Source organism: Harmonia axyridis, chromosome X (assembly GCF_914767665.1).
Source record: "Harmonia axyridis chromosome X, icHarAxyr1.1, whole genome shotgun sequence".
In the NCBI taxonomy this organism is placed as follows: domain Eukaryota; kingdom Metazoa; phylum Arthropoda; class Insecta; order Coleoptera; family Coccinellidae; genus Harmonia; species Harmonia axyridis.
In genome coordinates this window covers 18,771,469-18,843,557 of record NC_059508.1, presented here as the reverse complement: position 1 = coordinate 18,843,557, position 72,089 = coordinate 18,771,469, and the positions used below count along the sequence as shown (strand labels likewise).

Here is a 72,089-nt window from a genome sequence, read left to right as displayed (position 1 = left end):
AGACTTCGTTACACAAGCTTTCAAAAAATGTCACAGAAATCTAGTGTTCCCATTTGAAAAAACATAACTTTGGGTCATAGCTTCGTAATTGAAAACTCTTTTGAAAAGACGAGCACGCCACTGAATTCTACGTAAAAAAGTGCCTGTATAATGTTTAAATTTCAGAGCTCTATCATCAATATCAACGGAGATATGAATGTTTTTCGATATCGCCATTTTTCCAATTTTCGCTTATAACTCGAAAACAAAAGAAGGTGGCCAAAAATGAATACTACCCTTGATAGTTTCTCAGAAAAAGAGATCGAGAAGTGGGTATCAGATTTTGTCTATCACCTCTGGTTTAAAAGTTGTAGTGCTAAAACATCGAAATTTGCCCACCCTGTACACCACCAGATTGCCGGTAGAATTATACATTCCACCGGTGGTTCAATGTAATATATGTCTGAGATATGGACATGTCAGGAATCTGTGTAGAGGAAGACAAAGATGCAAAAATTGTGGATCTCAGCATGAAGATGACAAGCCGTGTGATGCAGAGCCCTGCTGTATACAGGGTGGCCACTTTTTTAATGGGATTGTATTGGTAACTTTTAAACCATAAGAGCTAGAAGGTCGGTCAAATGGACAAAAAGTTGCATGCATAGAAGCATTATCAAGCAGTTCAAACAAATCGAGATTATCAGGGCCGGTTTTCGAGATATTATAAGAAAAGTAAATTATGTCATTTTGATTTTTCTTATTTTCCCACTTCATTTCAAATATCATCAAAAAATGTTACAGGAATTTTTCATTCGACAGTAAATTATCCTCAATTTGATGTAATCAGATTTCGTATCCAACGTTTCGTACTCTCTGGGCCACCCTCAACCTCATTTTTTTCAATACGGACCTGCATATTTTATGACATTTTTCGAAATAACTTTCAACGCTGAATTCAACGATATATCATACAATGTCATTCAAAGTTGATTTTCAGATGATTTTGACCCTCATCCAAATTTAATGGTGTGTATGTAAGAAAAAACAAGTCTATTAACGATATCAATGTACTGACCCAAATTCAATCGAACCCAGAAAAAAAATCGAGAACTGTGTCCAGTGAATGGAATTTTTCAAAAACTGCTCTTAATAAAATAGTCAAGAGACGCGAATGCAATGATTTTAAATTTGAATACCAAGCCTTGCAAAAATTATATCGTAATGCTCTGAAAATAAAGTTCGATTCTGTAATTTGTTTCAACGGAACAAATGACAAATACAACAATAGTGATACCTCGCGAGAAAATTGAGAATGTTTTGGAAGGTATTCAAGGAGACCAAACAAGCAAACGTACAAGAAGTATGGGTTCCAGAACCGTAAAGTGCATTTTACAAAATGGTGGATATTTCGAACACTTACTTCATTAATTTTCATTTACTTTCGAATAATCATTCGATTTTTCTTTCATCAAAAGATACTTTCGTTTAATTATTATGAATTGAAATATTTAAATGATTATTATAAAAGAACCAAGAAATCAGTATACTGGTTTCTTGCTTTGATTCTAATATGATCCATTTAGTTCAAGATGGGTAAGTTGATTTTCTTATCGAAATTTATTGCACATTGCATGTTGTTAATTAAACTGAATGAAGGTAATACAGATCCGACCCAAAGAAAATTGGATAAGGGTAAAAATCACCTGAAAATCTACTTTGAATGACATTGTATGATATATCGTTGAATTCAGCGTTAAAAGTTATCTCGAAAAATGTCAAAAAATATGCAGGTCCGTATTGAAAAAAATGAGGTTGAGGGTGGCCCAGAGAGTACGAAACGTTGGATACGAAATCTGATAACGGCAAATTGAGGATAATTTACTGTCAAATAAAATTCCTGTAACATTTTTTGATTATATTTGAAATGAAGAGGGAAAAAAAGAAAAATGAAAATGACATAATTTACTTTTCTTATGATATCTCGAAAAACGGCCCTGATAATCTCGATTTGTTTGAACTGCTTGATAATGCTTCTATGCATGCAACTTTTTGTCCATTTGACCGACCTTCTAACTCTTATGGTTTGAAACTTACCAATACAATCCCATTAAAAAAGTGGCCACCCTGTATATTGTCAGCAGAATCACTACGCGATGGACAGGACATGTCAGGAATATCAAAGGCAGGTAAAGATGAGGGAAATCATGGCATTACACAATGTGTCTCTATATGAGGCCGATAAAACCTGTAAGAGACAATCAGCCGCCAGCCCTACAGAATTTCCGGCTCTGATATGTGAGGATTTGAATAACCCTCAGAACCCCTTGCGAAAACAATCCTATGCTAGTATTGCATAAAAAACTCAGGCCAGAGTTCTAGTAACAGACCGTACAAATGATACAGGACCAAAACCTAATAGAAGAGCTCCCCCCCAGGTAGGATACAATAAAGAGGAACACAATGCATGTCTCATCCCACAGAGACCAGCGTCCCCCATAATTTCTTATACTCGAGTACCCACACAGGATAAAAGGTTAATTCCACAATATATTCAAAATTCCCCAAATAACACCTTGAATATCTCTACCTTTGAGCATCAACCCTCTTCACAGGCTAGTCGGATAGCTGTGACCCAGAACGACCAGTCAATGATAATAGATTTATTTAGATGATGAAATGAATGGCAATAATAGAAAGATTATCACTTATAACGAGGAATACCTTCAATATGGTACTTCCTCCCCTACTCAAAAGATTTAGTTAACTAATAAATTTTCTGTAAATATAACGGTAGAAAACCTCTCAAAGAACTTATATTCTTTATATTTGATTCTGTTGTTGATACTTGACCAAAGATCATATATAATAAATTTTAATTTTTTTTTATTGATTTTTGTGATCTGTTATACTGTTAAAATGATTAAGATTCTCCAGTGGAACATCAGATCTCTCCTTGAAAACTTTGATGACCTAAAGGTCCTGGTTGGAGACACAAATCTGGATATACTTGTGCTCAATGAAACATTCCTGAGGAATAATTGTAATATTTCCATTTCCGGCTTCTCACTTCTGAGAGATGACAGAGACGATGGCTATGGTGGCTTGGCAACTGCTGTAAGAAATGGCTTGGATTTTGATGAAGTCAATGTGCAGGGTCTCATCTTGCCTGATAGGGTACAGGTTCTTGGCATTAAGTGTGCAGGATATAAAATATTCAACATGTATGTTACCTCGAACGTCCCATTACGGGACACTTTTCTGGATCAGATGGCTATACTGGCGGATAAATGTACCCTAATTCTGGGAGACCTCAATGCACAAAATCCCTCGTGGGGTTCGGGTATATTAAATCATAATGGGGGTGTGGTGATGTCTCTTTTAAGGGATAGTTGCCTCATCCTCCTCAATGATGGCTCACCGACAAGACTAACGCGCCCACACGAAAATGATAAAGCTCCGGACCTGTCCATGTGTACAGGTGGTGACATGACAGCGAAGTGTTCATGGACGGTGATGCCTGATTCTGGCCCCAGCGATCACTTCCCAATTCTCATAGAGGTGTTGGATAGCTCCACTGCACCTCCTACTAGTAGAAGGTCTCTTAGGAAATATAATACAAAAAAAGCGGATTGGGCACAATTTGGCCGCAGTCTATCAGAGCTTATGAATAGTAAACAGATAAAGGAATTATCGGAACTCATTTATACTATTCAAAAGGCAGCGGAAAAATCTATCCCGAAATACAGTAGTCGAAACCATTCTAAGCACAGTGTCCACTGGTGAGATGATGAGGTAGCAGCAGAAATCGCCCAAAGGAGAACGTATATGGCTGTGTATAACAGGAGCTCCACAATCGGGAACTTCCTACAGATCAGACAGCAGATAGCCAAGACCAGACGCTTAATTAGGAGGAAGAAGAGAGAATCTTTTGGGAAATTCACTGAGGATCTATCAATCAGAGACACGAAACACTTTTGGAGGCTGGTGAAAAGGTTTTCTGGTAACCCCCTGGGGCATGAGGGAAATGGGATTTCGCAACAATGCTGCAGGGACATATTAAAAAGACTCGCTCCCCCCTTTCCTCCCCATAGATTGAGGTTGGTATATGATGATCGTTCTGAGCCTTTCTCACTTAGAGAGCTACAATATGCATTGTTTGAAAGGAAAAATTCCACTACCGGATTGGATGGATTGCACTATACTATTCTGGCTCATTTATCCATGTCTGCTAGGATTGTCCTCTTGAATCTTGAATCTGCAGAGGGACCCATCACCTGTTGCCATGAAGATGTCCCTCGTTGTCTTCATATTGAAGAAGGGTCTTCCTATAAATGTTGCCTCCAGCTATCGCCCAATCACTATTTATCCATGCTTAACCAAGATTCTGGAAAAGATGTCAAAAAAGAGAATTGAGGGGATTATCGAGGCTAGACTTGGTTCGGCACAATCCTTCGGATTTCGCAGGGGAAGGTCTATCTCTGATTGCCACACACTTCTGACGGCTCACATATATCATGCTTTAACAAGAAACAATTTGTAGTGGCAGCATTTCTTGATATATCCGGTGCATATGACTGTGTAGACCTGAATATCCTCTGGTGGGACCTCATTGAGGCGGGGGTTCCAAAAAACATAGCAAATTTAATTTATCTGATATTAAGGGACAGAGTCGTCACCATCAGGGGGGCTTCTGGGGAAGAATTTAGGGAGGAAATCACGAACGGTTTGATGCAGGGATCACCGCTGAGCCCTACATTGTTTGATTTATATTCCCGTTACCCTCCAGAGATATTAACAGAGGATGTTGAGTGTATTCAATATGCGGATGATTTTGTTGTTTTGTGCTCGGGAAGGATGTCGTCGATTTTGTTGACCGGTCGAATGTCTTCTTCGAAAATATGTATGCATGGCTGTCTACTCGCAATCTTAAGATTAATGCCGCTAAATCATCGTCTGTTGTTTTCTCCAGAGGGATCTCATCACATGTAGCGAGCCAGATCGTGATTGATGACCAGGCCCTTCCTTGGACACAACAGGTGAAATACTTGGGGATCACATTCCAGCAGAAGCTTAAATGGGGCAAACATATTGAAAACATGTGTGCCAAGGCGACATCTCAATGCAAAATTATCAAGAGTTTGTGCAGACCATCTTGGGGTTCTCATCCTAATACCCTCCTGAAAATATACAGGGGCCTTATCAGACCACTACTGGATTTTGGAGGCATTCTGTATGGGAGATGTCCCAAAGCGGACTTGAAGAAGCTAGATAAAATCCAATTTGCTGCCATCCGAACATCTTTGGGCCTAATGAGATCCACTCCCACGAATGTTCTACTCTCTGAGAGTGGTGAGCTCCCCCTGAAATACAGAAGATTGTGGCTATCATGCAAATATGTCACGAAATTGCATAGGTTCTCGCTCCATCCCCTGCGTAGACTCATGGGGGATCCTGATATCTTGGATGGTTTGTGGTTCAATGACCTTGTACCAGGGTATGTACAGGCCTTTAAGATGTTGGAGGGACAGGGTAACCTTGTGTGGCAGGACTCCTCTCTACCCTACTTCTTAACTGATGTGGGCATCAGAACCCAGAGAATGGAAATGTACCAGTCTGATCTGAGGAAAGGCTCTATTCATAATGTAGCAATGCTGAACTGTTTGCTGAGAGAGAAATTTGTTGGGTTTGATGAAATGTATACGGACGCGTCTAGGTCGCATGGTCCGGATTCGGTTGGTTATGGGGTATGGATTCCGGCATGGTCAATGAAGATATGTGGGAAGCTCCCAGATCATTGGTCGGTATTTTCTGCGGAGATGTTTGCCTGATAATAAGGAGGCAAAAATCATTCTGGAAAGGAGGGTCCAGAAGGCGATTTTCATATCTGATTCCTTTGGAGCTTTGAGTAAGATGAAAAGTGGAAGAATAGATGCCAATGTTGATATCAACACTGTTAGTGTCCTGACAATGTTGTTCAAGGCTGAAACTATGGGAATACGGATTTTTCTTCTCTCGGTTCCAAGTCATTCATATATACCTCATAACGATACGGCTGATATGTTGGCTAACAGGGGCAGGGGACTGCCGGGAGAATCTAAGTTAAGGGGGGATCCGCGAGAACTGTGGCCTTGCTTTAGGAGAAAAATTTGGTCTGACTGGGACAGGGAGTATAAAAACATAGGTTTGATTAAAGGTAGGTTATATTCCACATTGATTGAACCGGGGTGCAATACATAATAATTATAATAAACGTCTTTATTTTTCTTTTTTAGTACAACACAGGCGAAGTTTAGCCTCAGGCTATTCTTACACTTAACCTGTGCAGCACGATACATACAAATATTACAATAGCGTTTTTTACTCTAGAGAGGAGAAGAAAAGAAAGAAAACATGTCAATAGGTTTCATGAAACAAAAATCAAAACAACATACCCAATATGATAAAAAGGGTATAACAGGACAGATAAAGTTAAAGAGTCCATATTAAATACTAACCCGATAATTCGAGAAGTCTAGCTCTCAGAACACGCTTCATCCGAAATTCGGAGATATGTAAGTAATAATGGTTTAGAGGAAAAAATTCACCAAGAAAGATGATCACAACTATGATTAGAATTAGATCAGGGCATTGTATGTGTCCTTCACATTTATATAAGATCGGGGTTAAGGACTCTCCCCTATGCAGCTGTGGTGAGTCTGGTGATTTGGCCCATTTTTTCTTTAGTTGTAAGGAGAATATTACAAGGGTTGAGTCACTGTATCAAGATTTACTTGCCTGTGGGTTTTATTGTCGCTTAATATAAATGAGGTGTTTTTTACCACCTGCTTCTACGTGTATTAACATGTTTCACTCCTGAGAGAAAAATAAATGGGATAGTCAACACCTAACATTCACGGAAAAATACAGAGTACAAACTAATCCAATCTAAGTTAAGTTATTATCAATTGTGAACAGTTAGAGGAAGCTACACTGCAGGCTGATATAGACTCGATCTAGACTCCTACGCCCCTGGGAATCAGTCTGCTGAACCAAGACAAATACGAAGAGACTGGATACATAGCCGAGAGGCTGTTCCAGGGTTCCCAGCTTCGCTCTGTTGGGGGAAAGCATATGAGTGAGCTGGAACTGTCTGAGAGGAGGAAGGAAGGAGGAAGGAACTGCAAGCATATCATTTTAGTGGCTATAGACTAGCATCTGTCTTTTGTAGAGAAAAAGGTTCACATGGGGGATCCGCTCTGTATTGTAACGAATCAATTAATTTCAAAGTTAGGTACGATCTATAAAAACTGAGTGTTTCAAATGTCATTGAATGTTCAGCAATACAATTAATCTCATGTTCTGAAAAAAGTATAATTGTATGTATTTATAGACCTGATACTTCACCACTAGCAGATAAAGATCTTTTTTTTTTTGAGAGACTCATGACCATTTTGAATATTGCATTAAGGGAAAATTCTAAAATTGTTGTTTTAGGCGATTTCAATATAGATACTCTGGGATGAAGTGAGAATGCACAAAATTTTTTTGATCTAACTGGGAGCTTTGGGATCGAAGCTAAAATACGTGAACCAACAAGAATAACAACAACATCGTCGACATGTTTAGATAATATCCTCACAAATTTCGAGAACTGCGAGTCCTCTGTTTTTGAGGTTCATCTTTCTGATCATTGTGGTCAGAAGCTCAGGATTCGACAGTTGTTGGATGTTCCTGATGAAGTATTTAGGGTAAGACAGATTAATGAAACTAGTTCAAATTTATTTAATATTGTATTATCTGATCAAAATTGGGATGACGTACTTCATTCCACAGAAGATGACGTGAATAACTTATGGAACACATTCTCAGAGAGGTTTTGTTCTCTATTCAGAAATAATTTTCAAGAGAAAGTGTATAAAGCCAAGAATAAACTTTCAAAACCCAAGTTCAAAAATTCTAAGGTGGAAAATTTAAAAAATCAACTTGATATATTACTAGTCGTGTCTAGGATAGATTCTTTCTACAGAAATGCATATAAAAATTTCAAAATTAAATATGATTTGTGAAGTAAGAAAAGCGCATTATGGCGACAAAATTTCAGAATCCAATAACAAATCCAAGACAACTTGAAATGTTATCCGTCATGTTTCAGGTAAATCGCGTGAAAACGGTTTTCAGATTGTTGGGGATGTTTCGGAGATTGTTGAGAAATTTAATGAACATTTTGTTACAACTGCATCTAACCTGGTTTCGAAATTGCCAAGATCTTGTAGCAGAGAACTTGAACGTAGGGAAAAATCATTTTTTATGTTTGAGGTTCAAAAGTCGAAAATTTAGCATGCCGTGAAACAGTTGAAAAATGAGAGATCATGCGGACATGATCAACTTCCTATGAGTGTTATCAAACACTGTTAAGAGTTTATAATGGATCCACCATGCCATATTATGAATCTTTCTTTTCAGTCTGGAATATTTCCGGATGATCTTAAAGTGGCTGTAGTAAAACCTCTCTTCAAAAAAGGTGCAAGGGATAATTTGGGTCATTATAGGCCAATAAGTCTCTTATCTCCTTTCGCAAAAGTGTTTGAGAAGGTTTTAGCTAATAGATTCGTGAAATTTTTTCGGAAATTTGATGTTTTCGCGGGCTGCCAGCATGGTTTTATGAAGGGAAAGAGTACCGAAACGGCTGTTTTTGAACTCACTTGCAAGATTTTCGGATCACTTGAGAAAGGAGAGGTACCCATAGCTATCGTGCTTGACTTGGCCAATGCTTCTGATAGTGTAAATCATAAACTTTTACTCTACAAGTTGAGTGTTCACGGCATAAGGGACAAACAACTTAAATTAATTGAGAGCTACCTTCAGAACAGAAAACAAAAAGTCGTTGTGTTTGACGGAAAACGTGATCACCTGTCTTCAGAGAGAATTATCGAGTTAGGCGTGCCGCAGGGCAGTATCTTGGGACCATTGCTCTTTGTTATTTTCATCAATGACCTCCCTAACATATTTCTTTCTGATTCCATCAAGTCCTTGTTATTTGCGGATGATGCGGACATCATCATCTCGGCTTTGAACATTTTTAGTGGTATAAGAGAATTTAAGGATACTATGGATAGAGTAAATGAATGGTGTATTGAAAATCAGCTTGTGATTAATAATGATGAAACCAAATGTATTATTTTCAAGACTGAAAGAGCAAATCGCTACTACCCAAAAAGTATAACCTACCGAAATACTGTAGTATCAATCAGTGAAGTTTCTGGGAGCATGCCACTGGATTCTACATAAAAAAGTGCCTTTATGATGTTTTAATTTCAGAGCTCTATCTTCAGTATTAGCGGAGATATAAATGTTTTTCGATATCGCCATTTTCCCAATTTTCGCTTATAACTCGAAAAAAAAAAGGAGGTGGGCAGAAATGAATACTATCCTTGTTAGTTCCTCAGAAGAAAAAACCGAGAAGGGGGTATCAGATTTTGTCTATCTCCTCTGGTTCAAAAGTTGTAGTGCTAAAACATCGAAATTTGCCCACCCTGTACAGCAGTGATTGAATATCTGGAAATATGGACTTCCTTGGATTGCTCTGGGTTCCTTGGTACAGCAAAGGTATCTTCCTAAAAGTTGAAGGAAACCATATCATTTTAGAATGTTGTAACCAAGGATGAGAGTGATCAGGCCAAGTATTATTGAAATTATTGTTTGAAGCCATGATGAATGCTGGTTTATGAAGGGTTTATTTAGTTGTTGTTGAAGTTGCTCAGCGAATTCACTCAGTTTGTGTGGAGCATATTTTAACTCATGAAGATTAATCTGCGTGAACTTGAGAAGTTCCAAAAGGATGAAATTCAACATGATTTTTCCTTTTAATTTTTCACAACAGTCATCGTCGATTATACATCATCGTCTGTGTCTCCTTTCTTGAAGACTGGACATTCTCTAGCTACTTTCAGCTCGTCGGGAAAAAACCTCTTGCTCTATGTAGTCATTGAAAATCTTGAAGAGTGGTGTGAGGATCAAGAGTGTAATTTCCTCAATCAAAGTGGTCGTCATTCTATAAATATCCTGGGTATACTTATGTTTCAGTTTTTTTAATGCATTCAGAATTTCTTCCTCCTCTACAGGAAACAGAAACATGCTTTTTTGGTTAGATTCACAGCAACCAGCTAGTAAGTCCTCCGATTTCTGGGTTGTGCTCATTTTGTTTCTTGTTTTATCTCCTACTAAAACCAGATATTCAGTTAGGCTCTCCTTTTTTTCTATTCTTACTCCTATTATTCGTTTCTTGACGAATCAAATTCCACATTGCTCGACATTTATTATTAGACTTGGAGATTTTGTCAGCATTGTTTCTCTTCACGACATTCCTGATCTCCAGATGTAGAGACTTCCTAATAGTATCATACAATCGTCTGCTGTGTTGGTCTTTTTTAACTTTTTCGATGGTGTCAGCAGCCTCGAGTTTTTTTCTTACAGCCAAAAATTTTTTATTCTCAGAATATTTCTTTCTTTGTGTAATTCTAACCTTTCTTTCTGGAATACAACTATTGAATATATCATACTTAACAGGCGATCATGAAAGTTCGAGTATAGAGTCACAGCATCAGTAGAATATATTCTGGACTTGAATAATTAGAAATAGTCGAGGATGGAATTGAAATTGATTGTTGCATTAAGACTTTAGTTTGTTTATTATTATTTATAAGTTCCTTTATCGAATCTGAATAACATTCAGCATCATTTGAATCAGGGGTACCGATAAACCATTTGATTGTTGTGCCAACTCCATTTAAAATATGCGTTTCTTCCTTTGAAAAGATATTTGATGAGAAATTGTTGTGTATAATTGTTTAATAAGATTCATATTAGTTCATTTTTATAGAAGTCGTGTAGTAAAGAGAAATTCAATTCAATTCAGTTTATTCATCATTACAAATTGTACAATAATATCAAAATAAAAATGTCAATGAAAGAAGCAGAGATATGCAGTCTGAGCACGCTTGTATACTGACATATCCTGCAATAAAAATTGATGAACTTCTCCAAGTATGCAATCAGACACAATAAACCTCAATTTTCTGCCAGAATGTATTATTCCCGCATAGGATGAAAGAACGAAGCGACAAGAAGAAAAGAAAAAAAAAACAAGAATATACTCTAATTATCCCGAAAGGACTTTCTGAAAGTTATTGACTATATAATTCTTGGGGAGGTTTTTCTGCATATTACTTTTCAAGTTAGATCTTGACCTCATGTCGTCTGGAAGTAAATTATAAAATTTTGGACTATGATATGGGAAATAATGTTGTAAACCAGTCCTACGGAACAGCGGAAACACAAGATTTCTATTTCTGATCTGTCTAGTAAAAAAAAAATGCTGAACCAGTGTCCCGTCATTTTTGAGCTGATTTAATGTTGTCTCATACATGTAAAGTTGTTTAATATTGAGTTGTTCACATTCAACGAATAGTTTATCAGATTCAAACATTTTCCCAAAATTCAAGATTATCTTCAGTATGGTTTTCTGTTCTATTTCAATCCCCCTCAAGTGAGTGTCACACATACCTCCCCACATCACAATTGCATACCTCAATATCGACAACACCAATGATTCATAAACGCGTAGACACGTCTTTTTGGGGAGGATATTCCGGAGACCATAAAATACATGTAGGAGACGTTTCATCCTCTCAATGAGGAATTCAGCGTGTTTAGTCCACCTCATATGTTGATCGATGTAAACCCCGAGATATTTAACTGATTCTGTCTTCTCGATGGTAGGACAGGTGCATGAAGACTGGTTACACAGTGTTCAATGTATAGAAATCTCACGAAATCCTGGTTGTTCACGCGCTGTGAGGGAGAATGCAATGAATTTTGTCTTCCCGGGATTAAGGGTCAGCAAGCAACAAGACAAGAGGTTAGAGAGTTTCCTCAAAGCAGTGGTGGCTTTTTCATAAGTATCCACCGATCTTTCACCGCTGAACGCCACGACAGAGTCGTCAGCATATGCAATCATCTCCATTTCTGAAACGCGAAGCAGCCAGTCTATGTATATGAGAAACAGTACTGGTCTCAGCACTGTCCCTTGTGGTATGCCAGTTTTGATAGCTAGTGGTCGACTCAATATATTGTCTATTTTGACACGTTGGTTTCGTCCATTCAAATAATTTCGAAATAGTCTCCCAGCAACTCCTCTAACCCCAATTGCCTCCAATCTTTCCAAGAGTAGACCGTGATCTACCGAGTCGAACGCCTTCCTGAGGTCCAGGAATACCGCTAAAACTTCTTTATTATCATTCATGAAGTTTTAGATATTCTCCGTGAGTTCTTGGATAGCATCTGTAGTAGATATATTCCCTCTGAACCCAAACGGACTATTGCTCAACAGCTCGAACCTATTCAGGAATGAAATGAGTCTCGTCTTTAAAGATTTCTCAAATATTTTTGAAAAATTGTTCATCAGGGATATCGGACGGTAATTCGTCATTTCCCCTTTGTTTCCATACTTATTACTACTATACAAATACATGAAACATAAGATTCCTTTCATTCGACCGGGACAATTCCACTTACAAAACACAGGTTGATAATATGTACTAATGGTTTCAGAATATGCACATGTATAGACTTTATGAGAAATGTTGAAATTTTATCGGGTCCGGGACAGGTGATGCTATATGATAAAATTTCATCCTCATCAACCGGTCGAAGATAAATGGACGAAGTATGCAGGGGAAGCCCGGGAAGAATGTCAATATCAGGTCTATGTATTTTATTCGCTAAACGTCCACCAATATTTATGAATAAACCATCGAATGTGTTCGCCCTTTCCGCATAGTCAGATATTGTGTTACCTTCATTGTCAATTATTTCATCACTTACCTTAGTTTTATTGCGACCCCGGTTAATTATTTGATTTATTGTTTTCCAAATTGTTTTATAATCGTTACCGGCGAGTCTTAACTGATGGTCATAGTACTATTTATTAGTTTCTTTGATTAGTGTATTCAACATATTTTGGTATTCAACAAATCTCTGTCGGGGTTCTATGCTATGCTCATTTTTCAGTTTAGATTTCATTCAGTCTCTGCGCTTTATTGATGTTATCAAACCCGTAGTTATCCAAGGTTGTTTTTTAACAAGCGATTTTCGTGTTCTCGTGTAAGAAGATTTATGTATGTACTCATTTAGGGATTTAAAAAATCTACTATATGCAATTTGAGGATCCAACTCACTCAATACTCCCTGCCATTCTTCCCCAAGCAAATATGAATTAAGTTTGCTATAGTCTATACATGAAAATTTTTCAGATGGTAAAGACGAAACCACCTCAAGGCCATCTCGTGACTCTATTGACAAAAATATAGATCAGTGATCTGTGAGCGAGCTCTGAAATATACCAGGGATCACTTCGATTTTGTCAAGCATATTTGTTTTCAGTTTAATATAAATATGGTCAATTATAGTAGCTGAGCTGTTATTCACTGTAGATTCATTAATTTGGGGGCACATATCCATTTATGACAGGTGAAATTTCTGATATTAAATTCGTTCTGTCATCCGCAACCGACTCAAAAATCTCCATCCCAAAGTATCAAAAAAATAAATAAATAAACAAATAAAAAGAACAGAGTACAGAAAAAAAACAGCCCGAAATATGAGCAGATCTGAATATAATATTTGATATGAGACTAATGTCCCTCAACTCCGTAGAAAGATGGCGAATAGTGAAGACGATGGTAAACGTGCTCCGAGTAAAATCTCGAAAATTAATAAAAACATGAACTATATGCAATTATTGCAGCAAAAATGTTGTAGATTTTGTGCTGTATGTGAAGTGCAATGAGTATTTTCATCCCTCATGCTTTGGTCAAGCAGCAAATACAAAATCGGCTGTGTGCAAACATACCACCAGTAAAGAGGAAATAAAGGATAATACTATCGAGGTACAAAATAATTTTATTAATAGAAAACGCGTATTTCAAGAAATTGCTTTTTGAAGCACAGGAGAAAATAAAATCCTAATGGACAATAATTCATTATTGATAGGAAGAATTGAAGTATTGGAAAAAAACCTAAACAAAGAAATATAATCAATGATGAAAAAAATAAACAAAACAAGTCTGAAACACAGAAACCGAGTTACAGAGAAATAAAATGTTCACAAGGAAGTAGTTCGAAAGTACCTGATTCACATCTGAACCTATCAGGTCACGACAAACGAAACATAGAACAATGTAGTCCCAATGTAAGTTGTCACAATGAAGAGGAAAGTGACATAAGTGAACAAACAGAAGTGACAGAATGGAAAGAAGTAAAAAGCAGAAAACAAAGAAAACCACCAATAATGCGAGAACCTATCAAGAACGAAAATATCAATAATGGCTATAATAAAATAATCGAAAGACCACGAAAAATTGTGTTAGGAACAGCTGCTAATAATGCAACAGAGGGCCCATTAGATAGTTTCATGGGAGCAGAAAGAAGAGCCTGGATAAATGTTTCTAGAGTTCAACCTCATGCAAGTGCACAAATCATAAAAGACTACATAATGAAAAATTTAAAATTCCAAAATGAGAAAATAGAAGCCTAGGAACTACCGACAAGAAGTGAAGGAATAAAGCACCTAAAAAGCTTTGTTGTAACAGCACCACTACAATTAACAGATCAGCTTTATGATCCAGGTTTCTGGCCAGCAAATGTCGCAATAAGAAGATTTCGACTAGATGTATATAAGGAACGATATGGCGATCTCTCTTTTTCAGACAGAAATTAGGATAATGTGATTCCAAGCAAGCAACATATTTTGATAGAAATCAAACAAAACTCTCTTATAAACAAAACACACAACTAAATGAAACCTGTAGCACATTTCATCAAAATATAAGGTCAATAGGAAACTGTACACTACAATTGGAGGAATTTTTGAATGAAAATACAAATATAAAACTAGTATGTCTAACTGAGCATTGGAAAACAGAAGATCAACTGAAAATGCATACATTTCCGAATTTCACTCTCAAATCAAGCTTCTGTAGATTAAAAGGGGAACATGGTGGTGTAGCAATTTATGTGAAAAATGATATTAAAGCAAATAAATGTGATTTTATAATTAGAGTTTCGAAGAAAAAATGTTTTGAATGTTCAGGCGTGGAATTTCAGCACAATGGAAAAAAACATGTATGTATTACAATATATAATAATGGAAGTATACAGGAAATAACAAAGGCATTAGATAGAGTACTAGCTAAACATACTAATGAAGAGGCTATAGTGACCATTGTAGGAGACTTTAACATGAATATGTTTAAAAACACTTCAAAAAGGGATGAATTACTATATTTTCTTGGAACATATGATATAAAACAGGCAATTCATGAAGCAACTCGTGTAAAAAACAACACTGAATCCTGTATTGATGGAATTTTCACCAATTTAGAATTCCCATACACTGTAGAGGTTAAAGACATATCGGATCATAAAGCTCAAATACTCACATTCAAACTTACCAATCATAGGAACAATTTTATATACAAACGAATATTCAGCAAACAAAATATTGAAACATGCTAATGAACGAAAATTGGTCATCAATTTACCAAATCAATGACATTAATGGCCAATTTGTAGAATTTGAGAGAATATATTTGCAACACTTCAATAATTCGTGTCCATTAAAAAGAATAATTGTTAAAAATATTGGAAAGAAAATAAAGGAGAATGATTCGGGAGTGAAAGTAATGAAGAACGAGCTTGATATATTACTCGTGTTATTTAAGTGAATATGATAATAAATTCTTGCAGAAATATAAGAAAACAAAGATAGAATACGATAGATTATTGAACAGAAATAAAGCCAAAAACTGATATAAACTTCTGATAACAAAAGTAAGACTGTCTGGTCTATCATAAGTTCGTTTAAAGAAGGAAATACCAATAAGAATTTCCCCATTAAAGAAGATCCTATCAAAATAGCAAATGAACTCAATGAATACTTCATTGATATTGCGCCAGAACTGACGAAAAATTTGACACCAACTTACAACGGTGACAAGAGTGGTCAAAAACATTTGAATGAATCATTATATTTGAGACAGGTATCAAGAGATCAAGTAGCAAAGATAATAAAATCCTTGAAAAATAAGCACAGTGCTGGAGTGGATGGTGTTTCTAACAGTATTATAAAACAGACGGTTTCTGAAATAGTAATGGTTGTATGGAAATTGCTCCTTGTGAAGTTGTAATGGTGTTGATTCGTCTGCTTCACACAGAATTTTGTAGAACTCTGATATACTTGCTTGATGTCTGAAGTATTCCCGTAGGCTTTCTATCTGCCCACCAGCAAGTTCCATGATGTCCGTAAGACCCCTGCCTCCTTTATTTCTCGGCAGTGTAGTCCTCTCAATGCTGCTTTTCGGATGGTGCTTGTTTGCTTTTGTCATCAACGTTGCAAGTTTTCGATGTCTGTTTTGCTCCATGGAACTTTACCGAATGAGTATGTTAGAATTGAACATGCAAATGTGTTGATGGCTCTCGTCATGTTCCTGCTGTTGAGGTTTTTTTGGTTCTGGTTTTGGATTTTTTTGGTTCTCCTAATGAACTCAGTCTTTGAGTCCTGCTTCATTCTTTGGTGGTTTATTCGTCGATTCTGTTTCATTCCAAGATATTTATAAAGATCATCCGACTTCATTGCTTCTATTTGCTGTCCATTTGCGAGAGTGATCGGTTCATCTTGTATTCTTCCTCTCACTACGCTGAGAGTACGACATTTGTCCAATCCGAATTCCATACCTACGTCTTTCGAAAAATGTTCCACTAGTTTGACCATAATTTCTAAGTGGTTCTTATTGCCTGTTATCAAATTCGAATCATCCATGTACAGCAAATGATTGAGGGTGGTAGTATCATTATTTCCTTTAATGTTGAAACCCTTTTCAGTAGCGTTTAGCTGTTTAGAGAGTGGGTTCAGCGCCAAGCAGAACCATAAAAAGGCTCAAGGAGTCTCCTTGGAAAATTCCCTTCTTAATTGCAATCAGTTCGGTTTTTATGTTTGCCGTGGAAAGCTCGATGTTCGTTTTCCAATTGTCCATTGCAAGCTGTAGAAAATTGATTATAACTGGATCGATCTTGTATATCTCCAAAATTTTCTTCAGCCAGCCATGTGGAAGTGAGTCGAAAGCCTTCTTATAATCAAAATAAGTCATGAATAGGTTTCTATGTTTCTTGAAGGATCGGTTGCATATGATGGAATCTATTACCAGCTGTTTATTCGATCCTTGTGCATTCTTGGTATATACTTTCTGCTGTGTTGTAATTATTTTATTTTTCTCGCAATGTTTGTAGATACGAGATGCTGCTAAACATGATGTGATGACTTTGTATATTGTTGGTAGGCATGTTATAGGTCTGTATTTTGATGGATCCATAGTGTTTTGAAAATCCTTCTGTATAAGGTGAGTGATACCTGTTGTTAAAAATGTCGGCATTTCTGTTGGATTATGTATTATGTTATTTGTATTTTTATTGTATTCGACTAGCCTGCCGTGCAGACACCAAAACTTCTTCAACCAGAAGTTGTGAATTCCATCTGGGCCTGGAGATTTCCAATTGTGAGTGTTCTTCAATAATTCCTGTAGTTCTTCAGACGTTATTATACTATGTGGCATACTTTCTATGGTCTCACATGATTTCTCCTCTTTTCTTATCCAACGCGCTTTGGAGTTGAAAGGAGTTGGTGTTGACAGTTGATCGGTCCAAAAACTCTCAATATCTTCGGCGCTTGGAGGACTCCCTAATTTTGTTGACGTTTGTTCATTAAGCATTCTATAAAATTTCTTTTCGGAGTTTTCAAAAATCATATTGTCATGTTTTCGTTTATAGCTCTCATTGTATCTTCTCAGTCGTTCAAAGTATACACTTAATTTTTGTTTGATTGTACCTAGAGTTTCTTGAGCACTTTTTTTGTTGGCGTCATAGTTTGCATGTCGCCTATGGCGATCCATAATTGCATCCACTATTTTTTGTAGTTTTCTCGACGGAGAACCTTTTTCAAATTGTGTTAACCTTCCTCTATCTTGTCGGAGGCTATGTACTTTTGCTTCTAGCCTATTTTGCCAATGTGGTTTAGTATGCTGTTTTTTCTGTGCTGGTTACTCAATTCTAGGTTTTGGCTTCACACCGAGCACTGCTGATATTGTAGAGGCTGCACAGTAGGTAATAAGATGCAATGACTCTAGGTTTTGGTCATTCAAAAAAAACGGTGGAATTATTTCTTTGTTCATTATGTGCAGAATATGTGAGAGTTTTTTCGATGTCTTCAGTCTAGGAAGAATTGGTCGTTTAAGAGGATCAGTACCCTCGAATTCTATGAAATATTTATTCATTGTAACAGATAATTGCTCTAATAAATCTCTTCGACTTTCTTCTCCGTTTTCCATAGTTGCAGTTTGTATATTCCGCCATTGCTCATCTCTTACTAGTGCCAATTCTCCGCTGTTTTGTTCCTCAGTATTAAATTGTGCATTGATGTTGTGTTGGTTTTCAGCACAATCGTAGTTTTCTTCAATTGTCACTTCGTTGTTAGTGAGGTTCCTGTTCTGTAGCCTCAGTTGGACTTCATTTTTTATGGTGTTGAGTCTCTCATCGGGTATAAGTTTATTTCTCAATATGACCCGGTATTGGACGGCTACTCATTGTTCAGAAACTTGCAGTTCGGGATAGTTTCTGTGGAATTCCTCAAACAGCTTTTGCCGGTAGCCTATTTTATCCTCTTCCATATTAGTCACTTCATAGTATATGCGCATGATCGTTTCATTTATCGAACTTGTCCATTTCATGCGTCTTCTTGATAGACCTGCTTGGGTGAGTGCTGGTTGGGGATCCTGCACAGCACCTTCAGCAGTCGGAAAAACTCGTGTTATTCTTCTCCGAGAATGTTGAGATTATGGAGGCTTAGCATTTTGTTCGACAGACGCCCGTCTCTTTAGCGCTCTGTCACCGACGTCCCGCATACTGTCATGTCCAGCGCCGGCTCCAGACACGCCCTGACGAACCTCAGGCAGCGGCTCTATATTTCTATTCCTTAAATTCACCATCATTCAAGGGTATCCTCCGTGTCGTGGGGGAGACGGCCTTTGATCGCTTTTTACGATCCGCAGAGCTACGGTGGGAGAATTCTTGAGCTGCTCTCCACACGCCTTTGTCCGTTATCCTGGACAGGGACCCTTCGACAGGTTACGGCTTCCCGGGTCAGGGAGCTCCTGGAATCTGCGGTGGGCAGGAGTCGATTCAATTCTCCTGATAGGTGAATCGCTAGGGATTTCCTACCGCTACCCGCATTATTATTATTATTATTATTATATAATCTAAATCTAACCAGATGAAAAAAAAACAGTAGGTAGGTTGTATTCAGTTTTTAGGAGTCGGTCTAAACCCAGTTCACGTTCCCTATTAACGGGTGAACAAGTTGCGCGGGCTCTTTCCAAGAGCCATCTTTGAGCAGAATTGTTTTTTGAATGGGAAAAAAATTTTTGGATGAAATATTATTAACAAAAAAAAAAAAATATGTTTTCTGCGGATTTTTATCTTTCATCACTTCATCAGTGACTATGCAAATCAACGTTATTTTGTTTCTGTATTTTAAATTCTCCATCAATTCTTACTGAATAAAATTGTAACCCTTTCAATATATTATAAAAATCAAAGGAAATGTATCCTGCGGACGCAGTTCTTCAATATATTACACTATTGTTATGAATAAGCGTCCTGCGGACGCTTTATCGAATATTTAGTATACTTAAATTCACTTGATTTATATTTTTCAATGTTGCCATATGCGATCAATATCATCCATGTTCAAATGAATATGAGATATGTAATACTTTATGAATAAATTCTTATATTCTTTTTTCTCAATATTATCAAATATTTATCATATATCAATAATATTCAAAAATATGCGTCCTGTGGACGCACGTTCGAGTGTTCATTTGCATTTTCATTAATTCATATTTTCAATAATTATATTCATTATAGATCACGAATATTCACTAACATGCGTCCTGCGGACGCACTATCGGATATGTATTATTCGTAATTTCATTTAATTTATAATCATTGAATGCGCTTTGCGGACGCACCATCAAATCTTTAGTTACGAATATTCTCTATGCTCATTGTTTGTTCATTAATGAAGAAAATAAATTTTTTCATGGAATACTTTTTATATATTGCGAATACTCATGAACATTCGTCCTGCGGATGTATCAACGAATGAGAACTATCGAATTTTCAATAATGACTTTTTTTTTAATGCGTTTTCTTGTTATTTTCGAAGAAATTATAGGAATTATAGAAATATTTTTTCCAGAGATGTTCAAATTGTCTTATACTCATTAATTAATCTTAAATTTTTTTTCAAGAGATAGGAGATTTAGAAAATATCAATCAAGTTCTTTTATTTATTTAAATTTATTCGACTTGGAAACGCAAAATGGCGGAGGATCTGAGATAGGCAAATAGTAATAACGTATTTAACAAATATTTAACTTTATTTGATACGATTACGATCTTTCAATTGACAGAGAATAAGTTGAACAATTCACTATTCGATCATTATGATCAGCAAAATATAAAAGCAAATGAAATTTGAATGCATTAATTCTATAATATAATACCTATAAAATTTTATTATTTCGCTATCGAAGAATAAATAATATTTTTTGTTATAATTTATTTCATTGTTTTGATTTTGTATATACTGATAGTGTATTGTATAAAATTCACTCAAAATCAATTTAATTATTAACTTACAAAATATAAATCTTATCGATTTCATTACGTGTTGTATTTCAAAATGAAAATTCATAAAATATACGTACCTTATTCACAGCTAGTTATTGGCTCTTTCAATTCAAACAGATATTTGAATATGATATAAACTGTTTCGGACTTCTTTGACCTCATCAGCGTGAGACAGTCGTCCTATAAACGACACTCACGGACAGTTTATATTGAATATAATCCGATTGACAGGCCTGATTAAAAATTTATTGCATTTAACTATTGAATCAAAACAATATTCGGATTATATATGTTTATTGTCGATCATAAACTGCCACAGATATTTGATAAGAAATAAAAATTATTTTCAAGGAAAAGAAATGATCAAATATCTGTAAAATTAATTTTTTTTCGAAAAATATGAAATAAACGTCTTAATTCTTATAACTTAATAGTTATTCTCAGTCAGAATCGGTAGAATAGCCTCTTGTCCGTGATATTGATTGTTGTAGTAAATTCAAGCCTGACGTTCCTGGACGATCAAAAACAGAAACCCTCGATTCCAGTTCACTCTCCGTTCTGAATGGCACAGCTCCTTTCCAAAAATCATCACAACCATCATCATCATTATAAAGACCATTAGAAACCTGCATGACATCATCTACCTCGCCGAGAATTTTAAGAGCAGTCCTTTCAAAGACGTCATCCTCATCGTCTGAGATGTAGTCTGGATCACTTTCGCAATTCGAATTAGGAATGTTAAAAGAGGAAGGACCTGCAAAACCTGATTTTTCCCCATTGTCGGCTGCATCTTCTTCATCAGAATTGGGATCCGGCAAATGAATTATTTCCCGCCGGTGAGGAGTCAGTTCATCAAGAACTTTCGAGAACACAATATTTCTAGTGAAACGTTTCTTGCCTCGGAATTTGAAAGTGCCCTGTTTTCCGGAATCTTCGATAAATATGCGGACGCATTCAACGCTGCCAACTCAAGAAAAAGCTACATACAGCTGAACATGAGTGAAACATGGGCGTTTGAGACAAATACCAACCCTATCTAAAGTTTGCCCCTGGGATTTATTTATGGTCATACTGTAAGCTAACCTGACAGGAAATTGAAAACGCAGTATCTCTTTTGGTAACATGGGAGTTTGGGCCTTCATCTTTATTTTCGGCAGGAACAACCTCTCGCCTATCCTATGACCTGTTAACAATTCGCATTCGATTATATGATGACCTAATCGAATAATCCTCAATCGTGAACCATTACATTCGCCTTCATCCACATCCAAATTTCGAAGCAACATAACAATCGCTCCACGTTTCAGAACTAATTCATGAGGGGGTAGAGAAGGAGCATTGATGGAATTCAAAAGATCAAGGGGGGCCAAAAAATCGTCATCCTCCTGTCCTAGATATACGTCCTCGCTCAGATATGTCCTCGATTCTGTATCAGCTATCCGTTGAAGAATTATTTGGTTGATGATGTCGACTGCTGCATTTGTTGGACAAAGAATCGCCTTAGTACCGTTTTCTTTAGCTGTAAAATCACCTCCATAAACAAAATCTATTAGATCATCTACAGAAGCAACATGGAATCGGGAGGGTATTTCGATGAGATCCTCCGGTGCTATTGGAGCAGCCCGCTGATTGAGAATTGCATTCGATAGAGAACCTTCACCCAATTTCAATAACCAAGATGAAAAAGAGATACCACCTAGATCTGCATAAACTGCTGCCGCCATATCTGGTTGTCGTTGGACTCTCATATTTTGAGACAATTTCAATTTCGTGAAGGAATCCCATAGAAAACTGGATTTCAGACATTGTGCGATGACATCGATTCGATGGGCACCTAAAACAACAGGAAGAATTTGTCTGAAATCACCACCAAACAGAACGCATTTTCTTCCAAAAGGTTCAGCACGTCTATTGATGTCCATTAAATATCTATGAACTGCCTCGACTGCGAATTTAGGCGTCATTGGTGCTTCATCCCAGATAATCAAAGCGACCTTGTCTCTGAAAAAAATCGACTGAGAGGATTGCAAGTCATAACCACAACTTGTTTCATCGGAAAGAGTAAGAGGTAATCTAAAGGACCTGTGAACAGTTGTACCTCCTTTCAAAATATTGGCCGCAATTCCTGTCCATGCAACTGCTGCTGTACTTTTACCTAAAACATCATTGAGGACTGTAATTAGAGTATTATATAAAAAAGTCTTGCCTGTTCCGCCAGGACCGTCCAGGTAGAAAATGTTCTCGTTCGTTCGCTCTGCTCTTTGTTCGGCACTGACATCATCGCCTAGTTCTTCATAAATCTCCAGAGGTATTAAAAAAATTTGGATTTTCTCGCACAGGCCTTCAATATCTCCTGAAGATATGGAGAGTTCGAGAAATGCCTCATGGTCTCGAACTCGATGATATTGAAATTCCGATCTACACCTCCACGGGGTAGGAGATGGAAACGCTTCGGCGGCTAACGTAGACGGAGACCGAGTGTGAGCCGGTATAAGCGAACAACCGACATCTAGTGCGGGGTACAGGGCACTCTATTGTCCTGGGGTTGAGAAATCGACCCCGAAGGCGGAGGAACTACGTAAAACGATAGTCAACGGCAGTGGAATCAAGAAGGCAACGGGAAACCACTTGATTATAATTCCCTAGTATAAGCAACATGACAAGTAATGGTGAGAATGAGGAACATACTGATCATGGTTTCGGAACCCAAGATCCGGCAGAGCAAGAGATATCTTGTAGGGCTTGCCCGGTCGTTATCCTGCGAAATCCATACAAAGTGGAGAAATTTAAAACGTCTACCTTGAGGATAGGCACTTGGAACGTCAGAAGTTGGTATGAGAGTGGGAGAGTGCATAACACCATCAAAGAAATGATAAGGCTCAACATTGACATCATGGGGGTGAGCGAGACACGTTGGCCAAATAGTGGCGAAATTGCCATTCGAGATCACATTGTCTTTTACTCCGGAAATAACGACCCACTACACTGGAATGGCGTAGGGATAATAATCAACAAGATGTTGAAACCATACGTTAGAAGCTTTGTGCCATATTCTGATCGCATGGCACTGATACAACTGAACTCAACCCCACGCAATATAAACATCATACAAATATACGCGCCAACTGCAGATAAGGATGACGATGTGATCGAAGACTTCTATGAACAATTAAGCCAGTTAATGAAATACACCAAAAGCAACGAAGTTACAATGATAAACGGGGATTTCAATGCCAAGGTTGGCAGAGGAAGAGAAGATGACATAATCGGAGATTACGGGTTGGGAGAGAGGAATCAGAGAGGTGATCGTCTTGTGGAGTTTTGTAGAGAAAAGAAACTGGTTGTTTGCAACACACTTTTTCGATTGCCCACTCGACGAATTTATACATGGAGATCACCTGCAGACACAAAAGATAGAATAGTTCGAAATCAAATAGATTATGTTACAATTGATAAAAGATTCCGTAATTCAATCAGGTCAGCCAAAACTTATCCTGGAGCTGACATCGCTTCTGACCACAATCCGGTAATATGTCAACTGAAAGTGAGACTGAAGAGGGTGAGCAGTGCAAGGAGCAGTAAAAGAATGGACATGAGAAGACTTCAAGACCCTAACGTAAAGCAGGATGTACAACAATCTCTACAACGAGAGTTACAGAACATTGAAGTTGTGGCTGATCCTATGGAAAAATGGAGGTTGACACAACAAGTCATTACTGAAACGGCGGAAAGACATTTGGTAAGGAAAAGGGAGAAAAGGAGAGAATGGATGACAGATGACATACTTGACCTTATGGAACAACGAAGACAGGTAAAGAATAGTGACCAGATTAAATACCGAGAGATTCACAGGATTATACGGCAGAAAATCAGAGCCGCAAAGGAAGAATGGATGGGAGAGAAATGCAGAGAAATAGAACAACTGAAGGAGAAGCATGACCATTTCAACCTGTACAAAAGGATAAAAGAGATAACTGCAAGAAAGCATAATTCAACATATGGAAAATTGACAGACCCAACTGGATGCCTTGTAACAGAAAGCAAAGAAGAACTGAAAGTATGGAAATCATATGTAGAACATATGTTTCAGGAAGACCGACCAACTAGTAATCCAAGTTTGGATGAACCATGTGACACCGGTCCACATATAACTAAAGAAGAAGTGGAAAGCGCTGTTTTTTCACTAAAACACAACAAAGTATCTGGTCCTGATAAAGTACATGGGGAAATGTTGAAAATTCTATGCGAAACTGATGAGAAATTCCTCAATATGCTAACTGACCTGTTCAACGATGTATACAATAGTGGAAACATACCTCAGGATTGGCTACAGTCAACTTTTGTGCCAATTCCTAAAAAGACTGGTAAAACGTGCGATGACTATAGACTAATTAGTCTAATTAACCATGTAACCAAGGCATTTTTGAAAATCATCCATCGCCGCATATACAGTAAATGCGAACCAGAAGCAGGTGAAACACAGTACGGCTTTAGAGGTGGTTTTGGTACTAGAGAGGCTATTTTTGGGCTCCAGGTGCTGGTACAGAGATGCAGAGATGTAGGACACGATGTATATATGTGCTTCCTTGGTTACTCGAAGGCCTTCGATAAGGTGGAGCACAGCAGGTTGATCAATATACTCAAGGAAACTGGAATAGATGGGAAGGATATTAGGATTATATCCAACCTATATTGGAGACAAACTGCAAGGGTCAGGATTCGAAATGAATACACCGACGATATCGAAATACAAAAAGGCGTTCGGCAGGGTTGCGTTCTCTCTCCTACGTTATTCAACATTTACTCCGGTAGAATATTCAAGTTGGCATTGCAAGGAATGGAGATGGGCATCAAAATGAATGGTAGAATAATTAATAATATCAGATTTGCCGATGATACAGTGGTGCTAGCAAGTGGGATCGATGAACTTCAGTTTCTTATGAATAGGATTAACCAGATCAGTGAAGATTTCGGATTGAAACTCAATACTTCTAAGACCAAATATATGATCGTGAGTAAGAAAATTGCACCACCTAGTATTCTTAAATTAGAAAATAAGCCTATTGAACGTGTGGAAAAATACAATTACCTTGGCACTATAGTAAATTCCAACTGGGAACAAATCACTGAAATCCACAGCCGCATAGAAAAAGCATGATCAGCATTCCTGAATCTGAGAAGCTTGTTTATTAACAGGGAACTTAGCATTTCCTTGAAGGTCCGTATATTGCAGTGTTACGTTTTCTCGGTACTGTTCTACGGGGTTGAAGCTTGGACCCTCACTGACGCACTGCTTAAAAGACTGGAAGCATTCGAAATGTGGACTTATCGCAGAATTCTTCGAATATCATGGATAGATCACATCACAAATGAAGAAGTATTGAGAAGAATGAAAAAGAACAAGGAAGTTGTGTTCACCATCAAACAACGAAAGCTTCAATACTTCGGACACGTCATGAGGAACAGCAAATACCAAGTACTGCAGTTGATAATACAGGGAAAAGTGGAAGGCAGAAGGGGACCGGGTAGAAGAAGACATTCATGGTTGCACAATCTCAGGAAGTGGTTTGGCCAGACATCCATACAACTTTTTAGAAACGCAGCGAACAAGATAAAACTTGCCATGTTGATTGCCAACGTCCGGAACGGATAGGGCACGCCAAGAAGAAGGCCTTCAATACCCTCAGGAACACCACTTTTTAGTCCTTATTTAATGCTGAAATTTTATAAATCTCCCGTGAATACTCCTCTTCTCTTGAAGATGTTGTTGGCTCTTCAGTTCGTTCATCGGTATCGCTGGATTCGTGATTGTCTTCAGAAAGGCGAACTATTCCCAGATCAGCTAACGAAATACTTGGTCGACTTCGTGATATTATTTTGTTCAGCTCTTTTAAACATGCACTTTCAGCGTCAGGAGTACTCATTCCATTATGTTTGAAGTCTGCCATCAAGGATTTCCTGAAGAGAAGCCACAATTTTTTTAATTGTGCTAATTCATCTTTTATGGCTATTGAACAAATCAAACTGAATAATTTGCGGAACTTTCTTGGATGGTGATGAAGTTCCGCTTCCCTCAGACACTTTTCATATTCGCTGTCATTTTGTATCAGCCAATTTCGTTTTTGGCAAGCTTCTCTAAAAGTCTCACATCTGGAACCATCTTCTGTTGTCAACAGATCGTCAAAGGACGTAGCTCCTCTAATTCTCTTCAGGAGTATTCGTAAAAAGAATTTTTCGATGCGTGCCTCAGATGGACTTATCTCTACCATACATCCTATCTGTTTGCTAACCTGAGAGCGTTGGTACCATTTAGCATTTTTATTATCCCATACATAATGCTCAGGGATTTCGGCATATTTGTATTTTCTTGCGTTTACGTCTGATCTGTTTAACGTAAACCATGCCTCTAATTTGGAAGGTTTTTCAAGTCTTTGTTGGATTTGTCCGACATCATCATCTTCGTTGTAAATGATTTCCCTTTCTCCTGGTAAATGCACCGGCAAAACCAATACAGAATGAGAGCGACCATGCATTCTGAATTGGAACGTTCTCCACGTTGCCTCCATACCACTGACATATCTGCTATCGATGTATTGTTGTATCTCATCGATGCGTTGACCCTCTCTTGTATTCGTGTTTTCCTCATCTACATAGAGAGTAATATTATCTGGCCCTTTATTGATATATTTATGCAGATATTTGATGGTTTGTAGGGAACCTACGGCTTCAAAGTTAATATGGCATTGATATTTGGCCAAAGCATAAGGATTATAAGGTACCACTCTCCGATTTGTGATGAGGCGGTTCCACTTAGCTACAAAAATCTCTCTGCCATCGGCAGGTCTTCTATATTTAGGTCTCGTATTACGACCAACAGATAATGAGGTCTTTTCTCTGAATGATTTAGGGTAATACTTGGTACATTTACCATCTGCCATACAGGGAGCTTCCGGATTGATGCGGCCACATGGAGGGTGCAGATGAAAATCCGCAACTCGCTGATAGAGTAGGGGTTGATTTTCTCTATCTGGAATATAGGCATTGATGATTCGGTCGACCATTTCAACATCCTTCAATTTGTCATCTTCATGGAATGTGACGACGATATGGGCGTGTGGTAGACCCCTCTTTTGGAATTCAATTACATATTGGTTATTGATGACGACACCATATAGTTGATCTCGAACGATGTCGTTAATGAATTCCAGCAGTTTCATTTGAAAAACTCTACAAATCAAATCTGGTCGATTTTCCCATTTCTGATGTTTAAAGAGGTTGTTTTTGATTTCGGGCCAGTTCGGATTGCACGTGAAGGTTATGAAAAGATCAGGTTTTCCAAATCTAGCTTCGACAGTCATTGCATCTAGATACTGCCTTTGACGGTATCTGTCACCGCCTGGAAATCCGGAAGGTAAGATGATAGCTCGACCAACATGCCCATTCTGTCTGTTCTGATTAAATCTTCGTAGAGTTTCTTCTGCTGTTCTCCTGAATTCATTTTGATTCTGTCTTAACCACCACAGCCTACTCATTTCGTGTTTTACCCAGCCATCTACAATATACTGCTGGAACAATTTACCACTGTTGTGAATGGAAGAAAATACATCTCGGACGTAGAGCCTAAATCGATAGTATTGGAGAATGGTTACAGTTTTTCCAGCAGTCTGCCTCTTCTGATGTTGTATTTCATTCCGGTGGAATAGCCATTATCGCCGCATGGAAATAATAGAGAATACACCATCGGGTCGGCTAAAGAATTGAGGAGCTTCAATTCTTGATGTCGATTTATCGGATCAGGACCGTCAGGCTTATGGGGATAGACGACCAAATCAACCTTCATTGGAGGTTCTGTTCCCTCGAATATTGCTGCAATATCGCTCTGTCCAGGTCTCCAATTCTGATTTTGTTGGGCTGCTAAAATATTTATGACCGGTTCTTTTGTCATTCCTATTATTATATTTTCCACCTCCAAATTTTGTGTTTTCCTTTGTCGGATTTCATCTCCCATAGTTTTATAAGCTTTTATATATCTATTATGTGTTCTCAGAATAGATTCCATCAATCTCATTAATGCTGGATCGACTCTATCATCAGCAAAAGCATTTCTTCGGGCCAAAGCTTCTTCTACGTCCAAAAAATAAATCTGGTTCAGTTGGATGTTCTCCTTATCCTGTGAATTGGGTATACCGCTTATGAAATGGTATATTTGACCGCATATGGTGAAACACCAATGACCCTGTCCCCATTTCTCTGGTATCGGTCTCGATGTTTTAAAGGATGCCACTGCAAATAGACTATTGATCAGTCTTATTTGGGATCTGAATTGAGAAGCCAAAGGACCATCTCCTACGTATAAATCTTTTAACGTGGGAGGACATGCACTCAGAGCTGGTATTGTAAAAGCTCCTCTATTGCAGCAGCCAGTATATTCGTTATCTCTGGTCGTTTTTTCTCTTGTAAAAAATAAGGCTCCACAAAAAGGACATAATTCAGTCAATGTCCCACAATAGTTTGGTCGGGTGCAAAGTGTCTCCAATTCTTCTTGTTCTATGGTAATGGCGTTTCTATACGTGACACGATGTGGAACTTCTGCGTGTCTACGGCGCCTGTGTCTTGTTTCAGTAGCTGGTAATTGTTGATTTTGCTAGTGATATTTCTAGTGAAAAGTTTCTTTCCTCAGAATTTGAAAGTGCCCTGTTTTCCGGAATCTTCGATAAATATGCGGACGCATTCAACGCTGCCAACTCTAGAAAAAGCTACATACAGCTGACCATGAGTGAAACATGGGCGTTTGAGACAAATACCAACCCTATCTAAAGTTTGCCCCTGTTATTTATTTATGGTCATACTGTAAGCTAACCTGACAGGAAATTGAAAACGCAGTATCTCTTTTGGTAACATGGGAGTTTGGGCCTTCATCTTTATTCTCGGCAGGAACAACCTCTCGCCTATCCTATGACCTGTCAACAATTCGCATTCGATTATATGATGACCTAATCGAATAATCCTCAATCGTGAACCATTACATTCGCCTTCATCCATATCCAAATTTCGAAGCAACATAACAATCGCTCCACGTTTTAGAACTAATTCATGAGGGGGTAGAGAAGGAGCATTGATGGAATTCAAAAGATCAAGGGGGGCCAAAAAATCGTCATCCTCCTGTCCTAGATATACGTCCTCGCTCAGATATGTCCTCGATTCTGTTTCAGCTATCCGTTGAAGGATTATTTCGTTGATGATGTCGACTGCTGCATTTGTTGGACAAAGAATCGCCTTAGTACCGTTTTCTTCAGCTGTAAAATCACCTCCATAAACAAAATCTATTAAATCATCTACAGAAGCAACATGGAATCGGGAGGGTATTTCGATGAGATACTCCGGTGCTATTGGAGCATCCCGCTGATTGAGAATTGCATTCGATAGAGAACCTTCACCCAATTTCAATAACCAAGATGAAAAAGAGATACCACCTAGATCTGCATAAACTGCTGCCGCCATATCTGGTTGTCGTTGGACTCTCATATTTTGAGACAATTTCAATTTCGTGAAGGAATCCCATAGAAAACTGGATTTCAGACATTGTGCGATGACATCGATTCGATGGGCACCTAAAACAACAGGAAGAATTTGTCTGAAATCACCACCAAACAGAACGCATTTTCTTCCAAAAGGTTCAGCACGTCTATTGATGTCCATTAAATATCTATGAACTGCTTCGACTGCGAATTTAGGCGTCATTGGTGCTTCATCCCAGATAATAAAAGCGACCTTGTCTCTGAAAAAAATCGACTGAGAGGATTGCAAGTCATAACCACAACTTGTTTCATCGGAAAGAGTGAGAGGTAATCTAAAGGACCTGTGAACAGTTGTACCTCCTTTCAAAATATTGGCCGCAATTCCTGTCCATGCAACTGCTGCTGTACTTTTACCTAAAACATCATTGAGGACTGTAATTACAGTATTATATAAAAAAGTCTTGCCTGTTCCGCCAGGACCGTCCAGGTAGAAAATGTTCTCGTTCGTTCGCTCTGCTATTTGTTCGGCACTGACATCATCGCCTAGTTCTTCATAAATCTCTAGAGGTATTAAAAATTTGGGTTTTCTCGCACAGGCCTTCAATACCCTCAGGAACACCACTTTTTGGTCCTTATCTAATGCTGAAATTTTATAAATCTCCCGTGAATACTCCTCTTCTCTTGAAGATGTTGTTGGCTCTTCAGTTCGTTCATCGGTATCGCTGGATTCGTGATTGTCTTCAGAAAGGCGAACTATTCCCAGATCAGCTAACGAAATACTTGGTCGACTGTCCTATATTGAATGTTCTCAATCTAAAGGATTAATAAAGATTACTTACTTACTTACTTACTTACTTCGTGATATTATTTTGTTCAGCTCTTTTAAACATGCACATTCAGCGTCAGGAGTACTCATTCCATTATGTTTGAAGTCTGCCATCAAGGATTTCCTGAACAGAAGCCACAATTTTTTTAATTGTGCTAATTCATCTTCTATGGCTATTGAACAAATCAAACTGAATAATTTGCGGAACTTTCTTGGATGGTGATGAAGTTCCGCTTCCCTCAGACACTTTTCATATTCGCTGTCATTTTGTATCAGCCAATTTCGTTTTTGGCAAGCTTCTCTAAAAGTCTCACATCTGGAACCATCTTCTGTTGTCAACAGATCGTCAAAGGACGTAGCTCCTCTAATTCTCTTCAGGAGTATTCGTAAAAAGAATTTTTCGATGCGTGCCTCAGATGGACTTATCTCTACCATACATCCTATCTGTTTGCTAACCTGAGAGCGTTGGTACCATTTAGCATTTTTATTATCCCATACATAATGCTCAGGGATTTCGGCATATTTGTATTTTCTTGCGTTTACGTCTGATCTGTTTAACGTAAACCATGCCTCTAATTTGGAAGGTTTTTCAAGTCTTTGTTGGATTTGTCCGACATCATCATCTTCGTTGTAAATGATTTCCCTTTCTCCTGGTAAATGCACCGGCAAAACCAATACAGAATGAGAGCGACCATGCATTCTGAATTGGAACGTTCTCCACGTTGCCTCCATACCACTGACATATCTGCTATCGATGTATTGTTGTATCTCATCGATGCGTTGACCCTCTCTTGTATTCGTGTTTTCCTCATCTACATAGAGAGTAATATTATCTGGCCCTTTATTGATATATTTATGCAGATATTTGATGGTTTGTAGGGAACCTACGGCTTCAAAGTTAATATGGCATTGATATTTGGCCAAAGCATAAGGATTATAAGGTACCACTCTCCGATTTGTGATGGGGCGGTTCCACTTAGCTACAAAAATCTCTCTGCCATCGGCAGGTCTTCTATATTCAGGTTTCGTATTACGACCAACAGATAATGAGGTCTTTTCTCTGAATGATTTAGGGTAATACTTGGTACATTTACCATCTGCCATACAGGGAGCTTCCGGATTGATGCGGCCACATGGAGGGTGCAGATGAAAATCCGCAACTCGCTGATAGAGTAGGGGTTGATTTTCTCTATCTGGAATATAGGCATTGATGATTCGGTCGACCATTTCAACATCCTTCAATTTGTCATCTTCATGGAATGTGACGACGATATGGGCGTGTGGTAGACCCCTCTTTTGGAATTCAATTACATATTGGTTATTGATGACGACACCATATAGTTGATCTCGAACGATGTCGTTAATGAATTCCAGCAGTTTCATTTGAAAAACTCTACAAATTTGAAGAGGTTGTTTTTAATTTCGGGCCAGTTCGGATTGCACGTGAAGGTTATGAAAAGATCAGGTTTTCCAAATCTAGCTACGACAGTCATTGCATCTAGATACTGCCTTTGACGGTATCTGTCACCGCCTGGAAATCCGGAAGGTAAGATGATAGCTCGACCAACATGCCCATTCTGTCTGTTCTGATTAAATCTTCGTAGAGTTTCTTCTGCTGTTCTCCTGAATTCATTTTGATTCTGTCTTAACCACCACAGCCTACTCATTTCGTGTTTTACCCAGCCATCTACAATATACTGCTGGAACAATTTACCACCGTTGTGAATGGAAGAAAATACATCTCGGACGTAGAGCCTAAATCGATAGTATTGGAGAATGGTTACAGTTTTTCCAGCAGTTCTGCCTCTTCTGATGTTGTATTTCATTCCGGTGGAATAGCCATTATCGCCGCATGGGAATAATAGAGGATACACCATCGGGTCGGCTAAAGGATTGAGGAGCTTCAATTCTTGACGTCGATTCATCGGATCAGGATCGTCAGGCTTATGGGGATAGACGACCAAATCAACCTTCATTGGATGTTCTGATCCCTCGAATATTGCTGCAATATCGCTCTGTCCAGGTCTCCAATTCTGATTTTGTTGGGCAGCTAAAATATTTATGACCGGTTCTTTTGTCATTCCTATTATTATATTTTCCACCTCCAAATTTTGTGTTTTTCTTTGTCGGATTTCATCTCCCATAGTTTTATAAGCTTTTATATATCTATTATGTGTTCTCCGAATAGATTCCATCAATCTCATTAATGCTGGATCGACTCTATCATCAGCAAAAGCATTTCTTCGGGCCAAAGCTTCTTCTACGTCCAAAAAATAAATCTGGTTCAGTTGGATGTTCTCCTTATCCTGTGAATTGGGTATACCGCTTATGAAATGGTATATTTGACCGCATATGGTGAAACACCAATGACCCTGTCCCCTTCTCTCTGGTATCGGTCTCGATGTTTTAAAGGATGCCACTGCAAATAGACTATTGATCAGTCTTATTTGGGATCTGAATTGAGAAGCCAAAGGACCATCTCCTACGTATAAATCTTTTAACGTGGGAGGACATGCACTCAGAGCTGGTATTGTAAAAGCTCCTCTATTGCAGCAGCCAGTATATTCGTTATCTCTGGTCGTTTTTTCTCTTGTAAAAAATAAGGCTCCACAAAAAGGACATAATTCAGTCACTGTCCCACAATAGTTTGGTCGGGTGCAAAGTGTCTACAATTCTTCTTGTTCTATGGTAATGGCGTTTCTATACGTGACACGATGTGGAACTTCTGCGTGTCTACGGCGCCTGTGTCTTGTTTCAGTAGCTGGTAATTGTTGATTTTGAGTTCTGTTTGTTGTTGACGTCATTGAACTTATTATTGAAGGGGATGGTGTGTCTGGCCATGGGATTATAGGGTTATTTGGAGTTTCCAATTCATCGTATTTTAGTTGAGACGATGGCAATGAGATTCTGAGACTTCTCATTCTGTTTATTTTCAATTGTCGAAAAATAACCATATCTGTTATAGTGGCATTCTTTTCTAATCCCACTGTCAAATTTCTTATTTGAAAATCTGGTATCGAAATAGAAACTGGTCGAAAATTTGGTGGACAGACGAATTTGCCTATTAAATCCCCGAAATTTCGTTGCAAAACTACTTTTAATTGTTTTGCTCGATTTATATAAGCTCTTTTTTCAAATCCTGCTTCTTGGGAATTCAATACTACGGCCGTGGATTTAATTAGAGGATGTCTTTTTAGCACAACAACCAATTCTCTATTGGATAGTCTGTTGCGATTTTCTATATTGTCTTTAACTTGTACAATAGATGGCACAAATGGAATGGTTGGTGAATTGTTACAGTTTCTCCCATTTTCTATTTTATCATCACGTCTATTTCGTATATTCAGTGTTTGAGAAGATGAGTTACACTCATTTCTTCGTTGTCTCAGCCGTTTCTTAATTGAGGACTGTGATAAAACCATTTTGAAAATATGATTTAATCTATAAAAGGAAATAATCAGATTGATATAAACATATAATTAATAATGTGTTCACATACCAGATGGATAATATTCACCTATTCTTTGTAATCTTTTTTCGATTGTTAACACCGCAAATATAGAATGTTTTCCGTAGAACTGAAAAAAGTGAAAATATATTCGAATATTCATTACAATATAATGAAAACATATAAAAGTGATTATATAAATAGTGATTTGGATATTTTCATTATGAACTACCTATCAAATAACAATATCAAGAAAAGCAAATTTTCCAAAAAATATCACCGTTATATTTAAAATGAAAGTGCTGACGAAAATAATTTTCTATATAATTAGAATATATCTAATTGATACGTATTTGGGTATAATCTCAATCAATATCTGATAGAGATTAAGCCGACTATAGGTAGGTATGCAACGTACTCTCGCATACAACAGATGTTTTCCGAAAGAAACTGCGTTTTTAACAATTCGAAAAAACTTCACAGTTTCAATATGCCAAAGAATATCTGATCGAATCAGATATTCTTTAAGTATGGTTTAAGTAACAGTTCCTGAAAATTTCATCTTTTTGGCGTGAAGGGAAAAGAAATAGCTGAAAATTCCAAGACGAAAAACAGTTTTTTTGAATAACTCAGAAAATATCCACTTTAGGGCAAGGGTGTGATGCATACACTCACATTATTTTTTAACGTAGATTAAATATCTGCCATAAAAAAATGTGGTTCTAATTTGAAAAAATTGATTTTTCATGATTTTGTCATCCCTAACTTTGAAAGCGATTTTTCCACCCCCTGTATCATGAATCGCGATTTTGATTTTCAAAGTGGATACATCAATCTTACATCTTGAAAAATTCCAAAAATGAAAATTTTCCATCGAAAAACCTCGAAGTTATTCTTGTTTCAGCGGAGCTCTATTTTCGATTATTTTTTCGAATTTTCCAACCAAAACTGAAAAATATTATATCGAAATAACTTGAAATTTTCTAAGGAATCTATTTCTGCAATAAAAAAATGGTGTTCTAATTTGAAAAACGGAAGTTGACGTCATTTCCGGAAAAACCGGAGGTGCTCATGCCTTGAAAATATTTTAGATTTCATCAGCATCGTGAAATACTTATAAGTGCTGAATTTCATGAAAATACGTTCAGTAGTTTCCCGTATAAATATGGGTGAGTTTCCTCGTGAAAGACCCTGTATAGTTTGACTCGTTTTTCGTCACGAAAATGTATTATTTACCTTATTTATCGGGGCGGTGAAGAGCGTACGTCTGTCTAATCGCAGCGACACATGAGGAATGAAATATGTTTGACTTTGAATTTGATTTTAGTTAAATTGTGATTTGTTAGAATCGTAAATCGATTATTTGAAATTTGGGCTTTTCCTAGATAATAAGCTGTTGATCGTATTCTAAATCAATCTTCGAACAATACGTTAGAATTATTTAGTATCCAGGACGATGTTAAAAATATAATTAATAGAGCCTCTGTTGATGATTCTGTTCTGGTTGAAGAAGGTAACTTCTTTATGGATAATATTTAAAGGAGGTTTGAAATTAACCTGGATAAGAGACTTTCATGCAATAAATACAAGATAACAGATAGAAGTCCTTTTCTTGTTCATGTTGAATCCAGGGACAAGAATATAGGAAATCTGAATCCAATTAGTTTAGGTAAGCTTTTGTATACATGTCCCAACTATCATAACTTTAAAATAGTGAAAATATGCAGAAAGGGATTAAAGAGGGTTGGTGTTTACTTTGATTGCCCTGATAATGCACATTTTTTTGTTAAAAAGAACAATCTTGATATTACTAAATACTTTGTCGATATTCCATCACGAATGATATCTACAATGGGGGTTGTTAGAGATATTGGATTAGACATCAGCGAAAATGACATGTTAGAATATGCCAAAGGAGTTAATCCTGACTCTAAAATAACTAAAATGCGCAGATTGAATAAAAGAATTAAAGCAAATGATATGATTTCATATGTGCCTACAACCACATGTGTGGTAACATTTGAAAGTAACACCCTACCTAAGGAATTAGTTTTATTTAATACATTATCTCCGGGTTCTGTGTATATTCAACCCGTAATTCAATGCCTGAAATGTCTTCGATATGGCCATGTCAGAGCTCTTCGTAGAGAAACATTCAGATGTCATAAGTGTGGTGAATCGCATACTGATGAACAGGTCTGTGAGGGACCACCCAATTGTGTTTATTGTCTTGAACCTCATTCTTCTACTGATAGGACGTGCAAAGAATACCTCAGACAAAAAAAAATTAAAGAATGCATGGCATTTTATAATATTTCATTTTTTGAAGCAAACAAGAACTCATCTCAGATTTCACTCTCCTCTCCGTTCCTCAGCAGTCAACAGTCATTCTCTGCATCAATTAAAAGTAACGTGTAGCGTAACTCTGATAAAAAAAAAATTAACAGAATAAAAATTTCAAATTTCTCTTAAAAAAAAAGAACTTCACTATGATTAAAGAAAATTAACAGAATAAAAATTTCAAATTTCTCTTAAAAAAAAAGAGCTTCACTATGATTTCCGCGGTCAGCTGTCAGTGAAGACGGCGTGGGTTCACGATGTTTTAAAGGGCGCCAACGTATTTGATTCAGTGAATCTCCAGAAAGAAAATATGAGCAGATGGATTCGGCTAAATACGTAAAAACCGAATGTTTATTTGGTGACAAGAGAAATATAAAATAAAAAAAATGATAATGAAATGAGTCAAGGAAAAGAAAATATCAATCTTTCAGTTCCCTTATATTCCGACAGTCAAAATACAGATACAATTTTCATCAAAATTCTCAGAGATAACTTGAAATAGTAAACGATAGGTTTCAAGAAAGAAAAAAAACTAAAAAAAAGGTACCTCACTTGATCAAGATCAGTTCACAAATTTCTTCATATCATCAATATCATTCATATCATAACAATAGACTATATAATGGCTGAATTTACATGAACTTTTTGAATTCACTATACTTTAATATGTATGGAAAGAAATCAAATACCTACTCTTAATTCAGACGACCGAATGAAAACTTTTCAAATACAATCTTAAAGAGAATGTAACAAAATGTTTGCACTCATATGAGATCAATTGATACCTTCAATCTGAATTCAAAGGAAAGAAAAACATACAATATAATCTATTCTAGCAATTTCAAAATACGACGAAACTGTTTGTTAAACGAATGAGTTCAAAACTAACAAAATTAAATTCTCCCTGCATCAGGATATCTCTAACTGGAATCAGCAATTAACTCTGTACATACCAACCGAAGAATCAGAAGGGCTGAATGTATTATTCAAATTAACTTCACCAATTCAAAATCCTGTGTCCAGAACTTAAAAAAAGGAAGGAACAATCCAAAGATCCGCAGCATATAACCATCTAACTGTTGCAGGGTGTTAGGCAATTTCTCAATGGTCGGTGAACTTGAATTTTACGTTTTATTCAAAACGTAAATTGATGTTGGAAAATTGGAGGCAAAAAAAACAAAAGGCCCTAAAATAACGAAAATATGCAGTAGATAATCGTTCTTGATGTTATTGAACGAAAATCATACATAAAGAATATTAATTACACTCACTTTTGTTATTGGGCGGCCTTAGAAGAAAAAAACTCGTTCTTTGTACTTAGATAATCCCCTAATAAGGGTAATATATTGCTTCTTCAAAGAAACCAATACGCAATATATTCTTGAGAAATAAGGAAAATAACGTTATCCCAAAATTTTTGGATTTTCACAATCAACAAGACTTCTACTTTCCAAATTCATAAGTAACAAAATGCGTTTTTCTCGCAAGAAAATTCCAGTATCGGACACATATGTTGACAAAAAAGTGATAAACAAAATAGGAATATAATTCGAATCAAATTCCTCAGTAGGCAACCAAAATTACAACACATTGTATTTGGTGCTGCAATTAAACGCTACAAACGTTAACCAAACATCTAAATCTCCAAACCTTCCAAGAAAATCTAGTTCGGTGATTCAGAAGAGAAAGGTCCCAACTGGTCCTGGATATGATAAGAAAGCCCATGAAAACTGTTTAATATCTTATAAACCCTCTAATAGCAATGTTTTCCCGAATTTCTCCCAATCTAACTCCCAAACGTCCCATCCCTCCTCTGTGGATCTTTCTCCCCCTAAGAGGATGATAACATCAGCACAAGTACACCACAGCACAAACAAGTTAGTTAAACCAATAAATAATAGGAATGTAATTACAAGAAATTCAGTCCAAACTAGAGAAAGGGTAGGATCTATGGAAGAGGAAGACTTTCCTCTCCCTCTCACAGATGCTGAAGCCCTCTTAACAGTTTATAAGTTGATTTTACCAACTAAATGGCTCATAATAGTATAAGCCTTTTTACTGTTCTACAATGGAACATTCGTTCAATTAGGTCCAATTACAACAACTTACAAATTCTAATAAAAGATTTTGACCCCGATGTCATTGCTCTTACAGAGACATATTTAAAATTTGAAAATACCTTCACCATGCCTGGATATAAAATTATTCGCGAGGAAAGGGCTAATGGCTATGGTGGTCTTGCCATTGCCATTAAGTCCCATATACACACAGAGGCTAAGTCTGTCAACTCGTCTCTTCTGCCGGATAGGTGTCAAACACTGGGTGTTACGATTGACAATAACTTGTCAATAATCCTGAGCTACTTTCTTCCGGATGTTTATGTTCCTGGTTCGACCTGGGATACCTTTCTACCTTACATGAATGGTCGTGTCATTTGGCTGGGTGATTTTAACACCCAACATCCTGCATGGGGATCTGGTACGCCAAACCCAAGAGGTATGACATTCAATGAGTTTCTTCTATATAATGATTTGGTGCTGTTGAACACGCCGACGCCAACCAGACTGACAAGTCCTTATCAGCACAGAAGTGCCCCCGATGTGTCTGTCGCTACCCCAAATGTCGCCAGGAAGTGAAGATACCTTCTGTTTCTGGGTACATTGCACCTGATGTGAGCCAATAGTTCGACGCTTCAATGTCGACATGATCCTGGTTCACCTCGTTGAAATGTCTTCCATGCAGGGGCTTCTCTCTCCATCTTTCCAGTTTTTCTTGGTTTGTCTGGTGGTTGTATGGAAATTGCTCCTTGTGAAGTTGTAAAGGTGTTGATTCGTCTGCTTCACACAGAATTTTGTAGAACTCTGATATACTTGCTTGATCTCTGAAGTATTCCCGTAGGCTTTCTATCTGCCCACCAGCAAGTTCCATGATGTCCGTAAGACCCCTGCCTCCTTTATTTCTCGGTAGTGTAGTCCTCTCAATGCAGCTTTTCGGATGGTGCTTGTTTGCTTTTGTCATCAACGTTCTCATTTTACGTTGCAAGTTTTCGATGTCTGTTTTGCTCCATGGAACTATACCGAATGAGTATGTTAGAATTGAACATGCAAATGTGTTGATGGCTCTCGTCATGTTCCTGCTGTTGAGGTTTTTTTGGTTCTGGTTTTGGATTTTTTTGGTTCTCCTAATGAACTCAGTCTTTGAGTCCTGCTTCATTCTTTGGTGGTTTGTTCGTCGATTCTGTTTCATTCCAAGATATTTATAAAGATCATCCGACTTCATTGCTTCTATTTGCTGTCCTTTTGCGAGAGTGATCGGTTCATCTTGTATTCTTCCTCTCACTACGCTGAGAGTACGACATTTGTCCAATCCGAATTCCATACCTACGTCTTTCGAAAAATGTTCCACTAGTTTGACCATAATTTCTAAGTGGTTCTTATTGCCTGTTATCAAATTCGAATCATCCATGTACAGCAAATAATTGAGGGTGGTAGTATCATTATTTCCTTAAATGTTGAAACCCTTTTCAGTAGCGTTTAGCTGTTTAGAGAGTGGGTTCAGCGCCAAGCAGAACCATAAAAAGGCTCAAGGAGTCTCCTTGGAAAATTCCCTTCTTGATTGGAATCAGTTCGGTTTTTATGTTTGCCGTGGAAAGCTCGATGTTCGTTTTCCAATTGTCCATTGCAAGCTGTAGAAAATTGGTTATAATTGGATCGATCTTGTATATCTCCAAAATTTTCTTCAACCAGCCATGTGGAAGTGAGTCGAAAGCCTTCTTATAATCAAAATAAGTCATGAATAGGTTTCTATGTTTCTTGAAGGATCGGTTGCATATGATGGAATCTATTACCAGCTGTTTATTCGATCCTTGTGCATTCTTGGTATATACTTTCTGCTGTGTTGTAATCATTTTATTTTTCTCGCAATGTTTGTAGATACGAGATGCTGCTAAACATGATGTGATGACTTTGTATATTGTTGGTAGGCATGTTATAGGTCTGTATTTTGATGGATCCATAGTGTTTTGAAAATCCTTCTGTATAAGGTGAGTGATACCTGTTGTTAAAAATGTCGGCATTTCTGTTGGATTATGTATTATGTTATTTGTACTATTATTGTATTCGACTAGCCTGCCGTGCAGACACCAAAACTTCTTCAACCAGAAGTTGTGAATTCCATCTGGGCCTGGAGATTTCCAATTGTGAGTGTTCTTCAATATTTCCTGTAGTTCTTCAGACGTTATTATACTATGTGGCATACTTTCAATGGTCTCACATGATTTCTCCTCTGTTCTTATCCAACGCGCTTTGGAGTTGAAAGGAGTTGGTGTTGACAGTTGATCGGTCCAAAAACTATCAATATCTTCGGCGCTTGGAGGACTCCCTAATTTTGTTGACGTTTGTTCATTAAGCATTCTATAAAATTTCTTTTCGGAGTTTTCAAAAATCATATTGTCATGTTTTCGTTTATAGCTCTCATTGTATCTTCTCAGTCGTTCAAAGTATACACTTAATTTTTGTTTGATTGTACCTAGAGTTTCTTGAGCACTTTTTTTGTTGGCGTCATAGTTTGCATGTCGCCTATGGCGATCCATAATTGCATCCACTATTTTTTGTAGTTTTCTCGACGGAGAACCTTTTTCAAATTGTGTTAACCTTCCTCTATCTTGTCGGAGGCTATGTACTTTTGCTTCTAGCCTATTTTGCCAATGTGGTTTAGTATGCTGTTTTTTCTGTGCTGGTTACTCAATTCTAGGTTTTGGCTTCACACCGAGCACTGCTGATATTGTAGAGGCTGCACAGTAGGTAATAAAATGCAATGACTCTAGGTTTTGGTCATTCAAAAAAAACGGTGGAATTATTTCTTTGTTCATTATGTGCAGAATATGTGAGAGTTTTTTCGATGTCTTCAGTCTAGGAAGAATTGGTCGTTTAAGAGGATCAGTACCCTCGAATTCTATGAAATATTTATTCATTGTAACAGATAATTGCTCTAATAAATCTCTTCGACTTTCTTCTCGGTTTTCCATAGTTGCAGTTTGTATATTCCGCCATTGCTCATCTCTTACTAGTGCCAATTCTCCGCTGTTTTGTTCCTCAGTATTAAATTGTGCATTGATGTTGTGTTGGTTTTCAGCACAATCGTAGTTTTCTTCAATTGTCACTTCGTTGTTAGTGAGGTTCCTATTCTGTAGCCTCAGTTGGACTTCATTTTTTATGGTGTTAAGTCTCTCATCGGGTATAAGTTTATTTCTCAATATGACCCGGTATTGGTCGGCTACTCATTGTTCAGAAACTTGCAGTTCGGGATAGTTTCTGTGGAATTCTGCAAACAGCTTTTGCCGGTAGCCTATTTTATCCTCTTCCATATTAGTCACTTCATAGTATATGCGCATGATCGTTTCATTTATCGAACTTGTCCATTTCATGCGTCTTCTTGATAGACCTGCTTGGGTGAGTGCTGGTTGGGGATCCTGCACAGCACCTTCAGCAGTCGGAAAAACTCGTGTTATTCTTCTCCTAGAATGTTGAGATTATGGAGGCTTAGCATTTTGTTCGACAGACGCCCATCTCTTTAGCACTCTGTCACCGACGTCCCGCATACTGTCATGTCCAGCGCCGGCTCCAGACACGCCCTGACGAACCTCAGGCAGCGGCTCTATATTTCTATTCCTTAAATTCACCATTATTCAAGGGTATCCTCCGTGTCGTGGGGGAGACGGCCTTTGATCGCTTTTTACGATCCGCAGAGCTACGGTGGGAGAATTCTTGAGCTGCTCTCCACACGGCTTTGTCCGTTATCCTGGACAGGGACCCTTCGACAGGTTACGGCTTGCCGAGTCAGGGAGCTCCTGGAATCTGCGGTGGGCAGGAGTCGATTCAATTCTCCTGATAGGTGAATCGCTAGGGATTTCCTACCGCTACCCGCATTATTATTATATAATCTTAATCTAACCAGATGAAAAAAAAAACAGTAGGTAGGTTGTATTCAGTTTTTAGGAGTCGGTCTAAACCCAGTTCACGTTCCCTATTAACGGGTGAACAAGTTGCGCGGGCACTTTCCAAGAGCCATCTTTGAGCGGAATTGTTTTTTGAATGGGAAAAAAATTTTTGGATGAAATATTATTAACAAAAAAAAAAAATATGTTTTCTGCGGATTTTTATCTTTCATCACTTCATCAGTGACTATGCAAATCAACGTTATTTTGTTTCTGTATTTTAAATTCTCCATCAATTCTTACTGAATAAAATTGTAACTCTTTCAATATATTATGAAAATCAAAGGAAATGTATCCTGCGGACGCAGTTCTTCAATATATTACACTATTGTTATGAATAAGCGTCCTGCGGACGCTTTATCGAATATTTAGTATACTTAAATTCACTTGATTTATATTTTTCAATGTTGCCATATGCGATCAATATCATCCATGTTTAAATGAATATGAGATATGTAATACTTTATGAATAAATTCTTATATTCTTTTTTCTCAATATTATCAAATATTTATCATATATCAATAATATTCAAAAATATGCGTCCTGTGGACGCACGTTCGAGTGTTCATTTGCATTTTCATTAATTCATATTTTCAATAATTATATTCATTATAGATCACGAATATTCACTAACATGCGTCCTGCGGACGCACTATCGGATATGTATTATTCGTAATTTCATTTAATTTATAATCATTGAATGCGCTTTGCGGACGCACCATCAAATCTTTAGTTACGAATATTCTCTATGCTCATTGTTAGTTCATTAATGAAGAAAGTAAATTTTTTCATGGAATACTTTTTATATATTGCGAATACTCATGAACATTCGTCCTGCGGATGTATCAACGAATGAGAACTATTCGAATTTTCAATAATGACTTTTTTTTTAATGCGTTTTCTTGTTATTTTCGAAGAAATTATAGGAATTATAGAAATATTTTTTCCAGAGATGTTCAAATTGTCTTATACTCATTAATCAATATTAAATTTTTTTTCAAGAGATAGGAGATTTAGAAAATATCAATCAAGTTCTTTTATTTATTTAAATTTATTCGACTTGGAAACGCAAAATGGCGGAGGATCCGAGATAGGCAAATAGTAATAACGTATTTAACAAATATTTAACTTTATTTGATACGATTACGATCTTTCAATTGACAGAGAATAAGTTGAACAATTCACTATTCGATCATTATGATCAGCAAAATATAAAAGCAAATGAAATTTGAATGCATTAATTCTATAATATAATACCTATAAAATTTTATTATTTCGCTATCGAAGAATAAATAATATGTTTTGTTATAATTTATTTCATTGTTTTGATTTTGTATATACTGATAGTGTATTGTATAAAATTCACTCAAAATCAATTTAATTATTAACTTACAAAATATAAATCTTATCGATTTCATTACGTGTTGTATTTCAAAATGGAAATTCATAAAATATACGTACCTTATTCACAGCTAGTTATTGGCTCTTTCAATTCAAACAGATATTTGAATATGATATAAACTGTTTCGGACTTCTTTGACCTCATCAGCGTGAGACAGTCGTCCTATAAACGACACTCACGGACAGTTTATATTGAATATAATCCGATTGACAGGCCTGATTAAAAATTTATTGCATTTAACTATTGAATCAAAACAATATTCGGATTATATATGTTTATTGTCGAACATAAACAGCCACAGATATTTGATAAGAAATAAAAATTATTTTCAAAGAAAAGAAATGATCAAATATCTGTAAAATTATTTTTTTTTCGAAAAATATGAAATAAACGTCTTAATTCTTATAACTTAATAGTTATTCTCAGTCAGAATCGGTAGAATAGCCTCTTGTCCGTGATATGATGACCTAATCGAATAATCCTCAATCGTGAACCATTACATTCGCCTTCATCCACATCCAAATTTCGAAGCAACATAACAATTGCTCCACGTTTTAGAACTAATTCATGAGGGGGTAGAGAAGGAGCATTGATGGAATTCAAAAGATCAAGGGGGGCCAAAAAATCGTCATCCTCCTGTCCTAGATATACGTCCTCGCTCAGATATGTCCTCGATTCTGTATCAGCTATCCGTTGAAGGATTATTTCGTTGATGATGTCGACTGCTGCATTTGTTGGACAAAGAATCGCCTTAGTACCGTTTTCTTTAGCTGTAAAATCACCTCCATAAACAAAATCTATTAAATCATCTACAGAAGCAACATGGAATCGGGAGGGTATTTCGATGAGATCCTCCGGTGCTATTGGAGCAGCCCGCTGATTGAGAATTGCATTCGATAGAGAACCTTCACCCAATTTCAATAACCAAGATGAAAAAGAGATACCACCTAGATCTGCATAAACTGCTGCCGCCATATCTGGTTGTCGTTGGACTCTCATATTTTGAGACAATTTCAATTTCGTGAAGGAATCTCATAGAAAACTGGATTTCAGACATTGTGCTATACCATCGATTCGATGGGCACCTAAAACAACAGGAAGAATTTGTCTGAAATCACCACCAAACAGAACGCATTTTATTCCAAAAGGTTCAGCACGTCTATTGATGTCCATTAAATATCTATGAACTGCCTCGACTGCGAATTTAGGCGTCATTGGTGCTTCATCCCAGATTCAAAGCGACCTTGTCTCTGAAAAAAATCGACTGAGAGGATTGCAAGTCATAACCACAACTTGTTTCATCGGAAAGAGTGAGAGGTAATCTAAAGGACCTGTGAACAGTTGTACCTCCTTTCAAAATATTGGCCGCAATTCCTGTCCATGCAACTGCTGCTGTACTTTCACCTAAAACATCATTGAGGACTGTAATTAGAGTATTATATAAAAAAGTCTTGCCTGTTCCGCCAGGACCGTCCAGGTAAAAAACGTTCTCGTTCGTTCGCTCTGCTATTTGTTCGGCACTGACATCATCGCCTAGTTCTTCATAAATCTCCAGAGGTATTAAAAATTTGGATTTTCTCGCACAGGCCTTCAATACCCTCAGGAACACCACTTTTTGGTCCTTATTTAATGCAGAAATTTTATAAATCTCCCGTGAATACTCCTCTTCTCTTGAAGATGTTGTTGGCTCTTCAGTTCGTTCATCGGTATCGCTGTGTGGCGGCTTATCATAAAGCTCCACATAGCAACAATATATACACAGCATTCGGTAGCCTAGACGTTAAGAGGTAGACTCACGCACCGAGATACGACAAAGGTCCCGGGTTCGAATCCCGGCGGCTCCCGATAATAATAAATTCCCCAAGCGTCTGTGACACGGCACACACAATTATACCAAAGTCACACTGATGAGTCCGGTGTGTGTGCCAGGGACGAAACGCATAAGTAGGCATACGTGAAATCCTACATTGGTGACTCCGACGTGATGGCGGAAAACTGCGGCGTTGGAGCGCAGAGGCGACCCACTGCCCCGCTCAACGTTACGGCTACTGGGGTGTCCATCGGACACTAGAGCCGATGGCACGCCGAGCCTCGTGTTTCCGTCGTCACAGCATGCAAGCCCGACGTGATGGGAATGGCCATCTTAACGATGTGTCCTGGAAAGCAGAAGGTCGATCCATAGCTCCCATTTATCTGCAATTTCCAACGAAACTCTAGACGCCCATTCCCATGACGTGCAATACGTGCTCCTTGGTCTGCCGCGGTATGCCGGACGTGAATAGGCGGCATTCCCCGTCCGTACGATGCCGCGAGGTGCAGCTCTGATTAGGCGGCAATCACCCGGCTGCACCGATGACCTCGTAACACGCATAAGTTTCGTTCCTCCGTCACTGGGGAGGGAGTCATGTGGCGGCTTATCATAAAGCTCCACATAGCAACAATATATACACAGCATTCGGTAGCCTAGACGTTAAGAGGTAGACTCACGCACCGAGATACGACAAAGGTCCCGGGTTCGAATCCCGGCGGCTCCCGATAATAATAAATTCCCCAAGCGTCTGTGACACGGCACACACAATTATACCAAAGTCACACTGATGAGTCCGGTGTGTGTGCCAGGGACGAAACGCATAAGTAGGCATACGTGAAATCCTACATTGGTGACCCCGACGTGATGGCGGAAAACTGCGGCGTTGGAGCGCAGAGGCGACTCACTGCCCCGCTCAACGTTACGGCTACTGGAGTGTCCATCGGACACTAGAACCGATGGCACGCCGAGCCTCGTGTTTCCGTCGTCACAGCATGCAAGCCCGACGTGATGGGAATGGCCATCTTAACGATGTGTCCTGGAAAGCAGAAGGTCGATGCATAGCTCCCATTTATCTGCAATTTCCAACGAAACTCTAGACGCCCATTCCCATGACGTGCAATACGTGCTCCTTGGTCTGCCGCGGTATGCCGGACGTGAATAGGCGGCATTCCCCGTCCGTACGATGCCGCGAGGTGCAGCTCTGATTAGGCGGCAATCACCCGGCTGCACCGATGACCTCGTAACACGCATAAGTTTCGTTCCTCCGTCACTGGGGAGGGAGTCATGTGGCGGCTTCTCATAAAGCTCCACATAGCAACAATATATACACAGCATTCGGTAGCCTAGACGTTAAGAGGTCGACTCACGCACCGAGATACGACAAAGGTCCCGGGTTCGAATCCCGGCGGCTCCCGATAATAATAAATTCCCCAAGCGTCTGTGACACGGCACACACAATTATACCAAAGTCACACTGATGAGTCCGGTGTGTGTGCCAGGGACGAAACGCATAAGTAGGCATACGTGAAATCCTACATTGGTGACCCCGACGTGATGGCGGAAAACTGCGGCGTTGGAGCGCAGAGGCGACTCACTGCCCCGCTCAACGTTACGGCTACTGGAGTGTCCATCGGACACTAGAACCGATGGCACGCCGAGCCTCGTGTTTCCGTCGTCACAGCATGCAAGCCCGACGTGATGGGAATGGCCATCTTAACGATGTGTCCTGGAAAGCAGAAGGTCGATGCATAGCTCCCATTTATCTGCAATTTCCAACGAAACTCTAGACGCCCATTCCCATGACGTGCAATACGTGCTCCTTGGTCTGCCGCGGTATGCCGGACGTGAATAGGCGGCATTCCCCGTCCGTACGATGCCGCGAGGTGCAGCTCTGATTAGGCGGCAATCACCCGGCTGCACCGATGACCTCGTAACACGCATAAGTTTCGTTCCTCCGTCACTGGGGAGGGAGTCATGTGGCGGCTTCTCATAAAGCTCCACATAGCAACAATAAACACCAGCACTCGTTGGCCTAAAGGTTAGGGTGTAGACTCACTCACCCGAGATACGACGAGGTGCCGGGTTCGAGTCCCGGCGGCTCCCGATAATAAAAAATTCCCCAAGCGTCTGTGACACGGCACACACGAATATACCAAAGTCACACTGATGAGTCCGGTGTGTGTGCCAGGGACGAAACGCATAAGTAGGCATACGTGAAATCCTACATTCACAATACCCCCGGGAGAGGGCGCACCTAAATATTAGCTCGAGAACGACTCGCTAAATTGGTGACCCCGACGTGATGACGGAAGGCTGCGGCGTTGGAGCGCAGAGGCGACTCACTGCCCCGCTCAACGTTACGGCTGCTGGGGTGTCCATCGGAGGCTGGAGCCGATGGCACGCCGAGCCTCGTTTTTTCGTCATCACAGCACGCAAGCGCTCTCTCCCCCCTGGGACCACCTGCGTACCTCCTCCTCAGGAGGGTCTTCGTTACTGGTGAGGGGGTGTGTAGTGACTCGGTTTGCTCAGAGATGGCGCCATGGTCGTAATGCGCCACACAACATCGGCCCCGGCGTATTTATAGGGGTCGACGCAAAGCAACCGATTCACTTCTCACCCGATGGGTGGGAAGGTGTGTCTTAGGCAGAGATCGCTGGATAGCCTAACCGATGAGTCCACCAGCGATCTCGGGACGAAACACAATACCCCCGGGAGAGGGCGCACCTAAATATTAGCTCGAGAACGACTCGCTAAAGCTGGATTCGTGATTGTCTTCAGAAAGGCGAACTATTCCCAGATCAGCTAACGAAATACTTGGTCGACTTCGTGATATTCTTTTGTTCAGCTCTTTTAAACATGCACTTTCAGCGTCAGGAGTACTCATTCCATTATGTTTGAAGTCTGCCATCAAGGATTTCCTGAAGAGAAGCCACAATTTTTTTAATTGTGCTAATTCATCTTCTATGGCTATTGAACAAATCAAACTGAATAATTTGCGGAACTTTCTTGGATGGTGATGAAGTTCCGCTTCCCTCAGACACTTTTCATATTCGCTGTCATTTTGTATCAGCCAATTTCGTTTTTGGCAAGCTTCTCTAAAAGTCTCACATCTGGAACCATCTTCTGTTGTTAACAGATCGCCAAAGGACGTAGCTCCTCTAATTCTCTTCGGGAGTATTCGTAAAAAGAATTTTTCGATGCGTGCCTCAGATGGACTTATCTCTACCATACATCCTATCTGTTTGCTAACCTGAGAGCGTTGGTACCATTTAACATTTTTATTATCCCATACATAATGCTCAGGGATTTCGGCATATTTGTATTTTCTTGCGTTTACGTCTGATCTGTTTAACGTAAACCATGCCTCTAATTTGGAAGGTTTTTCAAGTCTTTGTTGGATTTGTCCGACATCATCATCTTCGTTGTAAATGATTTCCCTTTCTCCTGGTAAATGCACCGGCAAAACCAATACAGAATGAGAGCGACCATGCATTCTGAATTGGAACGTTCTCCACGTTGCCTCCATACCACTGACATATCTGCTATCGATGAATTGTTGTATCTCATCGATGCGTTGACCCTCTCTTGTATTCGTGTTTTCCTCATCTACATAGAGAGTAATATTATCTGGCCCTTTATTGATATATTTATGCAGATATTTGATGGTTTGTAGGGAACCTACGGCTTCAAAGTTAATATGGCATTGATATTTGGCCAAAGCATGAGGATTATAAGGTACCACTCTCCGATTTGTGATGGGGCGGTTCCACTTAGCTACAAAAATCTCTCTGCCATCGGCAGGTCTTCTATATTCAGGTCTCGTATTACGACCAACATATAATGAGGTCTTTTCTCTGAATGATTTAGGGTAATACTTGGTACATTTACCATCCGCCATACAGGGAGCTTCCGGATTGATGCGGCCACATGGAGGGTGCAGATGAAAATCCGCAACTCGCTGATAGAGTAGGGGTTGATTTTCTCTATCTGGAATATAGGCATTGATGATTCGGTCGACCATTTCAACATCCTTCAATTTGTCATCTTCATGGAATGTGACGACGATATGGGCGTGTGGTAGACCCCTCTTTTGGAATTCAATTACATATTGGTTATTGATGACGACACCATATAGTTGATCTCGAACGATGTCGTTAATGAATTCCAGCAGTTTCATTTGAAAAACTCTACAAATCAAATCTGGTCGATTTTCCCATTTCTGATGTTTGAAGAGGTTGTTTTTAATTTCGGGCCAGTTCGGATTGCACGTGAAGGTTATGAAAAGATCAGGTTTTCCAAATCTAGCTACGACAGTCATTGCATCTAGATACTGCCTTTGACGGTATCTGTCACCGCCTGGAAATCCGGAAGGTAAGATGATAGCTCGACCAACATGCCCATTCTGTCTGTTCTGATTAAATCTTCGTAGAGTTTCTTCTGCTGTTCTCCTGAATTCATTTTGATTCTGTCTTAACCACCACAGCCTACTCATTTCGTGTTTTACCCAGCCATCTACAATATACTGCTGGAACAATTTACCACCGTTGTGAATGGAAGAAAATACATCTCGGACGTAGAGCCTAAATCGATAGTATTGGAGAATGGTTACAGTTTTTCCAGCAGTTCTGCCTCTTCTGATGTTGTATTTCATTCCGGTGGAATAGCCATTATCGCCGCATGGGAATAATAGAGGATACACCATCGGGTCGGCTAAAGGATTGAGGAGCTTCAATTCTTGACGTCGATTCATCGGATCAGGATCGTCAGGCTTATGGGGATAGACGACCAAATCAACCTTCATTGGAGGTTCTGATCCCTCGAATATTGCTGCAATATCGCTCTGTCCAGGTCTCCAATTCTGATTTTGTTGGGCAGCTAAAATATTTATGACCGGTTCTTTTGTCATTCCTATTATTATATTTTCCACCTCCAAATTTTGTGTTTTCCTTTGTCGGATTTCATCTCCCATAGTTTTATAAGCTTTTATATATCTATTATGTGTTCTCCGAATAGATTCCATCAATCTCATTAATGCTGGATCGACTCTATCATCAGCAAAAGCATTTCTTCGGGCCAAAGCTTCTTCTACGTCCAAAAAATAAATCTGGTTCAGTTGGATGTTCTCCTTATCCTGTGAATTGGGTATACCGCTTATGAAATGGTATATTTGACCGCATATGGTGAAACACCAATGACCCTGTCCCCTTCTCTCTGGTATCGGTCTCGATGTTTTAAAGGATGCCACTGCAAATAGACTATTGATCAGTCTTATTTGGGATCTGAATTGAGAAGCCAAAGGACCATCTCCTACGTATAAATCTTTTAACGTGGGAGGACATGCACTCAGAGCTGGTATTGTAAAAGCTCCTCTATTGCAGCAGCCAGTATATTCGTTATCTCTGGTCGTTTTTTCTCTTGTAAAAAATAAGGCTCCACAAAAAGGACATAATTCAGTCAATGTCCCACAATAGTTTGGTCGGGTGCAAAGTGTCTCCAATTCGTCTTGTTCTATGGTAATGGCGTTTCTATACGTGACACGATGTGGAACTTCTGCGTGTCTACGGCGCCTGTGTCTTGTTTCAGTAGCTGGTAATTGTTGATTTTGAGTTCTGTTTGTTGTTGACGTCATTGAACTTATTATTGAAGGGGATGGTGTGTCTGGCCATGGGATTATAGGGTTATTGGAGTTTCCAATTCATCGTATTTTAGTTGAGACGATGGCAATGAGATTCTGAGACTTCTCATTCTGTTTATTTTCAATTGTCGAAAAATAACCATATCTGTTATAGTGGCATTCTTTTCTAATCTCACTGTCAAATTTCTTATTTGAAAATCTGGTGTCGAAATAGAAACTGGTCGAAAATTTGGTGGACAGACGAATTTTCCTATTAAATCCCCGTAATTTCCCCGACCAATTCTAGGAAGAATTGGTCGTTTAAGAGGATCAGTACCCTCGAATTCTATGAAATATTCAATCATTGTAACAGATAATTGCTCTAATAAATCTCTTCGACTTTCTTCTCGGTTTTCTATAGTTGCAGTTTGTATATTCCGCCATTGCTCATCTCTTACTAGTGCCAATTCTCCGCTGTTTTGTTCCTCAGTATTAAATTGTGCATTGATGTTGTGTTGGTTTTCAGCACAATCGTAGTTTTCTTCAATTGTCACTTCGTTGTTAGTGAGGTTCCTATTCTGTAGCCTCAGTTGGACTTCATTTTTTATGGTGTTATTTCTCTCATCGGGTATAAGTTTATTTCTCAATATGACCCGGTATTGGTCGGCTACTCATTGTTCAGAAACTTGCAGTTCGGGATAGTTTCTGTGGAATTCTGCAAACAGCTTTTGCCGGTAGCCTATTTTATCCTCTTCCATATTAGTCACTTCATAGTATATGCGCATGATCGTTTCATTTATCGAACTTGTCCATTTCATGCGTCTTCTTGATAGACCTGCTTGGGTGAGTGCTGGTTGGGTATCCTGCACAGCACCTTCAGCAGTCGGAAAAACTCGTGTTATTCTTCTCCTAGAATGTTGAGATTATGGAGGCTTAGCATTTTGTTCGACAGACGCCCATCTCTTTAGCACTCTGTCACCGACGTCCCGCATACTGTCATGTCCAGCGCCGGCTCCAGACACGCCCTGACGAACCTCAGGCAGCGGCTCTATATTTCTATTCCTTAAATTCACCATCATTCAAGGGTATCCTCCGTGTCGTGGGGGAGACGGCCTTTGATCGCTTTTTACGATCCGCAGAGCTACGGTGGGAGAATTCTTGAGCTGCTCTCCACACGGCTTTGTCCGTTATCCTGGACAGGGACCCGTCGACAGGTTACGGCTTGCCGGGTCAGGGAGCTCCTGGCAGGAGTCGATTCAATTCTCCTGATAGGTGAATCGCTAGGGATTTCCTACCGCTACCCGCATTATTATTATTATTATTATTATTATATAATCTTAATCTAACCAGATGAAAAAAAAAAACAGTAGGTAGGTTGTATTCAGTTTTTAGGAGTCGGTCTAAACCCAGTTCACGTTCCCTATTAACGGGTGAACAAGTTGCGCGGGCTCTTTTCAAGAGCCATCTTTGAGCGGAGTTGTTTTTTGAATGGGAAAAAAATTTTTGGATGAAATATTATTAACAAAAAAAAAAAAATATGTTTTCTGCGGATTTTTATCTTTCATCACTTCATCAGTGACTATGCAAATCAACGTTATTTTGTTTCTGTATTTTAAATTCTCCATCAATTCTTACTGAATAAAATTGTAACCCTTTCAATATATTATGAAAATCAAAGGAAATGTATCCTGCGGACGCAGTTCTTCAATATATTACACTATTGTTATGAATAAGCGTCCTGCGGACGCTTTATCGAATATTTAGTATACTTAAATTCACTAGATTTATATTTTTCAATGTTGCCATATGCGATCAATATCATCCATGTTTAAATGAATATGAGATATGTAATACTTTATGAATAAATTCTTATATTCTTTTTTCTCAATATTATCAAATATTTATCATATATCAATAATATTCAAAAATATGCGTTCTGTGGACGCACGTTCGAGTGTTCATTTGCATTTTCATTAATTCATATTTTCAATAATTATATTCATTATAGATCACGAATATTCACTAACATGCGTCCTGCGGACGCACTATCGGATATGTATTATTCGTAATTTCATTTAATTTATAATCATTGAATGGGCTTTGCGGACGCACCATCAAATCTTTAGTTACGAATATTCTCTATGCTCATTGTTAGTTCATTAATGAAGAAAGTAAATTTTTTCATGGAATACTTTTTATATATTGCGAATACTCATGAACATTCGTCCTGCGGATGTATCAACGAATGAGAACTATTCGAATTTTCAATAATGACTTTTTTTTTAATGCGTTTTCTTGTTATTTTCGAAGAAATTATAGGAATTATAGAAATATTTTGTCCAGAGATGTTCAAATTATCTTATACTCATTAATTAATCTTAAATTTTTTTTCAAGAGATAGGAGATTTAGAAAATATCAATCAAGTTCTTTTATTTATTCAAATTTATTCGACTTGGAAACGCAAAATGGCGGAGGATCCGAGATAGGCAAATAGTAATAACGTATTTAACAAATATTTAACTTTATTTGATACGATTACGATCTTTCAATTGACAGAGAATAAGTTGAACAATTCACTATTCGATCATTATGATCAGCAAAATATAAAAGCAAATGAAATTTGAATGCATTAATTCTATAATATAATACCTATAAAATTTTATTATTTCGCTATCGAAGAATAAATAATATTTTTTGTTATAATTTATTTCATTGTTTTGATTTTGTATATACTGATAGTGTATTGTATAAAATTCACTCAAAATCAATTTAATTATTAACTTACAAAATATAAATCTTATCGATTTCATTACGTGTTGTATTTCAAAATGGAAATTCATAAAATATACGTACCTTATTCACAGCTAGTTATTGGCTCTTTCAATTCAAACAGATATTTGAATATGATATAAACTGTTTCGGACTTCTTTGACCTCATCAGCGTGAGACAGTCGTCCTATAAACGACACTCACGGACAGTTTATATTGAATATAATCCGATTGACAGGCCTGATTAAAAATTTATTGCATTTAACTATTGAATCAAAACAATATTCGGATTATATATGTTTATTGTCGAACATAAACTGCCACAGATATTTGATAAGAAATAAAAATTATTTTCAAGGAAAAGAAATGATCAAATATCTGTAAAATTATTTTTTTTTCGAAAAATATGAAATAAACGTCTTAATTCTTATAACTTAATAGTTATTCTCAGTCAGAATCGGTAGAATAGCCTCTTGTCCGTGATATTGATTGTTGTAGTAAATTCAAGCCTGACGTTCCTGGACGATCAAAAACAGAAACCCTCGATTCCAGTTCACTCTCCGTTCTGAATGGCACAGCTCCCGATTCCAGTTCACTCTCCGTTCTGAATGGCACAGCTCCTTTCCAAAAATCATCACAACCATTATCATCATTATAAAGACCATTAGAAACCTGCATGACATCATCTACCTCGCCGAGAATTTTAAGAGCAGTCCTTTCAAAGACGTCATCCTCATCGTCTGAGATGTAGGATCACTTTCGCAATTCGAATTAGGAATGTTAGAAGAGGAAGGACCTGCAAAACCTGATATTTCCCCATTGTCGGCTGCATCTTCTTCATCAGAATTGGGATCCGGCAAATGAATTATTTCCCGCCGGTGAGGAGTCAGTTCATCAAGAACTTTCGAGAACACAATATTTCTAGTGAAACGTTTCTTTCCTCGGAATTTGAAAGTGCCCTGTTTTCCGGAATCTTCGATAAATATGCGGACGCATTCAACGCTGCCAACTCTAGAAAAAGCTACATACAGCTGACCATGAGTGAAACATGGGCGTTTGAGACAAATACCAACCCTATCTAAAGTTTGCCCCTGGGATTTATTTATGGTCATACTGTAAGCTAACCTGACAGGAAATTGAAAACGCAGTATCTCTTTTGGTAACATGGGAGTTTGGGCCTTCATCTTTATTCTCGGCAGGAACAACCTCTCGCCTATCCTATGACCTGTTAACAATTCGCATTCGATTATATGATGACCTAATCGAATAATCCTCAATCGTGAACCATTACATTCGCCTTCATCCACATCCAAATTTCGAAGCAACATAACAATCGCTCCACGTTTTAGAACTAATTCATGAGGGGGTAGAGAAGGAGCATTGATGGAATTCAAAAGATCAAGGGGGGCCAAAAAATCGTCATCCTCCTGTCCTAGATATACGTCCTCGCTCAGATATGTCCTCGATTCTGTATCAGCTATCCGTTGAAGGATTATTTCGTTGATGATGTCGACTGCTGCATTTGTTGGACAAAGAATCGCCTTAGTACCGTTTTCTCTAGCTGTAAAATCACCTCCATAAACAAAATCTATTAAATCATCTACAGAAGCAACATGGAATCGGGAGGGTATTTCGATGAGATCCTCCGGTGCTATTGGAGCAGCCCGCTGATTGAGAATTGCACGTCTATTGATGTCCATTAAATATCTATGAACTGCCTCGACTGCGAATTTAGGCGTCATTGGTGCTTCATCCCAGATTCAAAGCGACCTTGTCTCTGAAAAAAATCGACTGAGAGGATTGCAAGTCATAACCACAACTTGTTTCATCGGAAAGAGTGGGAGGTAATCTAAAGGTCCTGTGAACAGTTGTACCTCCTTTCAAAATATTGGCCGCAATTCCTGTCCATGCAACTGCTGCTGTACTTTTACCTAAAACATCATTGAGGACTGTAATTAGAGTATTATATAAAAAAGTCTTGCCTGTTCCGCCAGGACCGTCCAGGTAAAAAACGTTCTCGTTCGTTCGCTCTGCTATTTGTTCGGCACTGACATAATCGCCTAGTTCTTCATAAATCTCCAGAGGTATTAAAAATTTGGATTTTCTCGCACAGGCCTTCAATACCCTCAGGAACACCACTTTTTGGTCCTTATTTAATGCAGAAATTTTATAAATCTCCCGTGAATACTCCTCTTCTCTTGAAGATGTTGTTGGCTCTTCAGTTCGTTCATCGGTATCGCTGGATTCGTGATTGTCTTCAGAAAGGCGAACTATTCCCAGATCAGCTAACGAAATACTTGGTCGACTTCGTGATATTATTTTGTTCAGCTCTTTTAAACATGCACTTTCAGCGTCAGGAGTACTCATTCCATTATGTTTGAAGTCTGCCATCAAGGATTTCCTGAAGAGAAGCCACAATTTTTTTAATTGTGCTAATTCATCTTCTATGGCTATTGAACAAATCAAACTGAATAATTTGCGGAACTTTCTTGGATGGTGATGAAGTTCCGCTTCCCTCAGACACTTTTCATATTCGCTGTCATTTTGTATCAGCCAATTTCGTTTTTGGCAAGCTGCTCTAAAAGTCTCACATCTGGAACCATCTTCTGTTGTTAACAGATCGCCAAAGGACGTAGCTCCTCTAATTCTCTTCGGGAGTATTCGTAAAAAGAATTTTTCGATGCGTGCCTCAGATGGACTTATCTCTACCATACATCCTATCTGTTTGCTAACCTGAGAGCGTTGGTACCATTTAACATTTTTATTATCCCATACATAATGCTCAGGGATTTCGGCATATTTGTATTTTCTTGCGTTTACGTCTGATCTGTTTAACGTAAACCATGCCTCTAATTTGGAAGGTTTTTCAAGTCTTTGTTGGATTTCTCCGACATCATCATCTTCGTTGTAAATGATTTCCCTTTCTCCTGGTAAATGCACCGGCAAAACCAATACAGAATGAGAGCGACCATGCATTCTGAATTGGAACGTTCTCCACGTTGCCTCCATACCACTGACATATCTGCTATCGATGTATTGTTGTATCTCATCGATGCGTTGACCCTCTCTTGTATTCGTGTTTTCCTCATCTACATAGAGAGTAATATTATCTGGCCCTTTATTGATATATTTATGCAGATATATGATGGTTTGTAGGGAACCTACGGCTTCAAAGTTAATATGGCATTGATATTTGGCCAAAGCATAAGGATTATAAGGTACCACTCTCCGATTTGTGATGGGGCGGTTCCACTTAGCTACAAAAATCTCTCTACCATCGGCAGGTCTTCTATATTCAGATCTCGTATTACGACCAACAGATAATGAGGTCTTTTCTCTGAATGATTTAGGGTAATACTTGGTACATTTACCATCTGCCATACAGGGAGCTTCCGGATTGATGCGGCCACATGCAGGGTGCAGATGAAAATCCGCAACTCGCTGATAGAGTAGGGGTTGATTTTCTCTATCTGGAATATAGGCATTGATGATTCGGTCGACCATTTAAACATCCTTCAATTTGTCATCTTCATGGAATGTGACGACGATATGGGCGTGTGGTAGACCCCTCTTTTGGAATTCAATTACATATTGGTTATTGATGACGACACCATATAGTTGATCTCGAACGATGTCGTTAATGAATTCCAGCAGTTTCATTTGAAAAACTCTACAAATCAAATCTGGTCGATTTTCCCATTTCTGATGTTTGAAGAGGTTGTTTTTAATTTCGGGCAAGTTCGGATTGCACGTGAAGGTTATGAAAAGATCAGGTTTTCCAAATCTAGCTACGACAGTCATTGCATCTAGATACTGCCTTTGACGGTATCTGTCACCGCCTGGAAATCCGGAAGGTAAGATGATAGCTCGACCAACATGCCCATTCTGTCTGTTCTGATTAAATCTTCGTAGAGTTTCTTCTGCTGTTCTCCTGAATTCATTTTGATTCTGTCTTAACCACCACAGCCTACTCATTTCGTGTTTTACCCAGCCATCTACAATATACTGCTGGAACAATTCACCACCGTTGTGAATGGAAGAAAATACATCTCGGACGTAGAGCCTAAATCGATAGTATTGGAGAATGGTTACAGTTTTTTCAGCAGTTCTGCCTCTTCTGATGTTGTATTTCATTCCGGTGGAATAGCCATTATCGCCGCATGGGAATAATAGAGGATACACCATCGGGTCGGCTAAAGGATTGAGGAGCTTCAATTCTTGATGTCGATTTATCGGATCAGGATCGTCAGGCTTATGGGGATAGACGACCAAATCAACCTTCATTGGAGGTTCTGATCCCTCGAATATTGCTGCAATATCGCTCTGTCCAGGTCTTCAATTCTGATTTTGTTGGGCACCTAAAATATTTATGACCGGTTCTTTTGTCATTCCTATTATTATATTTTCCACCTCCAAATTTTGTGTTTTCCTTTGTCGGATTTCATCTCCCATAATTTTATAAGCTTTTATATATCTATTATGTGTTCTCAGAATAGATTCCATCAATCTCATTAATGCTGGATCGACTCTATCATCAGCAAAAGCATTTCTTCGGGCCAAAGCTTCTTCTACGTCCAAAAAATGAATCTGGTTCAGTTGGATGTTCTCCTTATCCTGTGAATTGGGTATACCGCTTATGAAATGGTATATTTGACCGCATATGGTGAAACACCAATGACCCTGTCCCCTTCTCTCTGGTGTCGGTCTCGATGTTTTAAAGGATGCCACTGCAAATAGACTATTGATCAGTCTTATTTGGGATCTGAATTGAGAAGCCAAAGGACCATCTCCTACGTATAAATCTTTTAACGTGGGAGGACATGCACTCAGAGCTGGTATTGTAAAAGCTCCTCTATTGCAGCAGCCAGTATATTCGTTATCTCTGGTCGTTTTTTCTCTTGTAAAAAATAAGGCTCCACAAAAAGGACATAATTCAGTCAATGTCCCACAATAGTTTGGTCGGGTGCAAAGTGTCTCCAATTCTTCTTGTTCTATGGTAATGGCGTTTCTATACGTGACACGATGTGGAACTTCTGCGTGTCTACGGCGCCTGTGTCTTGTTTCAGTAGCTGGTAATTGTTGATTTTGAGTTCTGTTTGTTGTTGACGTCATTGAACTTATTATTGAAGGGGATGGTGTGTCTGGCCATGGGATTATAGGTTTATTTGGAGTTTCCAATTCATCGTATTTTAGTTGAGATGATGACAATGAGATTCTGAGACTTCTCATTCTGTTTATTTTCAATTGTCGAAAAATAACCATATCTGTTATAGTGGCATTCTTTTCTAATCTCACTGTCAAATTTCTTATTTGAAAATCTGGTGTCGAAATAGAAACTGGTCGAAAATTTGGTGGACAGACGAATTTTCCTATTAAATCCCCGAAATTTCGTTGCAAAACTACTTTTAATTGTTTTGCTCGATTTATATAAGCTCTTTTTTCAAATCCTGCTTCTTGGGAATTCAATACTACGGCCGTGGATTTAATTAGAGGATGTCTTTTTAGCACAACAACCAATTCTCTATTGGATAGTCTGTTGCGATTTTCTATATTGTCTTTAACTTGTACAATAGATGGCACAAATGGAATGGTTGGTGAATTGTTACAGTTTCTTCCATTTTCTATTTTATCATCACGTCTATTTCGTATATTCAGTGTTTGAGAAGATGAGTTACACTCATTTCTTCGTTGTCTCAGCCGTTTCTTAATTGAGGACTGTGATAAAACCATTTTGAAAATATGATTTAATCTATAAAAGGAAATAATCAGATTGATATAAACATATAATTAATAATGTGTTCACATACCAGATGGATAATATTCACCTTTTCTTTGTAATCTTTTTTCGATTGTTAACACCGCAAATATAGAATGTTTTCCGTAGAACTGAAAAAAGTGAAAATGTATTCGAGTATTCATTACAATATAATGAAATTATATAATAGTGATTATATAAATAGTGATTTGGATATTTTCATTATGAACTACCTATCAAATAACAATATCAGTTCTTCAATATATTACACTATTGTTATGAATAAGCGTCCTGCGGACGCTTTATCGAATATTTAGTATACTTAAATTCACTTGATTTATATTTTTCAATGTTGCCATATGCGATCAATATCATCCATGTTTAAATGAATATGAGATATGTAATACTTTATGAATAAATTCTTGTATTCTTTTTTCTCAATATTATCAAATATTTATCATATATCAATAATATTCAAAAATATGCGTCCTGTGGACGCACGTTCGAGTGTTCATTTGCATTTTCATTAATTCATATTTTCAATAATTATATTCATTATAGATCACGAATATTCACTAACATGCGTCCTGCGGACGCACTATCGGATATGTATTATTCGTAATTTCATTTAATTTATAATCATTGAATGCGCTTTGCGGACGCACCATCAAATCTTTAGTTACGAATATTCTCTATGCTCATTGTTAGTTCATTAATGAAGAAAGTGAAATTTTTTCATGGAATACTTTTTATATATTGCGAATACTCATGAACATTCGTCCTGCGGATGTATCAACGAATGAGAACTATTCGAATTTTCAATAATGACTTTTTTTTTAATGCGTTTTCTTGTTATTTTCGAAGAAATTATAGGAATTATAGAAATATTTTTTCCAGAGATGTTCAAATTGTCTTATACTCATTAATAAATCTTAAATTTTTTTTCAAAAGATAGGAGATTTAGAAAATATCAATCAAGTTCTTTTATTTATTTAAATTTATTCGACTTGGAAACTCAAAATGGCGGAGGATCCGAGATAGGCAAATAGTAATAACGTATTTAACAAATATTTAACTTTATTTGATACGATTACGATCTTTCAATTGACAGAGAATAAGTTGAACAATTCACTATTCGATCATTATGATCAGCAAAATATAGAAGCAAATGAAATTTGAATGCATTAATTCTATAATATAATACCTATAAAATTTTATTATTTCGCTATCGAAGAATAAATAATATTTTTTGTTATAATTTATTTCATTGTTTTGATTTGGTATATACTGATAGTGTATTGTATAAAATTCACTCAAAATCAATTTAATTATTAACTTACAAAATATAAATCTTATCGATTTCATTACGTGTTGTATTTCAAAATGGAAATTCATAAAATATACGTACCTTATTCACAGCTAGTTATTGGCTCTTTCAATTCAAACAGATATTTGAATATGATATAAACTGTTTCGGACTTCTTTGACCTCATCAGCGTGAGACAGTCGTCCTATAAACGACACTCACGGACAGTTTATATTGAATATAATCCGATTGACAGGCCTGATTAAAAATTTATTGCATTTAACTATTGAATCAAAACAATATTCGGATTATATATGTTTATTGTCGAACATAAACTGCCACAGATATTTGATAAGAAATAAAAATTATTTTCAAGGAAAAGAAATGATCAAATATCTGTAAAATTATTTTTTTTTCGAAAAATATGAAATAAACGTCTTAATTCTTATAACTTAATAGTTATTCTCAGTCAGAATCGGTAGAATAGCCTCTTGTCCGTGATATTGATTGTTGTAGTAAATTCAAGCCTGACGTTCCTGGACGATCAAAAACAGAAACCCTCGATTCCAGTTCACTCTCCGTTCTGAATGGCACAGCTCCTTTCCAAAAATCATCACAACCATCATCATCATTATAAAGACCATTAGAAACCTGCATGACATCATCTACCTCGCCGAGAATTTTAAGAGCAGTCCTTTCAAAGACGTCATCCTCATCGTCTGAGATGTAGGATCACTTTCGCAATTCGAATTAGGAATGTTAGAAGAGGAAGGACCTGCAAAACCTGATTTTTCCCCATTGTCGGCTGCATCTTCTTCATCAGGATTGGGATCCGGCAAATGAATTATTTCCCGCCGGTGAGGAGTCAGTTCATCAAGAACTTTCGAGAACACAATATTTCTAGTGAAACGTTTCTTTCCTCGGAATTTGAAAGTGCCCTGTTTTCCGGAATCTTCGATAAATATGCGGACGCATTCAACGCTGCCAACTCTAGAAAAAGCTACATACAGCTGACCATGAGTGAAACATGGGCGTTTGAGACAAATACCAACCCTATCTAAAGTTTGCCCCTGGGATTTATTTATGGTCATACTGTAAGCTAACCTGACAGGAAATTGAAAACGCAGTATCTCTTTTGGTAACATGGGAGTTTGGGCCTTTATCTTCATTCTCGGCAGGAACAACCTCTCGCCTATCCTATGACCTGTTAACAATTCGCATTCGATTATATGATGACCTAATCGAATAATCCTCAATCGTGAACCATTACATTCGCCTTCATCCACATCCAAATTTCGAAGCAACATAACAATCGCTCCACGTTTTAGAACTAATTCATGAGGGGGTAGAGAAGGAGCATTGATGGAATTCAAAAGATCAAGGGGGGCCAAAAAATCGTCATCCTCCTGTCCTAGATATACGTCCTCGCTCAGATATGTCCTCGATTCTGTATCAGCTATCCGTTGAAGGATTATTTCGTTGATGATGTCGACTGCTGCATTTGTTGGACAAAGAATCGCCTTAGTACCGTTTTCTTTAGCTGTAAAATCACCTCCATAAACAAAATCTATTAAATCATCTACAGAAGCAACATGGAATCGGGAGGGTATTTCGATGAGATCCTCCGGTGCTATTGGAGCAGCCCGCTGATTGAGAATTGCATTCGATAGAGAACCTTCACCCAATTTCAATAACCAAGATGAAAAAGAGATACCACCTAGATCTGCATAAACTGCTGCCGCCATATCTGGTTGTCGTTGGACTCTCATATTTTGAGACAATTTCAATTTCGTGAAGGAATCTCATAGAAAACTGGATTTCAAACATTGTGCGATGACATCGATTCGATGGGCACCTAAAACAACAGGAAGAATTTGTCTGAAATCACCACCAAACAGAACGCATTTTATTCCAAAAGGTTCAGCACGTCTATTGATGTCCATTAAATATCTATGAACTGCCTCGACTGCGAATTTAGGCGTCATTGGTGCTTGCTGCATGACTTCATCTACCTCGCCGAGAATTTTAAGAGCAGTCGTTTCAAAGACGTCATCCTCATCGTCTGAGATGTAGGATCACTTTCGCAATTCGAATTAGGAATGTTAGAAGAGGAAGGACCTGCAAAACCTGATTTTTCCCCATTGTCGGCTGCATCTTCTTCATCAGGATTGGGATCCGGCAAATGAATTATTTCCCGCCGGTGAGGAGTCAGTTCATCAAGAACTTTCGAGAACACAATATTTCTAGTGAAACGTTTCTTTCCTCGGAATTTGAAAGTGCCCTGTTTTCTGGAATCTTCGATAAATATGCGGACGCATTCAACGCTGCCAACTCTAGAAAAAGCTACATACAGCTGACCATGAGTGAAACATGGGCGTTTGAGACAAATACCAACCCTATCTTAAGTTTGCCCCTGGGATTTATTTATGGTCATACTGTAAGCTAACCTGACAGGAAATTGAAAACGCAGTATCTCTTTTGGTAACATGGGAGTTTGGGCCTTCATCTTTATTCTCGGCAGGAACAACCTCTCGCCTATCCTATGACCTGTTAACAATTCGCATTCGATTATATGATGACCTAATCGAATAATCCTCAATCGTGAACCATTACATTCGCCTTCATCCACATCCAAATTTCGAAGCAACATAACAATCGCTCCACGTTTTAGAACTAATTCATGAGGGGGTAGAGAAGGAGCATTGATGGAATTCAAAAGATCAAGGGGGGCCAAAAAATCGTCATCCTCCTGTCCTAGATATACGTCCTCGCTCAGATATGTCCTCGATTCTGTATCAGCTATCCGTTGAAGGATTATTTCGTTGATGATGTCGACTGCTGCATTTGTTGGACAAAGAATCGCCTTAGTACCGTTTTCTTTAGCTGTAAAATCACCTCCATAAACAAAATCTATTAAATCATCTACAGAAGCAACATGGAATCGGGAGGGTATTTCGATGAGATCCTCCGGTGCTATTGGAGCAGCCCGCTGATTGAGAATTGCATTCGATAGAGAACCTTCACCCAATTTCAATAACCAAGATGAAAAAGAGATACCACCTAGATCTGCATAAACTGCTGCCGCCATATCTGGTTGTCGTTGGACTCTCATATTTTGAGACAATTTCAATTTCGTGAAGGAATCTCATAGAAAACTGGATTTCAGACATTGTGCGATGACATCGATTCGATGGGCACCTAAAACAACAGGAAGAATTTGTCTGAAATCACCACCAAACAGAACGCATTTTATTCCAAAAGGTTCAGCACGTCTATTGATGTCCATTAAATATCTATGAACTGCCTCGACTGCGAATTTAGGCGTCATTGGTGCTTGCTGCATGACTTCATCTACCTCGCCGAGAATTTTAAGAGCAGTCGTTTCAAAGACGTCATCCTCATCGTCTGAGATGTAGGATCACTTTCGCAATTCGAATTAGGAATGTTAGAAGAGGAAGGACCTGCAAAACCTGATTTTTCCCCATTGTCGGCTGCATCTTCTTCATCAGGATTGGGATCCGGCAAATGAATTATTTCCCGCCGGTGAGGAGTCAGTTCATCAAGAACTTTCGAGAACACAATATTTCTAGTGAAACGTTTCTTTCCTCGGAATTTGAAAGTGCCCTGTTTTCTGGAATCTTCGATAAATATGCGGACGCATTCAACGCTGCCAACTCTAGAAAAAGCTACATACAGCTGACCATGAGTGAAACATGGGCGTTTGAGACAAATACCAACCCTATCTAAAGTTTGCCCCTGGGATTTATTTATGGTCATACTGTAAGCTAACCTGACAGGAAATTGAAAACGCAGTATCTCTTTTGGTAACATGGGAGTTTGGGCCTTCATCTTTATTCTCGGCAGGAACAACCTCTCGCCTATCCTATGACCTGTTAATAATTCGCATTCGATTATATGATGACCTAATCGAATAATCCTCAATCGTGAACCATTACATTCGCCTTCATCCACATCCAAATTTCGAAGCAACATAACAATCGCTCCACGTTTTAGAACTAATTCATGAGGGGGTAGAGAAGGAGCATTGATGGAATTCAAAAGATCAAGGGGGGCCAAAAAATCGTCATCCTCCTGTCCTAGATATACGTCCTCGCTCAGATATGTCCTCGATTCTGTATCAGCTATCCGTTGAAGGATTATTTCGTTGATGATGTCGACTGCTGCATTTGTTGGACAAAGAATCGCCTTAGTACCGTTTTCTTTAGCTGTAAAATCACCTCCATAAACAAAATCTATTAAATCATCTACAGAAGCAACATGGAATCGGGAGGGTATTTCGATGAGATCCTCCGGTGCTATTGGAGCAGCCCGCTGATTGAGAATTGCATTCGATAGAGAACCTTCACCCAATTTCAATAACCAAGATGAAAAAGAGATACCACCTAGATCTGCATAAACTGCTGCCGCCATATCTGGTTGTCGTTGGACTCTCATATTTTGAGACAATTTCAATTTCGTGAAGGAATCTCATAGAAAACTGGATTTCAGACATTGTGCGATGACATCGATTCGATGGGCACCTAAAACAACAGGAAGAATTTGTCTGAAATCACCACCAAACAGAACGCATTTTATTCCAAAAGGTTCAGCACGTCTATTGATGTCCATTAAATATCTATGAACTGCCTCGACTGCGAATTTAGGCGTCATTGGTGCTTCATTCCAGATTCAAAGCGACCTTGTCTCTGAAAAAAATCGACTGAGAGGATTGCAAGTCATAACCACAACTTGTTTCATCGGAAAGAGTGAGAGGTAATCTAAAGGACCTGTGAACAGTTGTACCTCCTTTCAAAATATTGGCCGCAATTCCTGTCCATGCAACTGCTGCTGTACTTTTACCTAAAGCATCATTGAGGACTGTAATTAGAGTATTATATAAAAAAGTCTTGCCTGTTCCGCCAGAACCGTCCAGGTAGAAAACGTTCTCGTTCGTTCGCTCTGCTATTTGTTCGGCACTGACATGATCGCCTAGTTCTTCATAAATCTCCAGAGGTATTAAAAATTTGGATTTTCTCGCACAGGCCTTCAATACCCTCAGGAACACCACTTTTTGGTCCTTATTTAATGCTGAAATTTTATAAATCTCCCGTGAATACTCCTCTTCTCTTGAAGATGTTGTTGGCTCTTCAGTTCGTTCATCGGTATCGCTGGATTCGTGATTGTCTTCAGAAAGGCGAACTATTCCCAGATCAGCTAACGAAATACTTGGTCGACTTCGTGATATTATTTTGTTCAGCTCCTTTAAACATGCACTTTCAGCGTCAGGAGTACTCATTCCATTATGTTTGAAGTCTGATATCAAGGATTTCCTGAAGAGAAGCCACATTTTTTTTAATTGTGCTAATTCATCTTCTATGGCTATTGAACAAATCAAACTGAATAATTTGCGGAACTTTCTTGGATGGTGATGAAGTTCCGCTTCCCTCAGACACTTTTCATATTCGCTGTCATTTTGTATCAGCCAATTTCGTTTTTGGCAAGCTTCTCTAAAAGTCTCACATCTGGAACCATCTTCTGTTGTTAACAGATCGTCAAAGGACGTAGCTCCTCTAATTCTCTTCAGGAGTATTCGTAAAAAGAATTTTTCGATGCGTGCCTCAGATGGACTTATCTCTACCATACATCCTATCTGTTTGCTAACCTGAGAGCGTTGGTACCATTTAGTATTTTTATTATCCCATACATAATGCTCAGGGATTTCGGCATATTTGTATTTTCTTGCGTTTACGTCTGATCTGTTTAACGTAAACCATGCCTCTAATTTGGAAGGTTTTTCAAGTCTTTGTTGGATTTGTCCGACATCATCATCTTCGTTGTAAATGATTTCCCTTTCTCCTGGTAAATGCACCGGCAAAACCAATACAGAATGAGAGCGACCATGCATTCTGAATTGGAACGTTCTCCACGTTGCCTCCATACCACTGACATATCTGCTATCGATGTATTGTTGTATCTCATCGATGCGTTGACCCTATCTTGTATTCGTGTTTTCCTCATCTACATAGAGAGTAATATTATCTGGCCCTTTATTGATATATTTATGCAGATATTTGATGGTTTGTAGGGAACCTACGGCTTCAAAGTTAATATGGCATTGATATTTGGCCAAAGCATAAGGATTATAAGGTACCACTCTCCGATTTGTGATGGGGCGGTTCTACTTAGCTACAAAAATCTCTCTGCCATCGGCAGGTCTTCTATATTCAGGTCTCGTATTACGACCAACAGATAATGAGGTCTTTTCTCTGAATGATTTAGGGTAATACTTGGTACATTTACCATCTGCCATACAGGGAGTTTCCGGATTGATGCGGCCACATGGAGGGTGCAGATGAAAATCCGCAACTCGCTGATAGAGTAGGGGTTGATTTTCTCTATCTGGAATATAGGCATTGATGATTCGGTCGACCATTTCAACATCCTTCAATTTGTCATCTTCATGGAATGTGACGACGATATGGGCGTGTGGTAGACCCCTCTTTTGGAATTCAATTACATATTGGTTATTGATGACGACACCATATAGTTGATCTCGAACGATGTCGTTAATGAATTCCAGCAGTTTCATTTGAAAAACTCTACAAATTTGAAGAGGTTGTTTTTAATTTCGGGCCAGTTCGGATTGCACGTGAAGGTTATGAAAAGATCAGGTTTTCCAAATCTAGCTACGACAGTCATTGCATCTAGATACTGCCTTTGACGGTATCTGTCACCGCCTGGAAATCCGGAAGGTAAGATGATAGCTCGACCAACATGCCCATTCTGTCTGTTCTGATTAAATCTTCGTAGAGTTTCTTCTGCTGTTCTCCTGAATTCATTTTGATTCTGTCTTAACCACCACAGCCTACTCATTTCGTATTTTACACAGCCATCTACAATATACTGCTGGAACAATTTACCACCGTTGTGAATTGAAGAAAATACATCTCGGACGTAGAGCCTAAATCGATAGTATTGGAGAATGGTTACAGTTTTTCCAGCAGTTCTGCCTCTTCTGATGTTGTATTTCATTCCGGTGGAATAGCCATTATCGCCGCATGGGAATAATAGAGGATACACCATCGGGTCGGCTAAAGGATTGAGGAGCTTCAATTCTTGATGTCGATTTATCGGATCAGGATCGTCAGGCTTATGGGGATAGACGACCAAATCAACCTTCATTGGAGGTTCTGATCCCTCGAATATTGCTGCAATATCGCTCTGTCCAGGTCTTCAATTCTGATTTTGTTGGGCACCTAAAATATTTATGACCGGTTCTTTTGTCATTCCTATTATTATATTTTCCACCTCCAAATTTTGTGTTTTCCTTTGTCGGATTTCATCTCCCATAATTTTATAAGCTTTTATATATCTATGATGTGTTCTCAGAATAGATTCCATCAATCTCATTAATGCTGGATCGACTCTATCATCAGCAAAAGCATTTCTTCGGGCCAAAGCTTCTTCTACGTCCAAAAAATGAATCTGGTTCAGTTGGATGTTCTCCTTATCCTGTGAATTGGGTATACCGCTTATGAAATGGTATATTTGACCGCATATGGTGAAACACCAATGACCCTGTCCCCTTCTCTCTGGTATCGGTCTCGATGTTTTAAAGGATGCCACTGCAAATAGACTATTGATCAGTCTTATTTGGGATCTGAATTGAGAAGCCAAAGGACCATCTCCTACGTATAAATCTTTTAACGTGGGAGGAGATGCACTCAGAGCTGGTATTGTAAAAGCTCCTCTATTGCAGCAGCCAGTATATTCGTTATCTCTGGTCGTTTTTTCTCTTGTAAAAAATAATGCTCCACAAAAAGGACATAATTCAGTCAATGTCCCACAATAGTTTGGTCGGGTGCAAAGTGTCTCCAATTCGTCTTGTTCTATGGTAATGGCGTTTCTATACGTGACACGATGTGGAACTTCTGCGTGTCTACGGCGCCTGTGTCTTGTTTCAGTAGCTGGTAATTGTTGATTTTGAGTTCTGTTTGTTGTTGACGTCATTGAACTTATTATTGAAGGGGATGGTGTGTCTGGCCATGGGATTATAGGGTTATTTGGAGTTTCCAATTCATCGTATTTTAGTTGAGACGATGGCAATGAGATTCTGAGACTTCTCATTCTGTTTATTTTCAATTGTCGAAAAATAACCATATCTGTTATAGTGGCATTCTTTTCTAATCTCACTGTCAAATTTCTTATTCGAAAATCTGGTGTCGAAATAGAAACTGGTCGAAAATTTGGTGGACAGACGAATTTTCCTATTAAATCCCCGAAATTTCGTTGCAAAACTACTTTTAATTGTTTTGCTCGATTTATATAAGCTCTTTTTTCAAATCCTGCTTCTTGGGAATTCAATACTACGGCCGTGGATTTAATTAGAGGATGTCTTTTCAGCACAACAACCAATTCTCTATTGGATAGTCTGTTGCGATTTTCTATATTGTCTTTAACTTGTACAATAGATGGCACAAATGGAATGGTTGGTGAATTGTTACAGTTTCTTCCATTTTCTATTTTATCATCACGTCTATTTCGTATATTCAGTGTTTGAGAAGATGAGTTACACTCATTTCTTCGTTGTCTCAGCCGTTTCTTAATTGAGGACTGTGATAAAACCATTTTGAAAATATGATTTAATCTATAAAAGGAAATAATCAGATTGATATAAACATATAATTAATAATGTGTTCACATACCAGATGGATAATATTCACCTATTCTTTGTAATCTTTTTTCGATTGTTAACACCGCAAATATAGAATGTTTTCCGTAGAACTGAAAAAAGTGAAAATGTATTCGAGTATTCATTACAATATGATGAAATTATATAATAGTGATTATATAAATAGTGATTTGGATATTTTCATTATGAACTACCTATCAAATAACAATATCAGTTCTTCAATATATTACACTATTGTTATGAATAAGCGTCCTGCGGACACTTTATCGAATATTTAGTATACTTAAATTCACTTGATTTATATTTTTCAATGTTGCCATATGCGATCAATATCATCCATGTTTAAATGAATATGAGATATGTAATACTTTATGAATAAATTCTTATATTCTTTTTTCTCAATATTATCAAATATTTATCATATATCAATAATATTCAAAAATATGCGTCCTGTGGACGCACGTTCGAGTGTTCATTTGCATTTTCATTAATTCATATTTTCAATAATTATATTCATTATAGATCACGAATATTCACTAACATGCGTCCTGCGGACGCACTATCGGATATGTATTATTCGTAATTTCATTTAATTTATAATCATTGAATGCGCTTTGCGGACGCACCATCAAATCTTTAGTTACGAATATTCTCTATGCTCATTGTTAGTTCATTAATGAAGAAAGTAAATTTTTTCATGGAATACTTTTTATATATTGCGAATACTCATGAACATTCGTCCTGCGGATGTATCAACGAATGAGAACTATTCGAATTTTCAATAATGACTTTTTTTTTAATGCGTTTTCTTGTTATTTTCGAAGAAATTATAGGAATTATAGAAATATTTTTTCCAGAGATGTTCAAATTGTCTTATACTCATTAATTAATCTCAAATTTTTTTTCAAAAGATAGGAGATTTAGAAAATATCAATCAAGTTCTTTTATTTATTTAAATTTATTCGACTTGGAAACGCAAAATGGCGGAGGATCCGAGATAGGCAAATAGTAATAACGTATTTAACAAATATTTAACTTTATTTGATACGATTACGATCTTTCAATTGACAGAGAATAAGTTGAACAATTCACTATTCGATCATTATGATCAGCAAAATATAAAAGCAAATGAAATTTGAATGCATTAATTCTATAATATAATACCTATAAAATTTTATTATTTCGCTATCGAAGAATAAATAATATTTTTTGTTATAATTTATTTCATTGTTTTGATTTTGTATATACTGATAGTGTATTGTATAAAATTCACTCAAAATCAATTTAATTATTAACTTACAAAATATAAATCTTATCGATTTCATTACGTGTTGTATTTCAAAATGGAAATTCATAAAATATACGTACCTTATTCACAGCTAGTTATTGGCTCTTTCAATTCAAACAGATATTTGAATATGATATAAACTGTTTCGGACTTCTTTGACCTCATCAGCGTGAGACAGTCGTCCTATAAACGACACTCACGGACAGTTTATATTGAATATAATCCGATTGACAGGCCTGATTAAAAATTTATTGCATTTAACTATTGAATCAAAACAATATTCGGATTATATATGTTTATTGTCGAACATAAACTGCCACAGATATTTGATAAGAAATAAAAATTATTTTCAAGGAAAAGAAATGATCAAATATCTGTAAAATTATTTTTTTTTCGAAAAATATGAAATAAACGTCTTAATTCTTATAACTTAATAGTTATTCTCAGTCAGAATCGGTAGAATAGCCTCTTGTCCGTGATATTGATTGTTGTAGTAAATTCAAGCCTGACGTTCCTGGACGATCAAAAACAGAAACCCTCGATTCCAGTTCACTCTCCGTTCTG

At 38.0% G+C, this 72,089-nt stretch overlaps 11 protein-coding genes across 11 annotated transcripts in view; all 11 read right to left on the bottom strand.

Moving 5' to 3' along the window:
* Positions 1–26,459: 26,459 nt before the first annotated feature.
* Positions 26,460–28,292, bottom strand: LOC123686578. Its single transcript, XM_045626808.1, has one exon. It carries the CDS (start codon positions 28,290–28,292, stop codon positions 26,460–26,462), a length of 1,833 nt encoding a protein of 610 aa, XP_045482764.1.
* Positions 28,293–28,405: 113 nt separating this feature from the next.
* Positions 28,406–32,487, bottom strand: LOC123686577. The gene is made up of 3 exons (XM_045626807.1): positions 31,134–32,487; positions 29,621–31,046; positions 28,406–29,213 (listed from the first exon to the last, which is right to left on the bottom strand). The coding sequence occupies exons 1-3, from the start codon at positions 32,485–32,487 to the stop codon at positions 28,406–28,408; spliced, it is 3,588 nt and encodes a 1,195-aa protein (XP_045482763.1).
* Positions 32,484–34,526, bottom strand: LOC123686576. The gene is made up of 2 exons (XM_045626806.1): positions 34,472–34,526; positions 32,484–33,709 (listed from the first exon to the last, which is right to left on the bottom strand). Exons 1-2 carry the CDS (start codon positions 34,524–34,526, stop codon positions 32,484–32,486), a joined length of 1,281 nt encoding a protein of 426 aa, XP_045482762.1.
* A 10,190-nt stretch (positions 34,527–44,716) lies between these two features.
* LOC123686575 lies at positions 44,717–45,265 on the bottom strand. The gene has a single exon (XM_045626805.1). The coding sequence runs from the start codon at positions 45,263–45,265 to the stop codon at positions 44,717–44,719; it is 549 nt and encodes a 182-aa protein (XP_045482761.1).
* Positions 45,266–48,831: 3,566 nt separating this feature from the next.
* Positions 48,832–51,729, bottom strand: LOC123686574. Its single transcript, XM_045626804.1, has one exon. It carries the CDS (start codon positions 51,727–51,729, stop codon positions 48,832–48,834), a length of 2,898 nt encoding a protein of 965 aa, XP_045482760.1.
* A 3,441-nt stretch (positions 51,730–55,170) lies between these two features.
* On the bottom strand, positions 55,171–56,226 carry LOC123686573. Its single transcript, XM_045626803.1, has one exon. It carries the CDS (start codon positions 56,224–56,226, stop codon positions 55,171–55,173), a length of 1,056 nt encoding a protein of 351 aa, XP_045482759.1.
* Positions 56,227–56,233: 7 nt separating this feature from the next.
* Positions 56,234–57,865, bottom strand: LOC123686572. Its single transcript, XM_045626801.1, has one exon. It carries the CDS (start codon positions 57,863–57,865, stop codon positions 56,234–56,236), a length of 1,632 nt encoding a protein of 543 aa, XP_045482757.1.
* Positions 57,866–61,808: 3,943 nt separating this feature from the next.
* LOC123686571 lies at positions 61,809–63,290 on the bottom strand. The gene has a single exon (XM_045626800.1). The coding sequence runs from the start codon at positions 63,288–63,290 to the stop codon at positions 62,211–62,213; it is 1,080 nt and encodes a 359-aa protein (XP_045482756.1). The 3' UTR covers positions 61,809–62,210.
* Positions 63,291–64,896: 1,606 nt separating this feature from the next.
* LOC123686570 lies at positions 64,897–65,976 on the bottom strand. Its single transcript, XM_045626799.1, has one exon. It carries the CDS (start codon positions 65,974–65,976, stop codon positions 64,897–64,899), a length of 1,080 nt encoding a protein of 359 aa, XP_045482755.1.
* A 1,747-nt stretch (positions 65,977–67,723) lies between these two features.
* Positions 67,724–68,134, bottom strand: LOC123686569. Its single transcript, XM_045626798.1, has one exon. It carries the CDS (start codon positions 68,132–68,134, stop codon positions 67,724–67,726), a length of 411 nt encoding a protein of 136 aa, XP_045482754.1.
* A 3,632-nt stretch (positions 68,135–71,766) lies between these two features.
* Positions 71,767–72,089, bottom strand: part of LOC123686568 — a 1,482-nt gene continuing 1,159 nt past the window's right edge. Inside the window, exon 1 of the mRNA XM_045626797.1 lies at positions 71,767–72,089. This exon is cut by the window's right edge and continues 1,159 nt beyond it. The gene's annotated coding sequence lies outside the window, so the exon portion shown is untranslated.

What these genes read in the sequence shown, in the direction of transcription:
- LOC123686578 (XM_045626808.1), bottom strand. Translation starts at nt 28,292, where the DNA reads ATGAGTAGGCTGTGGTGGTTAAGACAGAATCAAAATGAATTCAGGAGA.
- LOC123686577 (XM_045626807.1), bottom strand. Translation starts at nt 32,487, where the DNA reads ATGAAACTGCTGGAATTCATTAACGACATCGTTCGAGATCAACTATAT. An exon ending in GAACAAAATAATATCACGAA is followed by an intron (nt 31,047 to 31,133) that starts GTAAGTAAGTAA and finishes GTATTTCGTTAG; the next exon opens with CTGATCTGGGAATAGTTCGC. An exon ending in CGTTTTCAATTTCCTGTCAG is followed by an intron (nt 29,214 to 29,620) that starts GTTAGCTTACAG and finishes ATTTTTTACAAG; the next exon opens with AGAAAAAACGACCAGAGATA.
- LOC123686576 (XM_045626806.1), bottom strand. Translation starts at nt 34,526, where the DNA reads ATGGTTTTATCACAGTCCTCAATTAAGAAACGGCTGAGACAACGAAGA. An exon ending in GAGACAACGAAGAAATGAGT is followed by an intron (nt 33,710 to 34,471) that starts GTAACTCATCTT and finishes CTTTTTGTGGAG; the next exon opens with CCTTATTTTTTACAAGAGAA.
- LOC123686575 (XM_045626805.1), bottom strand. Translation starts at nt 45,265, where the DNA reads ATGGCGGCAGCAGTTTATGCAGATCTAGGTGGTATCTCTTTTTCATCT.
- LOC123686574 (XM_045626804.1), bottom strand. Translation starts at nt 51,729, where the DNA reads ATGACGTCAACAACAAACAGAACTCAAAATCAACAATTACCAGCTACT.
- LOC123686573 (XM_045626803.1), bottom strand. Translation starts at nt 56,226, where the DNA reads ATGACGCCTAAATTCGCAGTCGAGGCAGTTCATAGATATTTAATGGAC.
- LOC123686572 (XM_045626801.1), bottom strand. Translation starts at nt 57,865, where the DNA reads ATGGCAGATGGTAAATGTACCAAGTATTACCCTAAATCATTCAGAGAA.
- LOC123686571 (XM_045626800.1), bottom strand. Translation starts at nt 63,290, where the DNA reads ATGGCGGCAGCAGTTTATGCAGATCTAGGTGGTATCTCTTTTTCATCT.
- LOC123686570 (XM_045626799.1), bottom strand. Translation starts at nt 65,976, where the DNA reads ATGGCGGCAGCAGTTTATGCAGATCTAGGTGGTATCTCTTTTTCATCT.
- LOC123686569 (XM_045626798.1), bottom strand. Translation starts at nt 68,134, where the DNA reads ATGAAACTGCTGGAATTCATTAACGACATCGTTCGAGATCAACTATAT.